Source organism: Enoplosus armatus, chromosome 17, assembly GCF_043641665.1.
Source record: "Enoplosus armatus isolate fEnoArm2 chromosome 17, fEnoArm2.hap1, whole genome shotgun sequence".
Lineage (NCBI taxonomy): Eukaryota > Metazoa > Chordata > Actinopteri > Centrarchiformes > Enoplosidae > Enoplosus > Enoplosus armatus.
The window spans coordinates 3,406,710-3,474,070 of record NC_092196.1 but is presented as its reverse complement, the minus strand read 5'-3'; the positions used below and the strand labels follow the sequence as shown (position 1 = coordinate 3,474,070).

Genomic DNA, 67,361 nt, shown 5'->3' with positions numbered 1-67,361 from the left:
TCCAAGCACCCCATTAAATTATTCATTCTGCTGTGCCTCGGGGGGGGGGGGGGGGTCTCCAGTCAGATGTCTGCACTGGCAATCGATAAGTAACGACGCCGCTGCTGCATCGGCATGGTATCTGTTGTTCCCTGTCGAGCTGGACTACAAAATGAATACTAAAGACGCTCCCAGTTAGCATCTTTATGCTTGTCAGGGCTCTGAATATATATACATTATTATATATGGTGTCACCAGACCCCATGAGTCACATGTTTCACTCACATCTTAGTTTGAGGGCACAAAGCAATCTCTGAACACGAAACGGATGATGGTTGCATCCCATTTCTTTCACATTCTCTACCCTCCCCTCACCCTTCAATGCGACCTCATTCCCCCACTGAATTAAAGCTGCGCTAATCAATATGTTTTCATAGCAACACTGTTAACACTATGACCCTCGTGAAGGTTTACTGTTGTGTTAGACTGCAAATAAGTTGATCATAAGTTGATCTTTTGCCAAACAATCTGTTGAGTGTGTTCTTGATCAAGATGGAAAGCTTTAGATAATGGGGAAAAAATGTTTTTCAGTAAGAGGAAACAAACACGCACCACCCCCCCCTCCCCTAACAATGGTGAACAATCCTTCAACCTTAATCACTTAAGCTAATGCCTCTCAACCCCTGGGCTCAGTTTGGCTCTATGATCTTGCCGCATAATACCGGAAAAATCAATGTCAAACAAATTTTTGTTGCATTCACTTCACTGCAATTCAATCTGAAACCATTGTTGTCTGACTTCTCCGTCCAGGCCAATGAAATGCGAGCCGCGCCCAGCAGCTAATCGTATCGGCTCCGCGTGCACTTCCGAGCCTTCAGTCGTGCTTTGGAATTTGAACAACAGCTTCTATAAACACTTCACATCAGGCATAAAAGCCCGAAACTCCTGATGCTGATGTTCACCAGCACATGTTTGATAAAAAAAATCATGAGAAGCCAAATTACTGGCGATTTTAGGAAACGCCCAAAATCAAGTTCGATCCCCCCACAGAGCACTTTATGAAATGAATAAGCTGCCTGTAAGAGCCAACTCGCTTTACTATTTAAGCAAATCACACTAAGTAATTCCTTGGCAGTCTTCTGTTGAAGACGGTATTTAATCAAGAAGGTTTCGGGGCGCACATTGCTGCAGTTCTTCACGGGTAGTGATGTAATTAGTTAAAACTGAGTGTCAGTTATTCAGGTGCTCTTAATCAAAGTTCATCGAAACATAATTTAATATTTTGTGTGCCATTATAAGCGTTGCAAAGCATAAAAAGGGGAAAAGGAAAGGAAAATTGCTGTCTCTGCAACATTTTTAAAGCAGGAAACGACACCCGCTGCTCGCGCCGACTTCTGCTGCACCGAAACCAAATGCCACGCGCATTTGTAAGCAATAGTGACCGGCAAACGCGTATCTTTCCCCACGACCTTGAATGGTAGAATCCAAGCGCAATCCGAAAAGGTGCCTGGATGAATGGTGGCCACACAGTCCACCACAAACGCATACCTTCGACCCCTCACTGGTGGGACTATCTTGTCGTTTGAAGTTTTACTCCGCATTTCCTGCTTAAAGGCACAGCTCACCATTTTGGGAAACGACACTTATTCTCTTATTCTTGCTGAGAATGAAATGAGATTGACACCACTCTCGTGTCTATACGGTAAATAGAAGGCTGAAGCCAGCAGTCGGTTAGCTTAGCGCGACTGGAAACAGGGGATAGCGGCTAGCGTGGCTCTGTCTGGAGGTAAAAAAAAAACAGCCTACCAGCACCTCTACAGCTCACTAATTAACACATTATAACTAATTATTATAACTCAAGTGGAAAAACAACAAGTTGCAGTTTCGCTGGAGGATTTCTGAGCAGGAGCCAGGCTAGCTGTTCCCCCCCTCTTTATGCTAAGCTAAGCAAACCAGCTCTATATTATAGCCGTACAAGTATATACCAATATGTTGAACAATTCCTTTAAGGACTGAACAAATTGTCCTTCAAATCTTACAAAAGTAGTTACTGAATTCATAGCAGGGCAACACAGTTCACTGTGCATCTATTTCATTTACTTTTGTGACTTTACATACATTTGCCATGTCCTTATTTTCATATATTGGTCAAATATGCGTATTAACGTTGTGATATTATTCAACCCATCCATCCAACGCCCACTCTGAAGGCTGCCCCTGTCTTCAGGTGTGCACCGAACCCGTCTATTTGCTGCTGTGTTGCTGTGTCGGCTGCCCCGCAATAGAGGGTGGCTCTCTAAAAATAGCTCCGGCTCAGAGCTCACAGAGGAAGGGCCTGCATCGAGACAGCCGGGGATTAACCATTACTCTCTCACACACACACACACACACACACATTCCTAGACACACACCCACTCGCATAAACTCAACACGCAGGTGCATGATACGCACGAACATACATATGCACAGGAGATATGTTCTCACGTATGTGTTTTTCATACAGATGACTCATGCCCATACATATCCACACACACTCAAAGGAACAGCGTATAAGAGGCTGCTGCTGCTACACATTTCCAGTATCTGTTGGCATGTACAGACCCGTGTGACGAAGTATGGAGGACCACAAGTGTTCATTCATATCTACCTGGACAATAAAAATAGGAATTAAATATTTTTTACAACATCTGGCTGTTATTACGAGACCAGTTATCAACATTTCAAGCATGAACTCAGCTGATGTAGTAAAATTATTAGAATCACGAGAAGGTTGAATTTTGGTGACTTCGAAAGCCGGTTGCTTGCTCGGAGCGACACACAGCCCGGTCGCAACTGCAGCTGCCTGAGAAGACACACTTTGGGGAAGCAGAATCCCTTTCATACGGGTTGCAAGGGAGTCTGTTGAGATTGAGGCTTGGTACGTTAACAAATGTGCACGCATACCTCTAGCTTTGTGTAGAAACATTAAAAATATTTGGAAATGAGTTACATTTCTGTTATTTCCTGCGATTTCAAATTCATGGAGGGGCTGAGTTTAGGACTCAATAGGAGAGGAGATTTTTTTGCAGGGCTGCATGTTCATGATCCACACACCTATATGTGTACGTGTGTGAGAAAAAGGGAGGGGCGTGTTTGTCCAAAGCAGAGCAGCAGCGACAGAGGCGGTCTAACAGCCTCTGACCTCAGCGACGCAGCCTCCGACCTCCCAAATTGGGCGTGGGTGCTAAAACAGAGGCGGGAGCACAGGCAACAAACAACAGGCTCTCGACTGACTGGCAACAGACGACTGAACTACAGGGAAAATGATGATGGAGAGAAACTGTTAACTGTTACTGCTCCGTTAAAGAGGAGAGAGAGAGAGAGAGAAAGAGGCACACAGCGGGAGAGCTGCCATCTTCTGCAGCCCACTCACTTGTTCCATCGCACAAGGCGGCGTCTGTTTCTTTTTTTCCCTTCTCTCTGACTGCAGGATGAAAAGCACCCCAGCTCTGTCTATTGGTCCTGACACAATCAAATCAATCAGGTCGTCCTTGGAGCACAAAAAGCACCTAGTCAGCGCTGCCGGGAGACCAAAGAAATGTTGACAGCAATGAGGAGAATTTCAATTCATGCCCACTGAGCTTGATGCTTCAACTCGTGGCTGAAAATAACCAACACAACACGAAGCGTGTAGAGTCAGTACAATAGACAGACTGACCAGGTTAGTGTCCACACTCCACTTGAGTTCTAATTCGGGTTAAGCTCTTTACCTTGGACACTTTCCTGCCACAGCTGCTGTTAGTAAAGCACAAAAAAACCTGAAAATTCGTGTCCAAAGATAGAACTGTCTGCTAGCAAAAAAAAAAAAAGGGTTGAGAATGCTTCTTTCTGGCCAAAAAGAAAACTGAAGGTTTCTTCTAATACAGACGAGAGAAATTAGCCAAAAAGAATGAAAAGCAGCGAGATGTTTCTACGTCGCGGTTAGCAGAAGTAACAGCGTAAAGCAGGATGGTCATTTTTGGGTAAGTAACCACAACACTCTTCAACATTGGTAATGTTGACATGCGTCAGTCTTGAGTGGCTGCTCTCTAATCCAGCGGCTTTATGAAGTCCAGATGGCTGCCGTGTGGACGAAAGGTCGTCAGGTCAACCTCCACCACGGCAAGAGCTTGTCCGAGTGTCTTACTGACCCTTTTTGCTCCACCCCTTGACCTTAAACTGAGCTTCAGGGCACAAGGCAGAGGGAGAAAATCCCTGTGTGAATTCTGACGTCAGTCAGTGCCGTTTAAGATAGAAGATCAATAACCCATTAACATACCACCAAAAGCCCCTGTTTACCATGGACGGACTGATCACCCACATGCATCTCAATCTCAAAGGTGCTGCATGTTATAATGAAGACTCTGGCTGTGGTCATCTGCCAGTAATTGTTATTTCCATTATTCATGTAAAATGTTTATGCTTCCAAAGGGTTCGGAGGGCAAAAGCTGATCATTCAACACTGACTCATGGTCAGAAAGGTTTCTCTGTGGCTGAGGTTGAAAAATCGAGTCAACATTTATATGTTTGACAAAGTGCAGATGAATCGGCCATAGAGGTTGTGCTTTCGACAGCGAAATGCTAACATTGAATCAAGTTTGCCAATTTTCCCGCCAAAATATTCACAATTAACTGTATTTGAAATAAACCACGTCCTCACTGTGATGCTTTTACCTTTTTTTTTTTTGGTTTTAGATGACAAAGAAAACGAAATGATTTCTATGCCAGGGGGAAAATATCGAAAAGTCGTTTTAGAAGGTATGCTATATTGTTTTAGATAAGCCCAATGCTAGGTCACCTCAGAGCTGGTGGGGAAGCTGACTGCTTGCCTGGGACATGGAGCTTCAGCCACCCGGTGCGCATTTACGACCCCTTTTACGAGATTCTTGTTTTAAAATGATTCTGCCGGAGCCCACCGGAGACACCGACTCCGAAGCAAATCGCTGAGCTAATGTTAGCTTAATTAGCTAACTACTTGAGACAGGTGTAGCAACAGTAACTAAGGGGTACAGGGCTTATTGGACAGCCAGTTGATCTATTTTTTTTATTACTTGACAGATGACTAAAACAGCCGCTTTAATTTACCAGCAAATGTAAAATCAGTTCATTGTAAACACTGTCTTGGACCAGATGACACAATGACAAGCTAGCAGCTGCGCGCACACTGCATCTCTGCGTCTTTGCGACGGCTGGACGCTTACTTACCTAAAAGTCATTCATATTTGTATGGGAAAACAAAGAGACTGTGGTACCAACTGCCCCCCAGAAGGGTTAGGGAGATCAGCACACAGGGTCAGAAACAGGAAGTGGGTGCTGGGGGCTCGTGCACACGTCTTCTTCTTCTTTCCCCACTGAAAGCACTCCTGTCATTATGATTATGAAAGCGATGAAAAATTCATGAATACATTTGACAAACAGGCAGACTGTTGAAAGGTGGGAGGGCTGATTTTCAACACAGTTTTTCTGCCAACGCCATCGGGCAAATTGGGCGATATTAAAGATGAGATGACAGAGATTTGTCAACCCTTAACCATTCATTTCCCACGCTGCATCGTATTGTTGTTCATTAATGCCTCGTTCTACCGTTGAAGCGTTCTCTTGTCGAGTCCGTCATGGTGTCGGTCTGTGGAAGTGTTTCTTTTTGTCCTGACTCCCTCTGACAAGCTGCAGTATGCCCAGCAACAGTGGTCTGCTGGGCAAGTGAGGGCGAGGGGTGTGTGTGTGTGTGTGTGTGTGTGTGTGTGTGTCAGCGGCCTGGAGAGTCAAACAACTCGCCTGTGGACACTTTTGACTCATGCTGGAAAACCAAGAGGAGAATGTATCACCGCATCTCCATTTTCCACGTACACACACACACACACACACACACACACACATAAATGTGACATGTGATGTGATTATTCAACTCTTCTCTATTTCGTGATGCAGGATCCAGTCTGAGCTTATATCATACACACACATTATTAGTTATTTTACATCCGATGTGCCTGTTCTACATCTACATGTCAAACAGGTGGATGTACGTGTAAATCTGCACACTTTCATACCAGAAAAATATACGTCAGTACTACTGTCAGCTGGAGGCAGTTATGTTAGCTGGAAGGAGCTCGTGCTAGTTTGATTGGCTAGCTGGCTACAGCTGATAGCCTTTTATTCGAGTAACTAAAGGGGGCGGGGCTTAACATACAGTCGATTCCTCACACACCTCTCTGCCAATCACAGTCATTCGCCACCTTTTAAACGTGACAATTAAATGATTCTGCTCTCTAATGCTGTTTTTTAATGTTCAGGCTGAGGTCTCATCAGAATAGGTGGGGATTTCCTCTCCCCATCCCTAAAACTGCAACCCCTTCAAGGAACAACGATCATATTGATGTGAAAGCAGACCTCGCAAAGATTCAACGTTCAACGTCACTAAAACGCTCACTTGCTTTTCTCTGTCCAAATCATACAGCCTGGAGATCCCCGCAGCCCCTCTGGAGGTTTTCTTTTAATATGAGAGAGGCAGCATTGCATTTTTATTTATTTTTTTAACAATTACTGAAAGAAGTAATGCACAAATCCATTCCCCATGTAAAACACAAAGATATTGACTGAGCTCCCTCGGGGGCCCACAGAGCAGCCAGTGGTCGGTTTGTTAAGCACAGCAGCGGCTCCACTGTTGTTGCTGCCACTGAAGCCTGTCTGGGCTCTGCAGAACTATTGCAGCTATTCATAAAGAGCTTCACTGACACAGAAAGGCTGCGGTCGAATAGTCAAAAAAAGAAAAAAACAGATGTCCTACAGTCTTTTCTTAAACACTCTAACGTGACGTTTTCCATCGAGGTCAAGAAAAGCTGCGAGGGAGAATTCATAGGGACTTGGGAGAAGACAAACACAGTGCTGAGGGAATCCCACTGCACTTCCACTAGGCTACGCAATTACCACGTGGGTCTGCCGCGGCCGCTTTAGATGTTTGCCGCCGTGGGACGGCATTAACTCCTTTCCTTTCATAAAGGATGGTCCTGCGTACCCTATGCTAAAGGAGATAGGAAAGGAAGCACTGAAGCACCTTTCCTTTCCACCAGCTCTCATCATGGCTGCCACACGGATACTGCCAGGAACCTTCCTGAGCTAAAAACTCTGACAAACATCTATGCACAAGCATTAGCTCTCGGCTAAAAGCACCCGCCTAATGGCATGCGTTAACCCCTGAGCGTCACTCCTGCATGTGCTGTTCTTTGAAGGAGTGAAACTGGTGCATCTGCTGCGAGAGGTGCTGAAATATACTGGATCTACCAGCACACAGGTAGGCACCCTCGTGCATGAATGTGCATGTCTTATTTTCACTCCCTCTGTAGTGCAACATGAGCACAGTGACAGATTCTTGCTGCGTAATGCTACGGCTGTTAGCACCTTGCATCATGACTCGGCACTCTTACCACAGATAAAAAAAAACAAAAAACTACCCAAACACGCAAGACGGAGTGAGAGATAGACGAGACCGAGATGCCAAAACACGCCATACTGTCTCGAACACGGGTTCCCCACCTGGGGGTCGGAACCCCTCCAGGGGTCACAAGATCAATCTGAAGGGTCATGAGCTGATTGACTGGATGAAAAAAAAACATAAAATAATGTGATTTTTTTTTTTGTGACTTTTGGCTGAAATACCTGCCGGTTACACCTCGTCACACACCCCAAATGTGAGAATGTGAAAACCCCTCTGTGATGGAGCTGAGAGGGGTTTTCACATTCTCACGAAGGGAATCGCTCGACGACAAGGTGCCAGACTATTTCTTGACCCCCAAATAGTTGTCAGGCAACCAGCTGAGACTCCAGGGCGTTACTGCTTCCCGCCAAGAAATAGTCCGCATACAACCCCCCCCCCGATTTGTTGTTTTTTGTACTGATCAAACAAAGGACATACATGATGTGTCAGTGAGTGATGGTAAGCAGAATTTGCTTACTTTTGGACAGAGCCAAATAACTGCTGCTGGCGGTAGCTTCATATTTACCGTACAGACATGAGAGTGGTATCAGTCCTCTCATCTAACTCTCCGCCAGACAGGAAGCCTATTTCCCAAACCGTCAAACTATTCCTTTAAGGAGCCGTGAGGCAACACGTACATGCAGCCTATTTCAAATAGGGGAACAATCCCACCTTTGAAGTTCTGATGCTTTTTTTTTTTTTATTTTATTTGTTAGACGGTAAACATGATGGAAAGATCACTACTTAACTTTACTACTAAATGTGCTGCAAACCTGCTTCCACCAGGAATATAAATGCAGCGAATGCAATTGCTGGATTGCCCTACCCTTAGTCGTTGCTACTTTTATGATGCAGCAAAAAATAAATAAATAAATAAAAACAAAGGAGGCATTTTGGGGGGGAATGTCCAGCTTTGAGACTAAACAGGGGGGTCTTGGCTCCCCCGTACGGTGGGGCCTGTGACGAGAGGAACAGCGGGGCAGGTCGACTCTGGTTACCTGACATCATCCTCCCTGTACATGGACAGGTTCGACACGCAGCCATTGACACAGGCCAGCCGTGCACTGCTCTGGACCTCACCGTAGCCCACTGAGCGATACCTCCAAATCCATGCTGACATGCTTGAGAGACGGGCTGGTCGTCGTACACGCTTTCCACACACACACACACACACACACACACACAAAAACACCGTCCACTCTGTTATTTCAGATGCACAGCGCGTAAAAAGCTGTTCAGTGGCCGCGTTTTTTTACGCAGACGCGGCGGCTCAAGGGCGAGCAGAGCCCAGGATTAACCAGCGCTACTCCCAGAGAAGGCAGCGGTCAGCAGGCGTAAGTGGGGGGTAGGGGAGGGGGGGGGGGGGGCGGATGCTGGAGCTACTACGCAATCCTGGCGCAAATGTTTCCCTCCGACTAGTAAACACAGCTACTGGGGCTGCAGCATCATGTGAAAGAAACACCGCACTGTGCTGCGGCGGTGACATTCAGGCGCTGGAGGAACCAGGACTGCTTACAGTTTGAAGGAGACAACGCTCGCCCGACATTTTATCCCCTGGGTACGGCCCAGCTCATTGTTCCGAGACGGAAACACGAGGATATGACATGTTTTATGATAAACAAAGAATGCAGATATCTTACCCGGGCCGCCATCTTCACGGTTGCGGTAGCTCAGGGACGCAGCTCGGGTCAGTGATTCTCAGGGCAGCGGGGACAGTGAGCGGAAAGGCTCGGCAGCGGATGGGCTTATAAACCGCGGCGCACCTCGCTCTGATTGGCCGGCTCGGGCAGGAGAGCGTGCCGATTAGCTCGCGTGCGTTTGAGGAGGATCCGCTCGCGCCTGCGTCTCCCCGCGAATCGGCGCCGTGCGGAAACGCTCACGTGGCAGCTGTTGTAACGACGCGCGCTGGCAAAAAAAAAAAAAACTGGCACGCGCACGCGCATTTGCCTGGGCTGTAAATGTGATCACGTTGTTAAGAATAAAGTTTTTGAAAAAAATAAAATAAAACACGCGTCGTCTTTATCATCTTCACCTGTTATTATTATTCCCGCGCTACGATTCTATATAGACATCACCTTTTATTTTGCCAAATGTCACGTGCTCGGCTCTCCGCTTCAGCACCGCGGACAGCGCCCCCCCCCCCCCCCACGCTGCACCGGCTGCCTCTCCGTCTGAGGGGCCCACCGACCGCAGCAGTACGCCCAGATGGAATATAACGCAGGCAGCGGAACAGCAACAAACATCAGGCATATCAACAGCCAGCTGGACACAGTGAGAGCTGTGTAATTGCTGCACCGCCCACTCGGGCTAAAGCGGTCCAGCACCATGGACAGCAACCCAGGAACCACCCAGTCTTCCCTGTACTCAGTCTACTCACACCTCCCATGTTGGTTGTGATGATCACTGGCTGATCACCTTCTCTCTGAGACCATTTCAGTTGTATATTTAGCCGCCATGTCAACACTACATATGAAGAAATGAGTAAATCAAGACGATGTTTTAAATGGCACATGCATACATATACATACTGTATATACAAATGTAAAAATACCAACAGTATGCTTTCTATGAATCAATACACAGGTCTATTAAAGCTACAGCTATTGTCAAAAGCTACGAAGCCAAGAAGTGCAGTTTCTTCAATACATCCACAACTACTGTACTGTGCAGTAATGTTAGTTAGCTATAAAGTAGGCTTATATGACTATTAGCGGATACATAATTGCAAACAGCAACAGCTAGCAATTCATTTATCATTTATTCATTTAGTCAAGAATCAGAATTTTGAGGAATACCTGGAACGTGACACGCTGAAAAACCTTTGTCATAAAAAACACTGGGTCATATTTGGTATCTAAGAGGCAGATGTGATGTGACGTGATGTGGTGTGATGTGATGTGATGTGATGGTGGCCTGGACAAGCGCTGTCCTGTGCTCCTTCAGCACCACGGAGAGCACCACACCACTGTGACAGGAAAGCTCTTTCAGCACCCTGGACAGCTACACAGCGACCCAAACCAACATACAAATAGGATCTTCGCATTTATATTAGATTTATTCTTAGCCTAAGGCCAACTTACATTCTTAAGGATATGGATTACAAATTGTTTGGACTTAGAAATGTGAATTATCGGCATTTAAAGTCAGTTGTGTCGACAAACCAAGCCAGTCTCTTGCTTTGGCTGTGATTCATCACAAAGTGAGAAGCTTCCGCTGACTTGTGCTCTTTTTATTCGTGGAACCATTTCAGAACTTGATACAATCCGTGCGGTGATGTCCAGGAAGTGGAAAAACCGGACACAACTCTTACTAGTATAAGTTGTTTGGCTCAACTAAATTTCTTGAGTGGGTCTAGTTTAAAAAATAGTATAAAATAAATGGGTTCCTGGCTGGAATGCGAACGTTCCCCATTACCTATTATGGAGGCTTCTTCCTGGTTAGGCACTCTCAAAACTCCCCACTTCATCCCTGAACCACATCTAGTCTTCAGCAGCCTCCCTTGCAGCTGCCGTAGACCACTTCAACAACTCAGTGCTGCCTCGCTGTGGTCATAACATCCATGAGCAGAAAACAAACAGAGACCATGCTTGTAAAGTTTTTTTTTATATAAAGTACCTGTAACAGTTGATCAAATTATTCTTATTTCTCACATACATATTCATACATCCACATAGTAACAGACTGCAGCATCAGCACTCTAGTAACACTAGTAGCCTTGACTTTTGTTCAACAAAGATTCTTGTTTTACACAATATGATTCACAAATGAAAAGGAAGGAAAACCATAATAACTTCGTCATCATTATCATAAGCTTCATATGTTACACGATAGTTTTTTGTCTTGTACGTGTTGCAAGAGAAAATATGGCACATAGTTATGAGTTGATCGATGATGAGCGCGGGTATAGGAGGGGGTGTAGTCAAAAGGTTCATTCAGAGGACACGTTTCCTTTCCCTCGCCTCCTGTCCCGGCGTCCTTGTCTCCTTTTTATTGTCCCTGCACAGCTGGAAGGACCGGAGCAGGTGGAAGCAAAAATAGTGAAAAATCTCAAGGGAGCTTTGCTCATCAGTTTGCTTGTTTCACAGAGAAAAACATCATATCTCCTCTTTTCTGCCAAAAGCTGTCATCTAACGTCCACGTGGTATTGAATAATCAAAATATAATAATATGTTGTGTGTGTGTGTGTTTTCTACATACGATAGGACCAAATTTAAATTGAATAGAAATCGTAGAATTGACCGTTCAGTAAATCCTACCTTGGCAACCCGGCACAGCAGCCCCTTGAGGCAAATTGTGATTTGTGATATTGCGCTATCTAAATAAAATTGACTTGACTTGACAGCAGGCCTGTCAAGCTTTGGGTTTCCCTACGTGTTGAAGTGATGCACATAGTAATGTAGGATTAGGCTAATTTTTTCTTAGCCTTTCCAAAACCAAAACGTGCAAGGAATGGATTAAACAGTGTGTTTATTTCCTCTAAGGTAAGCTGCAAGGATTAGCAAGCCAAGGTAACTAGCTTACTAGGTAGAAATATTAATCAGGCCTTAATTCAAGGGCCAAGGACCACATACATTAGTTTATGGGGCTACAGGTTACATCAAAAAACAGCCCCATTCATGAATAGCACATCCACTGTGTAGCATTTTGCCACTGTGAGGAAGCCAGTCCTAGAGTTTAGGCTAACTTTAGCAGCTCTGTCCTGCTCCTTATTGGATTTAGCCGATGTTAGCCCAGGTAATGTTACGTTTGCCAAACACTTTACTCTTGTTACGTTAAAAGTGAAACAAAAAAAAACTGATCTCACAGTCAGCTGGCGAGGATGCTGACTTTTTTTTGCCAGGGACCCGTTAGCTTTAGCCACAGTCTTTTGACACGATATCATGTATGTAGCCATCAAGTGCACATCTAAGAGCACTTTTACATCACTTTAAAACGAGTTAGCTGGAAACAACAAAAAGTCAGCCGGAGACACCATTTTTAACCAACTCATTGAGTTAACATTAGCTTAATTAGCTACAGCCGATAAAACCTGCCAGCGACAGTTGACATTTTAGGCGGCAAAATCTGCCGAAATTGAGATGGTGGCAGGGCTTAGTGAACAGTCAATCAAACCTTTAGGTTTACCACAAAGAATCCACATCAGGGAACAGTTCCTGATTTCAACATAAAAAGTCATCAGTCCTCTACTGAATTTAGGTGGTAGTCAAATCATTGTATAGTAGAAAAACACAAATGTATGTTTATCACTGTGACTTCTTTCAGTTCACCCAATGTCTCGTCGTTTGTCACCTTTGCACATGTCTTTTATCCATCAACCTGCTGTGATATAAATCCCCACCAAATCTGCTACTTGCAGTTTGGATCTTTAAGTACAACAAATTAAGGACGAAAAAAAAAGAAAAAGATTATTCAACAGTCATCTTGGGAATGCCATTCAGAGAAATGCTACTTGTGTACTGTTCGACCCATCAGAAACAGCTCGGAGGAAGGACGTGTAAACAAGCTTGTTTGCCATGGATTCCTTCTTGGTGTGCATATTGGTCTCATGAGGTCTGACTCTGCATCGAGGCTACATTATTATTATTTTACAGCACGGTGCCTACCTCAGCCCAGGTGGTCATCATCCGAACATCTAAACACGAGTTAAAACATCACCCGCATCGTGGAGACGCCCAGTCTGGCAACAAGCATGACATTCTGATTTGTTAACAAGTTTTTAAAAATCCCATTTTTAAGTAAATTGGAAACTGTTCATTTCAGTTTTTCATCACAGCAGGGAGCGGGCCAAATATCCCAAATTATAAATTCACTAACAGAATGCTGAATGCTCCAGCTTTGGATGACTCCAAGTTTGGCTTACATTTTGCAAAGTGACACGTAAAACTTCACTGTGTGTTAAAATCACAAGCTTTCTATTTTGACTTCCACGTCTTTGCCATTTGAACAAAGTCCCTCTTTTCTGGTCCACATCTCTCTGACACACGACGTAGCATTGTGAAAAAGCTTATTCAGGATTCCTTTATAGTCTTTCTTGTTCAGTCAGTCAGAGACTTTTAGTTGGCTCATGTTTCTTTGTGGGGTTTTTTTTGTATGAAATAATGAGTCTTTAGAATGATATGGCACAAGATCGCTGTCCTGTTTGAGAAGGCAGAGATTTTTCTAAAATTGCAGACAGTTTATTGGCTACGGTTAGACTTAGTGATGTGACATCATCGAGGCAAGGGGTCTCTTGAGGCACTCCGTTGAGTTTTCACATTAAGTTCAGTTGTACAATGTCTTCAGTGGCTCTGGAGGGAGCTTTCCAAAGTTTGGTTGGGCTTGAGACTTAAAAGTTTTAACAGAAAGCTTGTGTTACAAACTGGAGGTGCGAAGTTTGAAAGAATGGGGCATGTATATGCATTACAGGAAGAGTAGGATTCAGCTTTTGTGGAGCTTGGCCCATACTAGGGACTAAAAGCCAGGATATCTTGGCATCTGCTGCTTCGATTTTGACCACTCGTTTTAAAATATGTCTCTTGTGAAACCCCGTACTTTATAGAACTGCAATACTGAATCGCTGGAGTACCCCGTAACTAGCCACTCTAACTGATCCAAGTCTTGCATGGATTTTGGAGTTTTTTTGAGGCCCACCTAGGCTATAACTGGTTTGTGAAGGGGGGATTATATAATCTTGGAGGGGTCTTTTCAACCCCTAAGCTCCTTGAAACCAAGAACAGCGGAAATCCCGATGACTGGCTGACGCTCGGACTTGCCTTTATCGATGCATGCGCAACACAGGCAATGACACGACCAGCCTTTCTCAGATTTCCCTTATGCCGAGTTGCCTGGATGTCACATCGCTGTGTCTAGCTCCCAGCAGTTCGGCGCGGCGACCGCTCAGTCTCTTCAGTAACATGTGGTGCGGTGTGCCCAACACAAAAGCAGCATGCTAGGAAACCTATAGAAGCACACATGCATGTCAAACAACTCAGTGAATAAGTAAGCCAGGTCAGCAGACCAGATTGTCTCTAAATATGGGGGACAACTGGATTTGGACTGGACTGCACCAGACAGGACAGGACCGGTTCAGACCGGACCGGAGCAGACGGACAGAGAGAGAATGTGTGTTGTTTTAGTTTGTCGGGTTGTTCTGGAGAGTAATGAACGGAGGACAGAGGAGGAGGAGGGGGGGGGGGGGGGGGGGTGCACTTCAAACAGCAGAGGAGGTCCCTCGACAGCAACATCAAAGCGTCGTTTTGGAAGAAAAGTCCCATCTACACTTGTAGCGACTGCCCCCGCCCACACGCACCTGGAATATAATCACATTTTCATTTTCTTTCATTCTTGACGTGCGTAGCCATTGGTTGAGACAGATCACATGACCTACTCTCTGAACATGTCCTCCACGACCCAGTAGCTCCACCAACCATTAATACAGCATGAAGTAACAACATGGGTGCAGTGAAACAGAAATCTTTCTCTCTTTCTTTCTTTCTTTCTTTCTTTCAGTAAAACATTTTCTTGTGGTCATTTAAAACAGCACCAATATGGACTGCAGGAGAAAGTGCAGGGGAACAGGAAGGAATGAAATAATTCCCCCGTGTAAAACATGCCCTGGAGGGGTCAGTATTGCATTCTCCCATGTATTTTGTAAATGTAAACAGCTTACAGAAGGGCTTGTTTAATGATCATTAATCTGTGCCGAAGGGATTAGCATTTCATACTCTTAAAAAATAAATAACTGATCTCACAATTCGTAGCAGATTTGACTGGATAAACCCAAATGTTCCCTTAAAAGTACAGTGCCTTATGTAAGATGCGGATTAATGAATCCTCTACATTACGATTACGCCAAAGAGCGACTTCAATTTCACAGCCCGAGTGGTTTGCACACGAGTTGTGTTGTGGTTGATGCTAGCTCATCCATGTCAAGTCTCAACAGTGGACCTCACAGCCAGTGTTGGTGAGTGCAATAAGCTTGGGCAGGACAACAGGAATAAGGTAAAGTGGAGTTGGCAATAAGCAGGTGGATCATGTGCAAGGACGTATGAAGTGACCTCATGCAAGGTGGTTCTCGTTTTTCGTTACCCGGACATTCCTCTATAGCGAAAAATCCCCGGATGCTATCACACAATGTCAACGCGTCAGTATCCTGTATCTTTATATTAATAAGTAAATCTGTGTTGTCTGGCATTTCTAAACCCGTGTTTATCAAAAGACAGAAAAAATACTTCAGTGGGAATTTCAGATTTCATTTCTTATCTCACTGAAACAAGGTACAGGTCAGACTGGTGCGTGTCTGCTGGCCCGAGGCAAAAGATAAAAATGATAGGTATCTCTTTCTCACAGCTTGTTGATGTCACATCACCAACCCTGCTGGCCAGGCGTTTGATAAAACATTGCATGTGTTGCCAGTTACATTGTTCTTGAAAAACCAATGATCATATCTCTGCCTTAAAGCTCGTTATTGTCGCATACTGAGCTGAGTGACCCAGGCGTTGGATGCCAACAGGTAACCTGTCGGTCTTGAGAGTCTCATCAGATCCAGTCATGTCAAATAGTGGTGCTGATGGCCAGCACCACAGCAACCCCTGATTTTATCTGTTTTGTTGTGGTAAAAGTGCCCTGGAGGCCAGTTGCTGCCTTCAGGCGAGACACTGCAGATCAGTTACTGATCAGTGTCAAGTCTGAAAGCCTGTTAGTGTTTAGGTGGCTCATTACCCAGCTCATATTATTTAAACGCCATGTCTTTGTTCTGGGTTAGAAACAGGAAATTGAATGATAAACCAGTAGAGATGCCAGACAACAGTACTGCTCCCAGGTCCCATCGCTACACTGCATTACATTAGTCCACCCGTCCTCAACCTTTCAACTCCATCAATCTTTCTATGTATCCATCCTTCCTTCCCCCCTCCCAGCTCCCTTTTATCGGTCAAGGCCTATGAGGAGTTTGGTCTTCTCCTCCTCTTTCTTGCTCTCGTTCTTCAGGTCAGCAAACACCTGGGTGAAGAAGTGTGGATCGGTGTTGATCTGGAGCATCTTGCCGCTCATGCGGTTGATGATCTCCAGGCAGCGGTCCCAGAAGGCTTCCTTCTCCGCCTCGACCAGGAATGGCTTCAGCGGGTAGGAGATCTCGTTGCCCATGTAAGAGTAGGACAGGTAGAGGCAGGTGAGCAGTGAGGCCTGCAGCTCGCGCTCGGAGGCCACCTCGGACGAGACCACATCACGGCACAGCATGTAGAGGAAGACCACATTGGCCGGAGTGATGAAGCCTTGATCCTGCCAGCCCTGTAAGAGGAGGGAACGATCCACACTGCGCAGCCACAGCACCGGATCGGTTGGGGATAGACGCTTCAGTCGGTAACACCGGCGGCACAGGAACTCACCCAGGCTGCGCATCAGTTCGCTGGTGGAGGCCTGGGTTCAAGAAAAGAAGAAAGGTGAGAAAGAGGACTGGGGAAAAGATTGCTGAAATGAGGCAGCAGAGTTTAAGTGGCTAAACATGTTAGAAAGCTTTCAAAATACAAATTCAGCAACAAATCTTCTGTGATTAAAAAAAAAAAAAAGACCAAATAAGACAGTTAGGCTTAGCGTTACCTGGACGATGACCCGTTTTGGTGTGCCAGTTGTGGTAGACGGCTGGATCCCGGAGCCTGTGAGGGAATTCTTTTTGGCAGCGACAGTAGCTACGTTAACCAGGGTCTTGGAGATGGGCAAGTGGGAGGAGGTAGTGGTGGTGGTGGCCAAGGGGTCCTGACTTGAGGAGTAAGATGAAAGGTTAGCACAGGACTGGGACTTCTTCAGTTTCAGGCTATTGGAGGCTGAGTTGGCCGTGGCAGTGGCATGGCCATCCGGAGAGTTCCCTTTCCCACCATCCCCGCTGTCTGACTGCAGCTTCTTGGAGCCCTTCCTCTTCGCTGATACAGCCACAATGCGTTTCCATGGCAACACATTGATGAGAGAGGGGCGTTTGAGGGACTTTGAGGCCGCTGCTGCAGCATCCTTGGCATTCTTGCTATTCTGGACCGCTGTGTAGTGGCCTACCGTGGCCGGGCCATCCTCAAACAGCACTGCCTTGCGGTAGCTGGGAGACAGTGACAGCACCGTACCCATGATGCCTGCGCGAGGGTTAGCAGTGGGTCACAGGAAGGGTGGAGTGGGGATTGGGGGAAGGGTCTCTTTGATTGATCTTGACAAAGAGCTTTGAGGGGACCAAAGTGTTTCACTTCTGGAGGAAGTCGAACCTGTGAGTAAAGAACAGAAAGATTTATTCTCCATTACTTACATTACATGTAGTAAACAATGCAAAATTAAGCCATCAGCAACAAACGACCAAATTATTAGAATTAAGTTCATTAAAGATGTTTTAATTTAACAAAAAGAAAAAAAATCTTAACTCAAGGACACGTAGATACCTGCCAAGATACACTATATTGCCAAAAGTATTGGCTCACCTGCCTTGACTTGCATATGAACTTAAGTGACATCCCATTCTTAATCCATAGGGTTTAATATGACGTTGGTCTACCCTTTGCAGCTATAACAGCTTCAACTCTTCAGGGAAGGCTTTCCACAAGGTTTAGGAGTGTGTTTATGGGAATTTCTGACCATTCTTCCAGAAGCGCATTTGTGAGGTGACACACTGATGTTGGACGAGAAGGCCTGGCTCTCAGTCTCCGCTCTAAATCATCCCAAAGGTGTTCTATCGGGTTGAGGTCAGGACTCTGTGCAGGCCAGTCAAGTTCATCCACACCAAACTCTCATCCATGTCTTTATGGACCCTGCTTTGTGCACTGGTGCACAGCCATGTTGGAACAGGAAGGGGCCATCCCCAAACTGTTCCCACAAAGTTGGGAGCATGGAATTGTCCAAAATCTCTTGGTATGCTGAAGCTTTCAGAGTTCCTTTCACTGGAACTAAGGGGCCAAGCCCAGCTCCTGAAAAACAACCCCACACCATAATCCGCCCTCCACCAAACTTTACACTTGGCAGAGTGCAGTCAGACAAGTACCGTTCTCCTGGCAACCGCCAAACCCAGACTCGTCCATCAGATCGCCAGATGGTGAAGCGCGATTCGTCACTCGAGAGAACGCGTCTCCACTGCTCTAGAGTCGAGTGGCGGCGTGCTTTATACCACTGCATCCGACGCTTTGCATTGCACTTGGTGATGTATGGCTTGGATGCAGCTGCTCGGCCATGGAAACCCATTCCATGAAGCTCTCTACGCACTGTTCTTGAGCTAATCTGAAGGCCACATGAAGTTTGGAGGTCTGTAGCGATTGACTCTGCAGAAAGTTGGCGACCTCTGCGCACTATGCGCCTCAGCATCCGCTGAGTTGCTGTCGTTCCCAATCGCTTCCACCTTGTTATAATACCACTGACAGTTGACTGTGGAATATTTAGGAGTGAGGAAATTTCACGACTGGACTTGTTGCACAGGTGGCATCCTATCACAGTACCACGCTGGAATTCACTGAGCTCCTGAGAGCGACCCATTCTTTCACAAATGTTTGTAGAAACAGTCTGCATGCCTTGGTGCATGATTTTATACACCTGTGGCCATGGAAGTGATTGGAACACCTGATTTCAATTATTTGGATGGGTGAGTGAATACTTTTGGCAATATAGTCCACAGTGCTGTCACTGTCCTGGTGCTACCATGACAACTGAGCAAACAGCATCCCCTGAGAAAAACCGTGAGATGTGGTTGAAAGCTCCAGATTTTTAAAAGAAAATGACAAAAGAAAAATCTTAACTAAAGGTCTGTTGAGTGTCCAAGGTCAAAAATGAACTCTCGTACCCCGGCTTTTACTTTTTTTTTTGAAGAGTGAGTCAGATGGAAAGTCAGTGTGGGCCAGTTACTCATTTTCTTTCTGAAGCTTTCAGCCGCATCTCACAGTCTTCCTGAGTTAACGGAGTTTGCTCAGTATGGACCTCACTGCCTAGATGGATTTTTCCACGGTGATGTTACTGTCCCCTAGCTACCATGTCAACTGAGCAAACCCCTGCTGCCTGAAGAAGACCCTAAGATGCGGCTGAAAGCCCCCTAAAAAGCTAGCAAGCGGACTTTGAGTTAAGGTCAGGCCTCTCACACTCGAGATTTTACTTGTTTTTGTGATGAGTGAGTGAGGAGAAGGTCTATCAAGGTCCACTTTCAGGATTTTTCCCATAGCCTCCCCCGAGGAAGACCATGAAATGTGGTTAAAAGCTTAGTAAAAAGCTAGTAAGTGGACCTTTAGTTAAGTGTTTTTTTGGTCAAACCACTGTTTTTCTTGTTTTTTTTGGGAGGGGTGGGGGGTCAGAAGGACACCTTTGAAGATCTTAAAAGGTAATTGATTGAATTTGACAAAAATACTTCAACACCACGTTAATGCGTAAATGGTCTTATGTCCATGTTTAATCCCTGAGACCTCAACATGACTAAAAACTTTATAATAATCCCTTCATCATTTGATGGCATTCCTTCACACTATAGTAATATACAGACCACAGCACCGGTGTGATGACAGTGGTCACATGAAGGAGTCTGCAGCCACGCATATCATCTCCTTCAGGTTTTTAAAACCCAACAGAGCCTTAGTGCCTGTGATCAAACACTGCTGCTGATGTCTCTCTACATAAAGCATATGCGTCGCCTCTCGCGTCAGCGTCTACACGGGCCTGCAGCCGCTCCAGCGCTCTTCGGGATTATATAAGAGCCGAGATAAGGCCACGGAGAGATGTGCGCAAGCATCCATCTTAGCTTCAAAATGGAAGCCTTGAAAACAGCCCCTCCAACACAAGGCGGCTTCAGAAGCCACCAGCTGATGGGCCTGTGCTCTCGCACGCCCACAGCCTGAGGATGAGGATGAGGATGAGGATGCCGCTGCCTTTCACGTTTCAATGAGACACTTTCTGAGCAACATAAATCATCTAGATGGGAATAACAGAGCGGCTGCACACCTGTAAGGGATCATGTCTACATTGTTGACTATCTGGGCCTTCTCATTGGGGTGTTTATCATTTGCAGAGCTGGAGGGGGGGGGGGGGGGGGGGGTGATGTTGCCACATGCAGAAAAACAATCCTCTGTGTTTTCCTACCTTCTAATCAATCGACTCTTCTTCTGAGATCCATGGAGCACACCTTGACCCCCCCCCCCCCCTTTTTTTTTTGGCTGCCGTGCAAATGCGGCCAAAAATGTGCCGTTCGGCTCGGCTCCCACACCGCCAGTACAAGCAGTCCAGGTTCCAGTCCAGACAGGTTCGTCTCCCGGCGGGCTGCTGCCTCGCTCAGACCTTCATTTATAGGAAGTCCCTCGCTCGTCGACGGGGAGGCAGACGCGAAGCGACCGCGGGACGTGCTTCACTCCTTCGCTCGCAGCGAGTGGGAAGATGTCTTCCATTGAGAGGCGAAAATCTACGCGGTCTCACGGCTCGGACAGACCTCCACCAGACATCATATCAGCCCGAAAAGCCTCAATCAAAACAAAAGGCGGAGAATACCAAGAGGGGGGGAAAAATGGCCACTATGAATTCCAAAAATAGACAGCGGCTTATACCCTCAGCTAGAGAGAGGGAGAGAGAGAGGGAGACCCGCTGCTTTGATGCGGGCATCTGCAGTCATTCGGGTTGGATGTGGGGGAGAAGCGGCGCCTTCTCATTGGCTGCTGCCGGGATGCTGCGGGCCGCCGCTGCAGCAGCCGCGCCGCTGAAGCCATTGGCCGCCGACGGTCTCCAGCCTATCGGAGAGTTCGCTGTCCGAGGTGCTGAACCAGCCGCGCAGATGTGTCAAAGCTGCTGCTGCTGATGTGGATGATGGGGGGCGGGGGCGGGGGATGGGGGGGGGGGGGGGGGGGGGGTGTGGAGATGGAGGATTTTTGTGAATCAAATTTGAGTCGGCCGAGCCCTGCTGACAAAACCCGCCTGCAGACGCACCGTGCATCACCTCCCGACAGTCCGGGAGGTGATGCGCTTCATGGAGGAAAGCTTCTGCCATTACTGGGAAGAGGGTGAATAAAGAATATTATGTAAAAAGTCAGTATCAGCGGAGTTTCCTTCCATCATCGAATCATCGCCTACATCTGGGGAATGAAGAAGAAATTGACAACACCTACCTTTTATCTAACACAAGAAATGAACTAGAGGTGGAAATTAACTTAGCACATTTACTCAAGTACTGCACTTCAGTACAATCCATTTTTACATAAAGCAACGTGTGATACAATTGTTTTAGTAGATTCCAACCTTTTTGGCTTGTGGCTTGTTGGGGCCATTGGGGCAGATATCTGTGAGGTGTTGGCAGTTCCACCAAAGAGATATTTCCCCTCTAAACTTCTCTGGTGGTTTCATTTAAATTTAAACAATCTAATAATGTCATACATAATAATAGTCGAGGGCCATTTTTCTGCAGAACGAATACTTTTGATTTGGATACTTTAAGTATTTTGCTGATAATACTTCGGTACTTTTGCTTCAGTAAGATTTGGATTGCAGGACTTTTATTGGTGTTGGTACCTTTACATAAGTAAAGGATCTGAATACTCCTTCCACCACTGGAATTAGGTGAAACAGTCATTTCATTGACACTTTTGTATGATTTGGTTCTATAGAGGGAAGATAGAGGCAGTGTTCAATTGGTAGACTCACAATTGGTGAAACAAACCAACAAAAACAGGCAAAATGTATCTACAGGCATACAAGTCAGCAAATAGTTTTAAAGAAAATGAGCTAAAATCAAATAAACACAACATAACTTTTTATTTATTTTCCCTAATTCCCCAACCAAGCTAGAACCAGATATCAGCGTGAAGGTCATCAGGGTTATTTTCTCAGACTTTGGAAAGCCCCAGAAGACACCGTACAGCTTTCCCTTCACAGGCCAAGTGGTCCTCACGCTGGGTTCCCCTCAAAACTGAAGAGAAAATGTCGCTGTAGGAGTGAGCTGTCTGCAGGTTTTTATTCCGGCCAGTGGTCTGCAGATTCAACTTCCAGTGGTCCTGACTGGGAGATTTGTGGTAAATAAATACAAAATCCGCATGATCACTTTAATGTCACTGTTGGCTTTGATTACAGTTTTTCCCCCCTTGTTTGGTCTGTTATTTTGTGGTGATAACATCATACGTATTGGGCAAATTACTCTCTCTGCAATGCTGCCAAATCCGTCTCTGTAGCCTTTGTAATATTTGTCTGTTGTCGTCCGCTCTCATGTCTCCAGAGCTTGCCCTGGACCTCCCCATCTCAGAAGCCACTGATGCGTGGATGTATAACATCAGCTGGTGTCATTCCCTATATTCTCTCCCCAGAGGAGAGTCATTGTACAGACCACCTGTGTGTCACCACCTGTTTTCTAATGGCACGGACACCTTGTGCTTTTTCAGCCTTTCTCACATAAAGCCAGTGTGGGGGCTGTAAGCTAGAAAGTGGATTTAACTGGATGGCTTTCTTCCCAAATACAGCCTCTGCCCACAGGCAAAGGAGCCGGAAGAGGGGAGGGGATCTGTAAAGCCTCTGTAAAGAGGATGCTGCATCAGAGGAATAACACAGTGAGTCACCTGGCTGCTGGCTGACACATATAAATACATAGGTAGCATGGAATGGTACACTTACACTGCAACATTTCCATCCTTTGGTTGTCTGACCTTGGGGCATGGTGCACTCTCTCTGAGATATTGTTATTCAAATCCTCTCACCAACAAACCAATCTTTGGTTTGTTGAGGGGTTCCTGCTTTGTCCACGGTCTTCACTTTATTGGCCCACATTGTTGGGAACTTTGGACTGGGCTTCCACCCGTGCTGCATCCATGAAAACACTGATGTTAAAGAGATAAAACCTACGGTGCAAATATTAGTAATTAAGTAAAAAAATAAAGCTCTGTTGGTCTTCATATCGATTTCAGAGTGGGATGCGGAGCTGTGGTGGCATATGCAGTGTTAGGGAGTAGATTGGAGGTTACAGTAGACATAGTTAATACTTCAGATCAGAATCAGAATCAGAAATACTTTATTCATCCCCGGGGGGAAATTGTACAGTACCGGTGCTCCCATTCAAGAGTAAAGTAGCATAATTTAGAACTAAAGGTATGTACAAAATATAAAAATAAGAAATAGAAAATAAAAAATATACACATTTACAGTATTTAAGTGAACAATAAAGTAAAAAATATATACAATAACAATGTATAGGCGATTCCATACATGTTTGAGCAATTTTTAAGCCAACACATAAATAAATAAAATGTCGACACCAGATTGTTATCCCTGGCTTTGAAACAGCACTCAGATCATGTGCGGGAAAAAATAACATTTACACAGGAAAATGACGAGGCGCCGAACTACATAACCCATCATGCACTGCACGCGGCAGCGCACATCAAGTTCCGGGACGCGGGGTTAAAAGCTGAAATGTCTTGTTTTTGAAGTCTTCCCCTTATTTAAGCCAGTTTGTTTCAACAGGCCTTTGCACGTATGTACCTTTTCCACTCGCTAGTAGCACTACAGATGGACGCTTTGCACAGACACCGCTCACTTTACAAAGGAACGACTCCGCCATGGAAAGAGACGTACCGCAGGGTGAGAAACCAGATGCTAGGCTGTCACTTAGCTCGCTCGCTAGCTAGCTAGCTGGTTCTTGTCAGAGTTTAACATTGTGCCGCCCTGTTTTTTTTTTGTTGTTGTTGTTTTTTTTTGTCTCCCGTAGCGCTGCGTGGACAGACTCAAAAACAGCCGGTCCAGGCTGCTGGAGAGATATCGTCAGATGGGGGAGAGCCAGCAGCGCAGCGGCTCCGGGGCCTCCATCATCGTCCAGGAGGTGATGGAGGAGGAGTGGACCGCGCTGCAGTCAGAGGACCGCAGGCTGCCCTCGCTGTGGGGGCCGGACGGCATGGCAGAGGTCGGTCTCTCCCGGTCTGACTCTCCCTCTCCCTCACTAGGTCTGGGTCTCTTCCTGTGTCACTGTTGGCTCTGTCAGAGAGAGCACCTTTTTAAACCCATAAACATTTTCAAAATAAGACTTTCTCCAAGTCAATAATGAGTCAGTAAATGGGAGTCTCACCTGGAGCTGAAATCTGTTTTTGTTTTTCTTCTGTTTTTTGCGCTTTATCTGCTTTCTTTTCTCATGAACAGATGTTCAGTGTCATGAGGGAGTATGACGAACTGGCCGTCCTCGAAGAAATCCAGCAGGAGCTCTTGTCTCAAGGTGAGACATTTCACAATAACAGTTCTGCCCAAGCATCCGTAACACCACATACCTGAACACGAGTTGTAGACAGCGGTGGTACCAGCAGCGTTGAGTTATTTCTGCTGCGGTTGATTTTGAGCCCCCACTAAAGTCGTGTGTTCTTTCCTTTCGCGCCACAGAAACGTCCATTATCGAAGAGTACGAGAGGAACGTGCAGTTTGAGCAGCAGTACATATCGTCTGTTGTGGAAGGGATGGAAGAGATGCATATTATTTGCCCCGTATGTCACACGTGAGTCCAAGAGATGGCAGCTACATCACAAGACATTGACAGAGACTCATTTCCAGCTTCCTAATATGTCTCTGCTGGCTTATGTCAGTGGAGTGGCGTTGATAACAGACACATTTTTATGGTTCAAGATTAGCATGCTTCTTGTCTCTCGCAGGAACAACTTGAACATCAACAGCCATTTCATCTCCTGCCTCTGTGGACTGTACATGAACACGAAGGTTTGTTTGTTTGTTTGTTTGTTAAATCCAGATAAAAATGAGGGATAAATCAAGGCACTTGGTTTTGTATTACAGTGTACTTTTCAATCATATTTCCTCGGCCAAAGTTGTGAGTAGGTTGTGTTTTCATGTTGTTTTTTTTTCAGGCAAGTATGCTTATGCACGATTGCCGCCATTTGTGTCAAAAGTCATCATAACTCAATCTGAAACACGTGGACATGATCCACATGTTTTTTAGATTCAGTATGACTCGCACTTCCTGGGGGTACCGTTATCTGCCATGTCCATTGTGGATAAACACCCAAAAATTTACCCAGAAATCATGGGGGTGTGGGAAGGTGCTCCTTTTTATAACTCCAGAACTTGCCTGAGAAAAATCACATTTCTAAGTTTTCTTCAGTGTCAAAGTAATCCAGTGATAGTTGTCTATACACCCATGGGCACTTTGCAAACAGGAACTGCTAATAGCTAATTTGGCATACTTTTAATGGGGCACAATTGCCAAATTATAAACAAATGCAGGCTTTAAAAAAAAACCCAGAATCTTGAGGAGTAGGCCACAGGTAACTTACTGACTCCATAGCAACGTTATACTTCCTGTTTACATGTTTATTTCCAAAACTTAAGAGCATGATTATCCGCCAAAAAGAAGTACGACATTACTAAGATGGAAAGTGCTGCAACATTTTACACTCTGTCTTTAGAAACGGAACATCACCCCCGATATCCTGCGGCATCTTCTGGAGTCCCGGGTGTCGGAGCACATGGAGGACTGTCTCCTCAACCCCGTGTTCTCTGTAGCTCCCAACACCGACAGCTCTCCCAACCTGATGATAAGCTGCAAGGTACGGCACGGTCTCATACCAAAGAAAATCTGCTGCTGCTGCTGGAAACTTAAAATGCATAACTCCCCGCTGCAGAAGTCTTTTTTTGTTTGTCCCCCCCCCCCCCCTTCCCTTTCACCTAAAGAATGAAGTTCTGTATTTTCCTCATCATTGTGTATGTACTGGCCTGTTGCCCACATTATGTTCTCTGCTGCTTGACTGACCCGGTTTCCCAGAAGGAAAAATAATCAATGTGCCACACAATAACTGTAGTGTCAGTTGTGACTGATTGGTTTATTGTTGTTTCCTCTGCTTTCAGGTTTGTGACTACCTGTCTATTGTCCTGTGAAAGCGACGCGGCTGACATGAGTGACTTGACTCGTGAGATTTGATTTTGAGTTTTTTGTGCTCTGTATGTTTTATGAAATAAAGGCTATTTTTTAAAAAAAATATTTAATGTGTATCTCTCCTTTATTGTATTGTATGCTTCCCCTCTTTAACTACTATTTCATACATATTGAAGCTATGATAAATTTGCGTATGCACCATTTTACTATCTCAAAATATTTTCAGTGAAACATACATACCCCCAAGGGTAAAGTTGTGTGTATGGACCCCAGTCAGAAGTAACCACCACCTAGATGTGTAAACTGTAATGCAACCTCCCACCACCAAAATGCAATGCTGCTATTGCAGAAAATGGTTCAAACTAAACATTTATTCATTTAACGTAATTTCACGCAAATAACAGTGGGGTACATTTTCTGCACATGGTGTCACCAGCGCATATTCGTGGCTACGTTTGCTTACTTTGATACCTGACGTTCATTTCAATGCATTTAAAAACCTAGTAATAAAGCATAGTGTAACTGTATGAAATACAATGCTTGAAGACGCATCGACATGGACAAGGAGAGAAATTCTGTGGGATTAATCAAGAAACACCTGCAAATTTCAGACTAATTAAATCAGTGAGACGCTCTGCATCCAATAAAACATTGATCACTCTCAATGAACATAAGCCATAGAGGACAGATCATCTATCATCATTAATGAACCCGACAGTGTAGTGTAATATTATATTTAATAAAATTAGTTTCTGAAATTACCTGCACTTCTAGGCAGCAGGACTCGGCATCACCGATAGGGGGCAGCATTTGCCCGACCATGTGAATGACCTGACCGGAAAACAACCAGGCAGAGCGGAGCGGAGGCAGGCAGAGGAAAGATGGCAGCCGCGGCAGTGGCTGAGTTTCAGAGAGCACAGTCTCTTCTTGGAACAGACCGGAATGCCTCTATCGATATCTTACACTCAATAGGTAAATATACTCGACACAGTATGGCAATAGCGGGAAAATAATGCTACGCTCAGACACTGAAGCTATTCATCCCCTCCAGCAAACGTGGAGCAGTTGAGTTAGCCAGCTTTGCTGTTAGCCTGTTAGCAGCTAAGCTAAGTTAGCAAGCCCAGTGCTGGCCGTCTCTTTTTTCTCCTAGCTTGCACAGTGAGTCAGCAGCAGTGGGCTAGCCGGCTAGCGGCACACCGGCTAGCTTATCGGATAGGCTAACGTTAGCTGCCCCGGCTCATTCATTTGACAGGAACTTGGGTGACAGCTGGCTAGTTAACGTTAGCATGTAGCCAGCGTTGTTAGCAGCTATGACTCGTCTTGTCAGATGTCAGGCCGACATGGAAATACATGTGAAAGCGAGTTTACTCTCTTAACGTCACCTACTTTGTCACGGCCTCTAGTTTATGCTCATGCACCATGTGGTGCTTTATGTTGATTACTAAAGCGTAGCTACGTAGCTGTCATCATCGTTTATTGTTTAGTTTGACAGGTCCGATATTTCACAGCTTCGTTAGCCTCTTGGCTGCTCGCCATCCAACCAAACCTACCCGTGATATGACTCGACTCAACGCCAGTCTCTAGAGGCAGGAGGAAAGAGTGTAACGTCAGCATTTTCACAGTTTGCACATGGCGGTGATTCACGTCTGTACGGATCAGATGACATCATCATTATATACGTTTGTGTGTGTTGTAGTGAAGCGGGACGTCCAGGAGAGTGATGAGGAGGCGGTGCGTGTTAAAGAGCAGAGCATCCTGGAGCTGGGTGGGCTGCTGGCCAAGACAGGGCAGGCTGCAGGTAACAGAACATGATGTTCAGACTCCAAGCACACCACACACAAAGCTGTATGTCACACTGTTTTTCTTTTTTTCCCCACGAGTAAGGCTCCTGACTCAATGTCCACGTTGCTCAGGTTTCGCCACTTGTTTGGGTCTAATTGGCTTGTTCTCCCTCCAACACTTGTTGGAATGTAGACTGATTCTGCTCAAAGATGTTGCTTTTTATATGGCTGCTCCCATGAAAAACAACAACAAAGACATGAGTTGAACAAAGAAATCATGTCCCTCCTTACTAAGCCTTATTATGAGTTCGATCTGAGGCCTGACTACTTTTGTACAACATTGCATTTTTGCTTAAATGTTCAATGCCAGGCTGTTATTTTGTTTTTGTTTTTGTTTTTTTTACATCACATCTGCCTTAATGAAAATTCAGCAAATGCAAACATTTTTACACATGTACATGAGAACAGGTTCAAGTAGTAAAGCATACTGTAGCACATGTGTGGATTGTCTCTATTTGTAGTGAAATCGAAACTGATATCCAAGCATTAATTAAGAAATAGAGCGATTAGAACGTTAAAGTGCTAGACCAAGAATGTGTTTCAATATACATCTTTAAGGAAATCTAGGTTAAGATATAATCCCTGTAGCAAACCTGCTGTAAGATATCCAAGAATATCTTTAGCATCTTCTTACCAAAAAAAAAAAAAAAAACACTGCAAGGAAGGTAGTAGCTGGTGAAGGTTGAGTAGCCTTTGGATGAGAAGTTTGTTCCTGCCTCACATATGGGCCAGTGGAAGTGCTGTGAGTCATCAGCTGAACAGTTGGAAAGGAAGAATGTATGACCCTGGTCAAATTTAAGCTGCAATAAACAGGCCTGGGCTGTGTCTAAAATCACTATTTACAAACGTGAAAAAGGCAACATAATGTTCCCCACTAAAATATCACAGTGACATTTTGATGAGTTTTCTTGTATCATTTAGGAAACATGGAATTGGCAATGTGTTCATTTTAAGTGTTTTGCAACTCTTATTGAAAAGTTTAGATAGTATATTTTTTGCATTCACCAGCCATTGGGGCAGATTGATTGTAAGCTTATTTTCTGCTGTTTTCTCTTTTTTTTTTTTTTTTGCCCCTCACCTCCCTCTCCTCAGAGCTTGGGGGCCTGCTGAAGTATGTACGGCCCTTCCTCAACTCCATCTCCAAGGCCAAGGCAGCCCGGCTGGTCCGCTCCCTGCTGGACCTGTTCCTGGACATGGAAGCTGCCACGGGTCAGGAGGTGGAGCTCTGCCTGGAGTGCATAGAGTGGGCCAAGGCAGAGAAGAGGACCTTCCTCAGACAGGCACTAGAGGTGAGACATGTTGTCATCTGCCAGTGGACCCCTGTGCGGGCATCTGTGTGCAGCCCAAAACGAGTGACCGCGTGGACTGTCCGCATAGCAAGCACACCAACTGTGCATGCTCTGGAGTACTGGGGATGCTTCTCCTCGTAGATGCTTCTCATCACTTGCACCAGTGTTCTGTATTCGCCCTCCCCGGTCCCATTCTCTATAAGCAGCCGCACATTATATCTTCTCTTTTTACCTTTTTCTTCTTGTTCAGCCAAAAAAAAAACAACAAACACACTTCCTCTTCTTCTTCCTTTTCCAGACAAATTGTGATGTGGTTCATAGTTGCCCCCTTGTCCTGCAACCCAACCAGACAGACTCCCTCAAGATTAGGATCGATCTGTCTGGCGGCTGTCAGCTTAGCTATGTGGAGAAAAAAAGCTAGCTAGTTTTTTTAAGGTGTTAATACAATCTACTGGTGAAAGGGAAACGTTGGGGGAATCCCTGGGTTGGTAAAATTGGCATGACCGTATTTGTGCTTCCCCGGGATACTGTTCAGCAGCTGGACTGGATACAGTCAACTTACCCCCATCATGTAGATCCAAGAAAAAAAGGGCTAGACTATATATTAGGCCCAACATGTTTGATCTCATCTTATTTATGTCTTAAAATGAAGTCTGGAAGTTGTACATTATTTGCTGTATTGATATATTTTATATTTGTCTGGGTATTCGTTGAATACTTACCACATAAATCTGTTGCGTAAATACCTAATTTACCCAACTATGGATTGTTAACACTTCCGATAAGTGATGAAGGAAATTCCTTGAACGTTGCAGACCTGGACCCTGAGACGGTTGTTGTTCTCCTCTCTCCTCAGGCTCGTCTCATCTCATTGTATTTCGACACAAAGTGCTACCAGGAGGCTCTACAGCTTGGTAAGTGTTTTCAATTTGCGTGACAATTACAGAATGTTTAGAAGACAAAAGAATTAATTTATCCACAAGGTAAGAAAGTAGATTTCATTTATAAATAAAGGCACTGAAAGCGTCGACTCTGAGCTTCCTTCCTTCCTTCTCCAGGCTCCCAGTTGCTGCAGGAGCTGAAGAAGATGGACGACAAGGCCCTGCTGGTGGAGGTTCAGCTGCTGGAGAGTAAGACATACCACGCGCTCAGTAACCTGCCCAAGGCCCGCGCCGCCCTGACATCTGCCAGGACCACCGCCAACGCCATCTACTGCCCACCCAAACTACAAGCAGCTTTAGACATGCAGTCAGGTACGCAAGCAGGACAACAACACCTGACCAAGTCGCTGGTGTGCGGTATCTGTTGCAGTTAAACTGACATTTATGAGTGTGTTTGGTTGCGTGTCCAGGGATCATTCACGCAGCGGAGGAGAAAGACTGGAAGACGGCTTACTCCTACTTCTATGAGGCCTTTGAGGGCTACGACTCCATTGACAGCCCCCGAGCCATCACGGCCCTCAAATACATGCTGCTCTGCAAAATCATGCTCAACGCGTAAGTGGCATACGACTCAGATACATGATAGTCTGCGAAACCAGCTCAGGCCTGCACTATTGATTTTCACTGGGAGAGAACCCAGAATGAGCTTTTCGTCTTGCTGTGTCTGATGCATATTGTTTCCGTCTCAGGCCAGAGGATGTCCAGGCCCTCATCAGTGGCAAGCTAGCCCTGCGGTACGCTGGCAGACAGGTATCACTCCTCATTCCTAAGAATTTCCTAACGTAAACTCAACTGACCGTTCGCGAGTAGCGTAAGGAATGGGTTTAAGCGTGCCTTTCTCTGCTCTAAAGTCAGCTGTCGTGTTATGTTAGCATGTCTGGCTACCTAGCTTACTCCCTACACCTAACCAGTCGTTGGTTACAAGGCCGGGAGCACCTCATTAATGAACTACATTTGATTGTGGGGTTACAGGTTATGTAAAAAAAAAAAAAAAAAGCCCTTGGAATCCAGTCCCGGATGAGAGTTTATGCTAACGTTAGCAGCTCTGTCCTGCAGCTTTTAGCGCAATATCATGTAGCCATTAAGTGGATATTTAAGACTCCTTTCACAGGGTTGTGGTCAGTTAGCTTGCTGGCTACAAATGAAAAGCTGCTTTTTCCTACCTCTGGGACCCACTGTTTCAGAAGTGACTAAGAATTTTGTATTTGCCACTGTTGTCATAGTAAACTGCATAACGTGCAGTGAGAGAACAGAAGGCAGGTGTAGCAACAGTAACCAAGATGGGCCGGGCTCAGCGAACAGTCACGATTGGATTTTCTGTATTTGTTTATTTACATATTCATGTTGTATGCAGTGCAGCATTCTTCAGTCTCTGTTGGTAGAAGCTGCTCAGCCGCCGTCGTGATCCATAACATTTTGTTTATGTTGTTTTTCTACAGACAGACTCACTGAAATGTGTGGCACAAGCCAGCAAGAACCGGTCGCTGGCAGACTTCGAAAAGGTTTGTGTCGCGAGTTTGATGCTGTACGTCGACCTCGTTGAGGCTGTGGAACAACCCTTTGTGACTGAAATGTCCTGTTCCCACTGCTCCCTCCCCCAAGGCACTAACAGAGTACAAAGCAGAGCTGAGGGATGACCCCATCATCAGCACCCATCTGACCAAACTGTATGACAACCTGCTGGAGCAGAACCTCATCAGGGTCATCGAACCTTTCTCCAGGGTCCAGGTAATCTCTTCGAATTACTTAGAATACTTAGTGTACTTACTAATATACTTATTGTAAATGTCATTTTAATCATTCTGCTTGTCCTTCTTTTCTCTGACAGATAGCACACATTTCCTCCCTCATCAAACTCCCTAAGGTAGGATTTCACTCATCTCCGTCAATGTTTCACTTTCATTATACATATTTCTTGCAATTCCTCAGGTTTTTACAATGAAATACCTACAGTCCAATTGTGTCTGCCCTGCAGGGAGACGTGGAGAGGAAATTATCGCAGATGATCCTGGACAAGAAGTTTCACGGTATGTGTCTGCAGCTCTTTTAGTATACACTACGTGAAGAGACAGATAAATATTTGTTTCCTTGTGGTAAATATTAGTGTTTTGTGGTTGTTGAAGGGCCAGTAGAAGATAAATAAGGACTTTTCTGAACTGTGAATCATGCAAAGCTGCTCCAGTGGAGTCCCAGAATAAACATATTGAGCTGAAATGAGCATAATATGGGACCTTTTAAAGTGTTGTTTCCATCACAGTTCACTGTGCTTTGTTTTTTTACTGGATGAAATGAACTAAATTAGTGAGTGCGCCTGTCATCGACAGCCCTCCCATAGCTTTTAACCGTTTTTCTCTCTGTTTTCCTCCCTTTATCAACCCCCACCTTCCTACCTGACAGGTATTTTGGACCAAGGCGAAGGTGTGCTGATTGTCTTTGAAGAGCCAGTGGTGGACAAGACGTACGAGGCGGCCCTGGAGACCATTCAGAACATGAGCAAAGTGGTCGACTCGCTCTACAACAAAGCCAAGAAGCTAACATAAGGTCAGCCCCAGCAGAACTGATCACGTCGGCGTCCATATGTAGCAACCCAAATATGACGTGGGAGGCTGAGATGCCTTTTGGTCCATTACACGGTCTTAATGTAGTAATTGTGCAACGTAATGGATTACATAATAATAATAGCAGTTAGTTGACCTCTAAATAACTGCTATTGAATGATCACCAGCCTTGTGTTACAGATTGTTCAAATCAACTTGAAGCCCATTTACCAACGTATGCGTGTCTGTAAAATCTCAGTGTTGAGTCTCTTCAACCCGTCTTTGCCCCCCCACCCAGAGAGAGTGAAACCACCGGCCCTCCTGCCCGGAGTGCCGTGGGCCAGTCAGACCTCCGTTGATCGTTCACTTCAACCCGGGAGGGACGAGGGGAGGAGGACGAGGACATTACAAACAAACCCAGCAAGCAAACAAACCAGCTGACCAACTGAAGACGACCCAACGGAACAACAAACTGACGGGTGGGGAGGAGGGGAGGGGGCCGGTGGACACGCCGCTCCTCCTAGTCCTCCCTCAGCCCTCTGCTCTCGCTCCCTCCAGTCTCTTCCTTCCAACCTGACTGGGGTTGATCTGACACAACGTGCTACTCCCTACGGACAAATTCAGGCACTGTGCCCCTCTTCTCTTCCCCCACCACTGGTTTCTACTGTATGAAAAATTGGACAAGCCCACCCTCCCCCCTCCCCACCGCACCCCCCTTTTTTTCCCCCTCCTTCTGTTTCTCTCTGCGCTGGCCATCAGGGAATCTTGTAAAATAACAATAAAGAATACATATACAGTACTTATTCATACATGTATTATATAAATAAAAAACATGCTCGGCCTGTTCTCAGAGTGTACCCGGGGTTAAACGTGGGTTGGTTGGTGTGTGTCTCCCACCGGATTCTACCTGTTCTGTCCAATTTGCCAACCAGCCCTGAAACACTGAAATGTTTGAATTTCTCCCGATTTTCTGCAGTTTTGAAGAATTGCCCCACAGTTAACAAAGTCACCTGAAGAATGGTTTTAAAAACGGAGGCCGTCGGAACAACCCTCCCTTCTCCTCATCCTCACTATGACCATTGCGCCCCCCCCCCCCCCACCACTTCGCTAGTTTAACCCTGAGTGGTCTCACTCACAAGGCATTCTGGGATTCGTGGACCATACAGGGAATTTTGTTCTTCTGTCCACTTGGGACCATGCCACAAGGAGAGGAGGACATTCATCACCACACTGGAGTCTCCTACACCCCCCCACCCCCCACCCCCTTTCCTGCCCCCTGCGCTCCTACTTCCTGTTTGTATATAACATTGCCAAGCGCCTCTGTTCATCCAAGGCCCGATGTATTCACACTGTCCCCCCCCTTTTTTTATAATGCGTAAGAACAGAATAAACCTCGCCACTGAGCGCTTGGTCAGTCACACGAAGTGCTTTTGATGCTCGACACGTGACTGGAGAGGGAACTCTGCGTTCTGAGACGTGACGGTTTGTTTTGCAGGAAAGGGCGAGTTTCGCTGAAGAAAATCAAGCTGTACATTTCTGGGAACTTCATTTTGCAAGGACTCGAGGGTTTACCATATATGACATAGAGAAAGACAAACGCTAATAAAAAAAAAATTAAAACCTGCAATTTGTGTGATTTTAGGATCCTGGAAGTGAAAATGTGTTTAAAATGTTTACCGCTTTGGTTCATTAAGCTCCTCTGCGCTCCTTTGCATACTTGAGATCGGTGATTTCCAACCAGGGACGCTTCTGCAGTAGCCAGGGGGGGCACGTGGGACCAGACTAGAGTGCAGTCTGTGAGCTCAGCTCATTTGAAAAGGAAAAAAACTTTGAACAATTTTGATTTAAAGAAACAAAAAAAGTCTGCACAACACCTGAACACCTATTTGAGACTATTTTAATTGAGAGTGCATGGAAACTAGGTTAGCTAAAACTACTGGATAAATGGTTTAAACAGTTAGCTTAAGGTTATATTTACATGGATAAAATGTGTAGCTAAAATTAATGAGTAGTTAGCTAAAACTATTGAATAAATGGTTTAAACAGTTAGCTTAAAGTTATATTTACATGGATAAAATGTGTAGCTAAAAGTAATGAGTAGTTAGCTAAAACTATTGGATAAATGCTTAATATACAGCTAGACTAATGGTAAAGATTTAAATGGCTAAAAGTGATGGATTCATGGCTGAACTGGAAGGCTAAAAGCAAAGAGCAGTTAGTTAAATAACGGATAAATGGTTTAAACAGTTAGCTAAAAGTAATGGATAAATGGCTGAAACGGATTAACTAATTAAGTAATGAATAGTTAGCTAAAAATGTATGTGGATAAATGCGGTTGGACGGTTGTATGAATGCAAACTTGACCAAAACGGACCCAAACGCTGTAACAATATCGGCTTTTTATATTTAAAAAAAAGTATAATTTTTTATAATATAAGTTTTTTAAATAACCCCCATGCTGTTATTAATTGAAATGAACGAGTCAGGTGGCGTTGACGAAGGGCTACGTCAGTCCATCTGACTGGGCTGAACGCAGAACATAATACCCCGGAAGTTACTTTAAACACCGACTCATTTGCCTAGATATGCCCTCAATATTTTATATCACCATATATTTTGAGTTTCAAACATTTAATACACCTGGAGGTTCCGGGTTGAACACAAACATCTCAGTTTGTTGCAACATTCCCTGAAAGTCCCCAAGAGTCTCAATAGTGACATCCGGTGGTGAGATGATGTCACTTACCTGACTCGAACCTTTGTGTGCGTAAAGTTGTCTTTGTTTTTTTATTGCAGTCATTAGCACTTGTACTCTTCCCAAATGGACATTGAAAATTGCAGAACAAGTTATTGTATAACTCATTTGGGGCAGGTGTAGTCGGATTTTACCGAACACTGAAATAAATGCCGCCCCCCCCCCCCCAGATGATTTTGATATGGATTTAGTGTTTTTCCAGGTGAGGTTCTCAATGGCGGTGCTCCTGCCCACAGTGTCCCTTAGGAATGTCACACACCACCTCAGGTTTATTGCAGGTTTATTGCAGGTTTATGGTGGCTGTTTGTCCTCCCTGGGGCGTGGGAGAAAGCCTGGGGCCCAAGTCGACACATGCAGAGAAGGAAGAGCCTTTTTTTTTTTCTTTTTTTCTTTCTTAAATAAGCCTTGATTAACTGTAAATAACTCCCCAACCAGGGGTGACAACAGCACTTGGCCCTGCATCTGCATTTGAATGGGAGGCAGCGGCGCAAAGCTCACGCGTAAACACTCCTTATCACAACACCATTGTGCGCGGTGTGGTTGCCTCCGTCTGCCCTGCTGAGAGAGTCTCACACGCCGCTAAGTCTTCAAGACACGTCGAGGTAAATGTCAGCTGGAGGACTTTCCGGGGGCTTGCCAACTGTTCGTGCGCTCTGGTGCAGGCCCGAGGAGAGGCTCGGAGGTTTCTGTGGGGAGAAGAAGGGAGCCAGACAGGCGACAGTCCGCGCTGTCTTGGCCTCGGGGCAGAGGCAGGGAGCGAGCAGGCGAGCCAATGAGAAGGAGACATCCGCTCCCCTCTGTCCTGCCCGGCTCGGCTCGGCTCGGCGCGCCCTGTAATTACTAGCTCTGGCTGGGTTGGGCGCCGCCACGGCTGCTGCTGCTGCTGCTGCTGCTGCTTCTGCAGCGTCAAGGGAGTTTCGGGAACGCCAGCTCCGGACTGCGAGGATTCCTGAACGCTCCCGGTTTTTAGAGTTCAGAGCAAGCAGCCTGAGAGTCCGAGAATGAACGGGCAATCCTCACCCGCCTTCGAGGAGAAGAAGCCGTCCCTCCCCGTGGCTGGGAGCTCCATCTCGGCCGCCAAGGATTCCCCGACCCTGTCGGAGTCCTCGTCCACAGACATGGGCTTCTACAGCGGCCAGAGCGCGCTCCACGGCTCTCAGGACTTCTACCCGGCGCAGCAGCCGTACGCGACCCAGCACATGAACCCGTACGCGTACCACCACTATAACTTAAACGGGATGGGTCCAGGCGGCGCCTACACTGTCGGCAAGGCAGAATACCCATACCCCCACGCAGCGTACAGAGAGCCGGGCGCGTTCAGCAGGGAGCTTCAGTCGACGCTGCTGGACGGCGGTAAGTCACTGATCACCGGCCTGTCATTGATTTCGGATTAAATGTTAGATGTCCACAACATGTCTCTCCTTCTCACCCGAAAAGCCTCACTGGCCACCTGAGGCTGAGGTATAGCAAGTGCTCATGTCAAGCCATATAAACCCAATCACTGCGCATGAGCTTTACGCACGGGCAACATGAAGTTATTTATTTCCCACTGCGCCCTAAACTCTCTTTACATCGCATAGTCTTGAACTTGTAAACCTCCCATCATTAGGAGCTCATATGTACATATAGAATGTCACAGTGTCTCCCCGATAAAACAGATATGTTACAGATACATTATACAAATAGTTTCTTTCAGCTATAAAACTGGAGTTTGTATCAAATGTATTCCTCCCAAACTGTATCTAAGTTAGTAATCCAACCGTGTTAGAAGTGCAGCATTTACTGGCATATATTTATATTTTAAAAGGTAGATATTAAAAAAAAAAAAAAAAGTATTGTAAATGTATTAAAAAAATGTGTATTTGGCTGAACGCTCCAACAAACTCAGCGTGTCATGTTACTGTCGGTGGAGCAGCTTCTGGTGTTACATGCCAGAGGTGAGAGAGATTTTTTATCAATTCAAAGCAAATTCAGCTTTGCCACGCAGCGTCACAGGTTCCCAGGAGACTCAAAGTTTTAGGAGAAGGGGGGAAACGAGGTAGAAGGTTCAGCCTGGACGGTTGGGTAGGAGGTAAAGACCTTTGAGTTTCACTTGGTTATTGTTCAGTGTTTCATTTGTCCTCATTGTTATTCCCTGTGAATAGAAGCTCACCTGGAACTTCTCTCAGATTTTATTTTGAAAATGGAGAACTAAACTTTATGTGCACTGAATAGGTCACCTAAACAGTCTGTGCTAACTTAAATAAAACTAATACGTACAAGAGTGTATAAAAGTAATATAATACAAATAGTATAACAAGGTAAAATATTGGATAAAAACTTGAAGTTCCTGTTAGGGAATATCTCAGGACATTATGATGATGTCATAAGGTCACTATGAACTCAATACACAAGTCCTACCGGAATATGACAAGAACATAAAAGGCAACATTTGGACCAACAAACATAATTGTGGCTCTTGAACTCTTAACTGAGGTTCCTCTAAAGCCAGGCTGTGTTCAAAAAGCCTTTTCTTTTGGCTCTTCCCTGAGCTTTGGAAGATGTCTCTGTGCAAACGACAGGGGGGTGGGGGGGCAAGCCCGACAGACTGGTGTACTGTTTTTGACATTCCAGTTGGGAGTTGACTCCTGGAAATGGCCGCGAGGGACTTTGGCCCGCAGCCAGGCACATCAGGTGTCACGACATGTCAGTCTGCCTCGGCCTTTGAATCATCCAACAAGGACGGCTCCTTATCATGCAAGGCCCGTGGCCACACCCAAACAAATAAACACGCAAATAAATACACAAACAGGTGGCACAATAACAGATCATAGAGAAACATAAATGCCTGATTGATAATAAGAAATGAACAAGCGTGCCAAACACGATTATTGGTTAAATAATGCGAGTAAATGGATGAAATGATGAGTAGATGGGAAAATATCCCAATGAGCTAAAGGAGAGGGAGCTAGCTGCAGACAAAATGGCGGACCTCGGCAAGAGGCACTCCCGCAGTTGACAGGAAATCACGTGACCTCAGCAGTGGAAGTTGGTCTCCTTTGTGTCTTTTGGTCCGCAAGTATTTCATATATTGAGTCTATAAAAACACCCACTACTAGTGTAAACTCCCCTCCAGGTGAGAAATATAATACTGAATACATTACCTCAGTGTGCTTGATGGTAATGTAAACTAATGCCGTAAAAAAAAATACAACAAAAATAGAGTCTCTTTTGAGATATAAATATATGTTCATTAGTGATAAATACTTGCAAACTATTTAAAAAGTTTGACTAATTATCTTTAGTTAATCTGCAAATAATGTATAAAAAACATGGACATTACACATTGTAAATAGGTGCAAATGCATAAATGTATGAGATATTACACTGAATTACAGTTCCTATACAAATTGCATATAAACCGTGTCAGGGCCGACCCAAGACTTCAGGGGGCCCTAAGCAGGATATGGTGTGGGGGGGGGGGGGCTTCCCTCATTGTAACGTGATGCCACTTCACGTGGTACAGAACCAACTTGTGATTTGTAAATATTACGTTAAGCACACATAATATACAAATAAACGCATGAAGACTAAAGTGGGACCGATTAGCTGCAACCGTATCTTTAAGTGAACAACAGTATATACAGCATTACCCCCCCCCCCCCCCCCAACCCTCCGAATGGTCCTTCTCAGTTCAAGTTTGAGCATATTCATGTGAAGGACATGACATGACCATAGCTTGTGAGGATACTTACTCCAGTCTGTGTAAACTTTTATTCTTCTTTTGTCTCTTCATTTTGCTCAACTTCATCATATCACAACCGCAAAATGTGATTTTCTTTTTTCTACCCCAGAATCCTGGGAGTGCTGGTTTCGTAGGGGACAGCAGATGACTAACTTAGTCTACCCAAACTGTCCATTTCGCCCGTCTCCGAGCTTATTGTTTTGTCACTATTTGTTGGCCCAGCTTAATGGGCTCCATACGGCTCTGACCCGCGTGGTTAAGTCTTTCAATCTGGGGTTGTTTCCATCTTAAGGTAGTAAATAATATATGTGTCGATCAAATGTAAACACATATATTTGATTGAGGTGGGTTGTATGTTTAAAAGAAGACGGCAACAAAAAAAGAAAGATAGGATACAGGAATAACAAACGGAGCGATGTGTACGAGCGGGCCTCCAGGCTACATGAAAAGCACCTATAAATCTCCGTCTCCCTCTCCGGCTGTGGGAGACACTCAGACCAAAATTATAAGTTCACAGCGCTGGCGGAATTTCTTTGAAATTTCGGGGTTGTCGCTGCCGTGGCTATTTTTGTGCTACAACTGCTCTGCACAAACGGCCCTGCAGAGCCTCATACAAGTTCACTTCATTGTCTGAAGCAAAAGACTCTCACACAGGTTGTGTTACATTTTGTAAGATCAGAGAAGAAGACGGCGACAGTACCGTGAAGTTTTGACTGTGAAGGTCCCACTGCGCAAAAAGTCCACAGGAGCGTTGCAGGAATATTACGTGGCTTTTTACTGTTTCGTCCCGCAGTGAAAGAAGAGCCAGACGTGGAGGTTCGGATGGTCAACGGGAAACCCAAGAAGGTGCGTAAGCCCCGGACCATCTACTCCAGCTACCAGCTGGCAGTCCTGCAGAGGAGGTTCCAGTCGGCACAGTACCTGGCCCTGCCGGAGCGCGCCGAGCTGGCTGCGCAGCTGGGCCTCACGCAGACACAGGTGAGTCTGCAGGGAACACCATCCAGTGCAGAAATATAACACAGTGCAGTGAAAAGTAGAGACGGCTACGTTTTCCGAAGAAAGTTGAAGTGCAGGTGTAAACACTGTAAACAGGTTAAAATGTCTTAAATGTTTTTTTTGCATGTGAGATGTTGAATGGCACTTGCAGTTGATGTTGAAGTACTTCAAGCGGTTTTAAATATCTTTTGAAGTGTAAGAGTGGAAAGCAGTTGACGTTTTAATTTTCAGCTTAAGCCCCATAGGTTTATTAATTTATTATATAGTTAATTGATTATCAGATTGTAATTAAGCACTGAAAGTAGCTGAACTAACATGTGAAGAGTCAGCACTGAAAGCAGTTGAACTGTCATTTGAAGTGTGGAATATGAATGCAGTTGAACTGGAATTTAAAGAGCGAGAGATGAAAGCAGTTGAAATGTCAGTTGAAGTTGAAGCACCAGGGATAGTTTCAATGCACTGAAAACAGTTGAAGTGTCAGTTGATATGTAAGGACTGACAGCAGTCGAAACGCCACTTGAAGTATTTTCGGCTGATAGTTAAAAAGCAATAATTGGTTTAAGGGTGAATTGATGAGGCTGAAAGAAGTTTAAGTGCCAGAGATAGTTGAAGTGTGCACTGTAGACACTTGATGTGTCAGTAAATTCAAGAACGGGGATTGCAGAAAAACTGTAAAATGTATGAAAAAGCTGGACGTACAAGGGATGGTGACTGGTTTAAAGTTTGAATCAAGGTTCTTGGTGAAAGTAGGAATGAGTATGAAGAGGTTGAAGAGGAGGTGAAAAGGTCCAAAAATGGGCAGAATGTTCAAATGTTGTCTGGACATTATGAGGAATACAGTATCTTAAGACTATAGGTTACACTAAAATATAATTTATGGCATCTTTCTATCTGTTTTGCTAACAGAATAATAGAAAATACAACACAATGGAAACATATTTGCCATAATGTTGAACAGCGATCCTGTGAGTTGTTACTGTCGTGTCGGTCTGGTTTATGCAGTCATGCTTCCCTAATGATTTACTCCCACATGAATTATCTTCGCTCGAGTGACAAAACTCGTGGGCGCATGTTGTTTTATCAAGGCTGCCATAAATCATCGTTCAATATTATGCTCGGGTTACATGCGCGGGCTTTAAGGAAACAAAGGCATGACAGCAATCCCACTCAACCTGAAAGGCGTGACTGTCATGTCATTTGGTTTGATCCTGTCGTGGATCCAAAGTTGTTTAGACAAATGACAGCATTACAATAGGTCTCACAGTATCATAATATTACATTTAAAGGAGCTGTAAATACATTATGACATTATATCTGCCGGCCAGTAGCAGTTCTTAGAAGGTGTCTTGTGCTATAAGGAAGTTACTAGTTGTCTGGTTTATTACTAATAAAAAAATAATTATGACAAAAACATTTTTATTATTTTAGTAGTTGCATTTGAGGAATATTGTGGTAAACCTTTAAAATAAAAGTGGTAAAATGTATAAATATTGTAGCTGCTAGTGGATATCAAGTTAATAAAGCAAGCCAGCAGAACATTTCTTTAAAGCTGCATTACTTGGGCGCAGAGGAACAAGCAAAAAAGACAACATTGACCTTATAACATTGTTGTGGCCAGTGTGTGGTCAAACAAAGTGCCTATTCACACATCCAGCAGTCACGGAGCAACGTTAGCGTTTACCTGGAGGCGCGTTTCTGGTCCCCTGATGAATGTAAGGCCAATATTCACTCTGTTTTAGCTCTGCTTTTGGTCTACACCAACAGCCGTTTAGCTGCGAAATGCTCCACCATGTTCGCCAGCTAGTTGCTAACTTTTCCTGTCTGCTGTTCTGTACTGGGAATGTAGCGTTCAGCGGTGCGTACATAGCTGCTTGGTGCTGCTGGAGAGGTTGCTAAAAGTGGAGTTTACGGGGAAAAAAACAAAACTATGTGCTAAAAGAGGCTCAAATTTAGCTAAAGATGCTAAAAACAAGCTAAAGATATTGATAGTGCAACTTTAAAGCTGCTCTAGTAATTTTTCAAATGACTTTGCCACTTTCAAAGCGGTCACTTGTACTTACGAACCAACAGAGGGCTCTACAGTTCCCCTCAGCTCTACAGAGCGTTTTAGTGTCTTTCAGCTCATTGTTTTGGTTTTATGGCCCACAACTAGGTTCACTTTTACCTAATTCTGTTGCTCTAATCAGCTTCAGTCCCAGCCTCGGCCGGCAGCTGTTCCCAGCTTGGACATTTAGATATTTCACAGATATTGGACATGGAGGTTTTGCAGCTCATGTCTTAAAGTGGTCTTAACGTTTGGTGCGCTTCCTTCCAGGTCAAAATTTGGTTCCAGAACCGCCGCTCCAAGTTTAAGAAGCTCTACAAGAATGGAGAGTTTCCACTCGGGGATATTCCTCTTGAGCACAGTCCAGACGCCAGCGATTCCATGGCCTGCAACTCTCCTCCATCCCCAGCTGTGTGGGAAAACAGCAACAGCAACAGTAACAACAACAACAACAACAACAACACAAGCAGCAGCAGCGGCAACAACACAAGCAGCAGCAGCAGCAGCAGCGGCAGCAGCAGCATCAAGACTAATGCAATGATGGATCCAACCAGCAGGGGGCAGGGTCCCTATCAGCCTCCTGTTGATTCCTCGCCCGCCTGCATGGCAGAGTACACTCACCAGAACTGGTACCAGCAACAGGGCGCACATTTAGGTCTGCAACAGTCAGGCCCGACGCACCACGCGCCGGCCACGGCACCGCCAGCCACACAGAGTATGGGAGCCGTCTACTGACTCTAGAGCGTGGACCCGACGGTGTGCAACACTGACCGGAGCCCTGCGCTTAAACACCAGGGGGAGCTTTAGGAGGATCTGAACCGCAGCTGTGACCAGAAAACAGCCTGACAGCGATCATCAGACACAAGTCATGACTGTAAAACCTGACACACACGTTGTAAAACTGGCTTTTCAGTAAATGTGGTTTATGAACTCATAACATAGAGGTTATAATCACTGTGCGAGTGACAGTCTCGGGTACTTCAGAATGGAACTTCGATTTTACAATACAGATAAATAGTAAATAATTTGCTTAATTTTGAGACCTTCAAAATTTGATTTTGATGTCTTCGGGACCCCTGAGGCCCCATGTATTTCGCACACTGGTTATAATTGAGATTAGGGGGTTGATTGATGTGGGTTTCTCACTGCTAAGGCCATATTTACGCCAAAAAGCGTTTAATTGTTTTAATTCCGTCTTTCCCTAGAAATGTCTTTTTGGAAAAGGCCTCTGACACAGCGTTTTCACAGCGAATACCGCTGAAGTCCTTCCGGGGTCCTATTGGTTACATCCTCGAACGTTACGCCAAAAGAAAAGTCGAGCACGAGCAGCAGTTCAGAGCGGACCCCGGTGGTGTGAGCTGTGTAAAGGCAGCTGAAAAGTCTCTCTGAGAAATTAGATCAAACGTCCACACGAGGCTCCTTTCTGTGGACAAACATGATGACGGCGTCCATTCGCTCCTCACAGTGTGAGCACTGAGGATTGCTCATTCTGCTGAAATCAGCCAGTGATTTACATTTAACGATTTTTCTGTTGCTCCCCCAGGGATTTAGTGCTGGGGGACTTGCGAGACACACGCCGATATATCCCGGCTTTTAGCCTCCACTATGAGTCAAGCTGCATAATAACAATGCAACTGCAAATTCATTCGACCCTCCTTGCTTGATACATGCCCACATCCTTCGAACTCCTTGTTGACTTTTAAACACAGGCTTTCTGTTCATGGATTTGAAGTCTCCAACCCGTTTCTCAGGCTCGACGAAGCTCCTCCAGAGTGGGTAAAATAGTTGCAGTGGCCCTTTAATTCCTGCTCACAAACACTAGAAGGCCCCCGACCTCTCAAAAGAAACTATCGAGGGCAGTTGAAAAAGAAGTTGTATATATTCTAGTAACATGTACTGTACTCAGGTCTTTTATTTATAGCGTCAACTGTAGATCAAAAGTGGAACAGGAGCTTTTTTTTTTTTTTTTTTTTTTGCCAGAGTGAAAAAGTAAAAAATAAAATGTCTTTTGAATTTGAATCAGCTGCTAGCGTACTGTTTTCTGTACGTGTTCACAAAACACACACACACACACACACACACACACACAAAAAGTGTGCTGACGGTGCTTTCCTGGTGTGTCTGTCAGAGTGAGTCAGACAACAGATACAGGTTGCACCCATCTATATATTATACACACACACACACACACACACAGACACACAGAGTGCGTGTAAAGAAGGTTGTGGGAGGTGACAGTGCAGCAGACACTCTGGAGTCTCTGGATACTAATAACACACCGCTGACACAGAGAGAGACGGGTGTACGCTGCTTTCATGTGGCACACAGTTGGAAAAGGGAGGAGAGACGTGTGTGTGTGTGTGTGTGTGTGTGTGTGAGACAAACAAGCTGCTCTCCAGGCTCTCAACCAACCAAACCCACAGGTTAGCCAACAAAAAGAGGGCGTGTCGAGGAAGGGAACATAGACATTGTTACAGTCTAGGACTAGAACGCTCGGACCTTAGAGTACTACTTTGAATATTTCTCCTCGTAACGTTGTATGAGATGTTACGGTAACTTCGAGGAATGGTTCAGCGTGTTGGGAGCTAATTCAAATGTGCTTTCTTGACAAAAAGTCAAGATGAGAAGATTGATACCACTCTCGCGTCTGCACCAAGCCCCAACCTCCGGGCCTGAAAAGTGAAGCCTGCATTCTGTCTAATGGCCAACAGGGGGCGACTTGCAAAAAGTCAGACTGTATAGAAGTCTATGAGGAAATGGCCCTTCTTCTCACTTGATTTACTACCTCAGTAAACATTTTGTTACTGAGTTTAAGCTCCCAATCACTAGTTTCAAGTCTTCTTCAATACAGCATGAGGTTCATTTTGTAAATGATGGTCCCATTTAAATTAAAATAGACAATAAAGCAGGGTTAATTTTTTCCAGCATTTACAAGCTAACTTTGTTAGCAGCTACTTCGCACGGCGGAGCCAGGAACCGGGTGCAGCCAGGTTGCCGGTATAGGTGGGCACAGCTGTGCCCGACAGCTTCACGCCGCATCTTTCACTTGAACTTTAGCATTGCTAGTTAGCAAATATCAGAATGCTAAAATGCTAAAGAAAGCTGGTGAACAGGGTACAAACATTATACCTGCTTGAAATCAGCATGTTAGCATTGTCATTGTGAGCATGTCGGCATGGCTGTAGACTCTTGTGTCCTGTTTCCTGTGGGGTCTTAATTTGGAATAAAAAGTGAGCCCTGTATTGTATTGCTTTATACAAAGTCATCTCCCAGATGTGTGGGGGCCATTTCTCCATCAACAGGGCTGTAAAATGATTCAGGCCATCAAAAATGTATAGTATATAGTGAAGAAAAAATGTGACTTACAGTCAGGAAAGGGCAAACATCCACATCATCATATCATGTTCACCTGAGCCCACAAGTGTGCAGGGTGTGGACCCCAAACCGCAGATCCCCCAGGACACCTTCCATGTTTGTTTAGGCTCTTACCTTCCTGCTCTGAGCCCTCAGCTTCCAGGTGTCAGAGAAGAATGTATCTGAACATCACAGGGAGACAGACAGAGAGGGCGGACAGGGACTTGTAGCAACCTGCGACTGGTGCTCTGCACGAAAAAATGGTTTTCACCAGAGCCGTTGTGGATTTCTGGCTAACAGGTTATGGTTTGAACAAACAATCAGTACATTCTAATCATGCAACCAACAGCAATTTGATTCCAGATCATCGATACCATCATTTACATCACCACGCACAGCCGGGGCGAAGGGTTCGGAGGGTGAGCCGAGGTGACACTTTCACATCTCTGCTCGTTGGCATTAACAGGCCCGGCTGAAGAGGGTGAGGCGAGGTGATGACATCAGCTGCTGCCAGCCGCAGCGGAGAGGAAAACTCAGCAGCGGAAGGAAAGTTTATAACAGTGTCATGAAAGATTTGGAGCTGACGTTACTTTCCTTCCCCTGCCTCCAGCCATGATCTGCACACTGCGCCTGGACTGATGTGTGCTTTTCGAAAGCCGATACTAAAAGCAGACACCTGTTTTTTTTGTTGTTGTTGTTTGTTTTTGTTTTCTTGCCGCCAATAGGAGATGTGTGGTGCCAATATGAAACGTCAAATTATAGTAAATAATGTGAAGCGGCTTGTCGATCTTTATGTGGCACTCAAAAAAGGACAAAATGCCTGTGTCCACACAGTAAGTAAATGTCATCTTAGCTTAGCACAAAGAGCTAGCATAAAAACCTGCCCACCGGCCGCTCTAAAGCGCAATATTCAACACGTTACGTCTTATTTCACCCGTACGAAAACCGAAGTGTAGAAATTCACATTTGCGTCAGACAATCTTTTGCAGATGTAGCATTAATTGGTGAGCTTCGTTACCTTCGGACACAGCCAGGCTAGCTGTCTTTGCGCCAAGCTAAGCTAGGCTAAGCGGCTGCTGGCTGCAGCTTCATCTTCACAGATGTGAGAGGGTACCAATACTACAAGTGGTCTAAAGGGTACCTTTAATAGTTTATTCTGTCCTGTGAGCAGTACTTTTGGAGTCAGGACCCTTTTTTTTCCGCATCATCGCACTATGCCCATTTTGTTTTTGTTATCCCCAGTCAGGTCAGGACATTATCGGGCGGATGTCATGCGCTCGGATCCAGGCTCTGAAGTTTTTCCTTGCTTATCATTCAAATATTTGTAGTTTGAGTTTTCAGAGCTTGCTTACAAATACTGACAGCCAATTGTCAGCCGTGACTACCAATATCAGCCAAACACATCGGTCTAACCGGTGCGTCACCCCCCCCCCCCCCCCACACACACACACGTGCGTGCACACATACACACATAGAAGCGCTCTCACTCACACACACAGAGCTCTGCAGTGCCTCAGTTACACTTAAAAACTAAGCGTGTATGTTTTTTCGCGCCGCATGGGTCAAGTTTAACAAGCAAATATAAAGTGACCCCTGCTGTTTACGACTCCTTTTAATTAATGTGTTTTTTTCCCCCATGTCTCTCTCTCTCTCTCTCTCTCTCATTCTAGGAATCTCTCTCTCTCTCTGCTTTCTACTCTGTAGGGGGTCACATGCTGTCATCTGCCCAGTAGCAAGTTGTGAAGTCTTCGGTTTTATAGTTTGTACATTTTTGTCCTCACGCAAGCTCTCAGGTTTTGGCCCCCGTCCGTTTCCTATTGCTCTTCCACATGGCTGGTGTTTATTCTTCCACATAAACGGTAATACCTGTACTCGTGAAAATCTTGGTCCCGCCGCCTCCTCTCACCTCCATCCTTTGACGTTTCCATATTAGAAAGCGTGGAGGATAGCTGCTTATAATAAACACTATTCATCTTGAACAAGCTCATATCTTTGATGCAAATGAAAGGTCTCCTATCTGCAAGTCTTAAACAGCATTGGATTTTGTTTACTGTTTGTTTACTGTTTGGGCTTCCTGTGGCAGTGGGTTGTGCTGCAGGAGGCGGTGCAGCCCTGTTCTGGTTCTTGAGCTCCGGTCAGCACCGTCACCTGACCTGCAGCAGACACCGTCGCCGCTGCGAGCTACAGGACGCTCCCCCGCTCATAATGGGCAAGCGTCAGCTTCAGCACGAACTTAAATGAAGTCATCATTTTGAACCATTGAATTAATGTCATTAGAAATTATTGTTATTTACTGCTGGGAAGTACTGAAAAAATAAGTTATAATAATACATAATTCAAGGCCATACTGTCCCTTCTAGTTTTAGATAGTGCTTTTTGGCCAGTGTGATGGTGAAAAAGGTATTAAATTGCATTCTGTTTGGTATCATAAAGGTCTTAAATTTCACTCTGTCAACCCGGCTACACACCAAACAAACAAAACAACCAAAAAACAGAGCGTGCAGCTGAGCTATCTGTGACGGATGGATAGGTGGTCCTACTGTATCAGTCTGTATCGTAAAAACCAATCAAACACAATCTATGTGGTCCTTATTAGCCTTTGGAATATAACAGGAGAATAAAACTGATTAATGCTGCTGCGCTCATCTCCCCAGGTTGCCTGCACACTTGGACAGTCAAAAAAACAAAACAAATAAAACTACAGGCACTCAATGCAATGCGCTTAAATCTCGGTGCTCTTTATGCTGACGTGTCTCTGCAAACAGAGAAAACACAGGAAGTAACATGATGAGCACGTCGCAACAGAAAAAAACGCGAATACAAAACAATGAGGGGGCGCTGTTGATAAAGAGTTCTGAACATAGCGACACACGTAACACACTTCAAATACATTCACAATAGTGTGGTGACACGTGGAAGCCCTTCATAGAACAATGAATATGTCAAAATCAAATGAGGCGGGGTGGAAATACACAATATACACGACTACATACAAGACAGATCCAGCCCCACATGAGGGGACACTGTGCCTAATTGGCTTAATGTCCCTCCTGCCTCCTTTTATCGGACGAGGGTGAGGCTTGAGACTGTGATGTGTTCAAGGACTATGAGTCCGTGGTAGAGTGTCCCTGTAGAGTACAGCCGGGGGGGTTCGACTCATCCTGTCCGCTGTGCCTTTATGTTTGAGGATGCGTTTAGTTCTACCACCGTACAGTTCAGGGCAGGGGCACTCACCGGCATAGACGCCCCCCTTAGAGGCGCATGTTGTGAGTGTGGGCGAGGCAGACAGTTTCACCAGGATTCACCACGTGTCCACGTACGCACACACACACACACACTCACACACACACACACACACACACACACTCACACACACACTGGTTAGGTCGCAACCAAGTGGTGACCAAGATACAGGCTGAATTCCAACAGCACTGTACACAAGACAGAAAGAAAAAGCCCATAAGCCCATAAACTCGATTAAGATTTTTTTTTTTTTTCTAATGAAATGGCATAGAGAGTTTATTGTTGTGGCAGTTACCAGAATACTATTTGTGGTTGGATGGGGGTCAGGCCGATTTCATGAACCGTGTGCGTCTATAATCCACTGCAAGTCTGCAAGCTTTCATTTGATTTCTTCTTCTTTTTTTTTCTGATTTCTGTGTGTACTTCTAATGCACTTCTCTGCGTGTGAGGCCCTTTGCTGTCTTCTTCCTCTTTCGCCCTCTTTTCAGCAGGCAGTGTTGCGTTGCCATGTTACCTCAGCCCCCCCCCAACATGCTTCCATCAGTTCATTAGGACAATACGACGTGTCTGAAGTCTGTGAAGCAAAGCATTCCATAAAACTCTACGGTGTGAACTCCGCCAGAGGCAACAGGATGCTGCTCCAAGTAGCGGATTAAATGCGTCGGGGCCTTCTGAACATTCCCGTCTGGCTTTTGTGAAAGAGGGGTTTGATCCTCGGAAAAAGAAAAGAGGATAAGACAGGATCTGTGCAATATAAGTTACTCCAAAAGCTTTTTCAAATATGAAAATGGGCATCATTCCTCCCAACATGCACCTACGCCGCGCTTCCTCAAAGAATGAGGACTTTGCCTCTATGTCGTGGCAAATATGTTCAGGTTCCCCAGCACGCGTTTCCCTTTTCCGCCAGATTGAAGAGGAAGAGGAAGAACGTTTCCCATGCGAGGCTAACGGTGAATAAGGCGCCTCACTGTTTCACCCGAATCTGTGTTCACGCTCAGGTACTGAAAAACACCTCAGCCCCCACCTCAACCCCACCATTTACAGGCACTACGGATTGATATATATATCTATATAAGACATTTTTAAGTGTTTGTTAACAACTGCTTCTACGAGGCATTCGTAACTGGTGTATAAACACACACACATATATATATATATATTTAGAGAGAGAGTATAAACACAAAAAGGCTGTAAAGGTAGACTAGTGAGTAGATGACTTTCCGTGTTCGGCATGAAGATGTTTAAAGTCCCTGACAACCTCTGTATTCTCATTTAGCCGCTTGTTAGCAACCGCCTTTTTTTTTAAAGACACGTAAAAGCTTCACAATTCACGAGTGGGGGTATCTGCCGACGTATTTTATATATATTGTAGAACAAAACGTGAAAATCTCTTAAGCGCGTGTTAACCACAGACCTTATTTCAGGCATCTAACCGAAAACCCCTTCGAGAAACCCACCTATTAGGGAAAGGTGTTAAAAACTTAACGGCCACGTTGTTTCATTTTACAGCGCCGTGTCCCGTCAGTGACTGACACTCTGCCAGCATCAATAACATTAACAAATCGTACTTTCGCTTTACTTTAGGTGGCTAATAGTTGGTATCTTTATTCAACACCCGTGAGTTTTAATCAGTTTCAAGATTCCTCATTCGAGCTCAGCAAAAAGAACCAGCGCGTATTCTAATCTATACTTAATAATAACTTATCAGCACTAATAAAACAAATACACTGCGGTGCTGAATGACTTCACGCTTCTGGGCGTGATCATCGGTGCAACACACTTTTCAATCCACAGTGTGACAGTGCAACAATGCCTCTCTCTGCCAGGGGAAAAAAATATATATATATATATATTATATAGATATAGCCTTTTGTTCTCATATTAAACTGCACCTGAAGGGGATTCGGCCAGAGTTTTCCTTTCAGCCCCTCTGACCGTCCAATAACGCTGACCTGTTCTCACACAGTAATGGAATATATTCGAACAACTTTCCTTTCTTTTTTTTTTGTGTTGTCTTCAAACAAACCACAGAAGAAAGCCGACTGCAAATGCCTGCTCTGCTGCATGATCTCCAAAAGCAGTATTCAAATATCAAATCCCATAAAACCACAAACAGCATAATGCATGAATGCGTTTTTGAAATATTCATTCAACAGGTCAATTTGTTGTGAAAGGATTAGCCCTCCGTAATCCAGTTGGATGTAATCCACTACTTCCTCGCCTGTTCCTTCAGGGCCCGAGGCAGAAGGATATTCCCTTGACTGACAATTACAGATAATTACAGCGTCAGAGTGAAAGCTTTATTTAACAAGCTGTGTCCTAAATTACCTATAATTGACGTGGTCATTTTATAAAATCATTGACGATGTCTGACGACTCCTTTTGCTTTTCCAGATGTTTGCGGGGCGAAAGATGTGACCCGCTTCTTCTGATTTACGACTTGAGAGAAAATGGCTCCAGGCCCTCGGAGGGCGCGCAGAGACCTTACGCTGTGGAGGAATATGTTATTTTAGCAGCACATTACTGAAGCCTCAATTTGATGTTATCTGTTAAAGGTGCAAAAACAAATCATTCCCACTGTCGGGTGTAAGTTAAATAAACAAAATCAAAAAGGCTGGTAATGATCGCTGGGTTTGATTTATTTCAAATAACATGGCGTATCCCAAACCCATAGCCAATGTATTATCGGCAGAATGATTAGTTCAGTATTGGAAGAGGTTGTTGAATTAAGTTCCAGTCAACAGATCATGGCTTATGTATGTGACCGTAAACTCCAGGAGTCATGAAGTGCATGTCACAAGAAGGGGAGCAGAAAAAAACCCCAAAGTGTTGTTCACAATCAGAAGTGTAGAACCGCGATTAATTATACCCTGTTACGTAGCATGGCAAAGTCCCTGCGTCTAACGGCCCCTTATTTACCACCAAATCCTCCAGACCAACTAAAATCCTCTTTCTGGGGTCGACACTGAATGATGACTAGCTGGAGTGATAGGGCCAATTATTTCAATTAGAATGACAAAATCAGCACACTAGTCTCGGATGACCTGGTGTGTTTTTTTTTTTGTTTTTTTTTTATACATATATGGCTTTCAAATACATTTCTGGCATTTTCTTTTTGGCTTGATCTTTTAACTGTTTTAGATCTTTTATTAGAATGAAAAAATATATATAAAATTTGACTCATACAATGAAGTGGCCGTGTCCATTCAGTGCCTATTTCCCATATACACTTAAAAAGGGGGGATTGGAAATGGCTGCTTGTTCATGTAGCTTATCAGAGCCCCTGTTGATGCTGTAATCAACCTTTCATAATGGCTCTTTATGCTACACGGAACCTTTATAGTTATATACCCTGTCAGAATTTATAAGATACACACAATGGTCAGAATCAAAAGAACTTTTCGCTTTTTTTTTTTGTACGTTAGCAAACCAGAGGGTCATTTGAATCAGTACAGTTCCATAAAGAACAACTATGAAGAAGCCCTGAAGAACCCCCCCCCTTTTTTTTTTTTTTATATATATTTTTTTTTATACATGTGTACCCGCCCCACCTTAACACACTGAGAAGACAGAAACCCCCCCCCCCCCCCCCCCTGAAATGTCCAGAAACAGAGTGTCGTTTGACTTGTAGCTTTATCTAAAATGTCTCGGCGGGCGGAGCTCCTCTGGAGGCAGAAATAACTTGACTGGCTGCATTAAAGTGAGACCATGCTCACTTTTGAAGGGGATGAAAAGTCAAATTCATAAGCAGTTGCTCCATTGTCGCTACAGCCTTACACAGTCAGGGATGACCAGTAGCTTATGGTGGCTAATGCAAGCTCTGTAAACAAACTTTGGATCGACATTGCCGTGTGAGGGACATTACTCAGTCTGTTCGTTGACTTTCTTACTCTAATCTGCTGCTGCTGTGAAGCTACATTCTGGCATTTCCCGTTATCCTGTAATTGTGACCAAAATATGAGCAATTAGCTAACTGGCAAAATGAACAGCTTTTTTTTTTGCGGAGGTCACAGACTGGTTACACAGCTATAGGCCAGCATGGCTTATTTGAATTTGGAAAGTCTGCTAGTTTATACAAACTCTGGCTAGAATGCTGTTATTTTGTAGAGTGATGGGCTCAATTCGCATGCTCTGCAGCCCATCAGAACTCAGCATTCAATCCTCACAGTTGAGCCACTGACCAATTTAGCGCTTATTCATACCACGCTAATCTCTTTTGCCACTGAGATCCGAGCCATGTTATTTTTGTTGTAAAATTTTAAGTAGTTGTCTTTCCCTGCCCATTTTCAGCCAAAAGGAATTTAGTCAGAATATCTTCTCACTGCCGGTAATATTATTTTTGCCTCCAGAGTGGCTCAGACCCTTAACAATGTCAGTGTCCCTAACAGCTCCAGTCAGCTTGCTGGTATAAATCCATATTTTGTCCTGGAAGTGTTGCGTCCTCCTGTCTGTTACATCATCTGAGTCCTCGGCATGGAGTCCTGCTGGTGTCCTGGGTACCAGTGAGCAAAATTGTTCATGTATCCTCCAGAGTGCACCGGCGCACCTTTGGCGGCCATGCTGATGTCCCACAGGGAGCACGGAGAGGTGGAGGATGGCGGTGGGGGGGCGAGGTGGTCTCCCTCAGGTCCACAGGGCCCGTTCTTCATGATCTTCTTGTACTTGGATCGTTTGTTTTGGAACCATATTTTCACCTAAAAGACAAGGAATGGGAAAGAGTTCATAATAGTTAAAAAGTTGATCCACACAGCAGCATGCTTCTCCCAGACGTCTAATGTACAGTGTACAATGTATGCACCTCCGTGGGCCTTTTCATACACAATGGGAAAAAATGCTCACTGTAGAATTAACTGAAGAGAGATGACCCCTAGGCAACCAGGACCCCCCCCCCCTTTACTGTCCTGTGGTGTGTTTTTAGGTCATGGGCCAGTGAGTGTAATGTATGGTTTATCTATGATTTGTTCTTTTTCATCCAAGCACAAGCACAACCTTTTTTGCATGTTTAAAACAAGACTGAAAATGAAATAAAACGTTTCGACCACGGAAAATCACACATTGTAGTTGCTGATTGAAAAAACATATCCTCTGCTGCCCAAAATATCTCTTCTACAGGAGCTGATTTAGCTGCTTAACCTGAAGCATTAATAAGTAATAATAAATAGCGTCTCTGCCGTTATGTCTCTGCCAGTAACGTTAGCTAACGTTACCAGTCCTCAAGTTTCTATCAGTAATGTTAGCTAACGTTACCAGTCCTCAAGTTTCTATCAGTAATGTTAGCTAACGTTCAAGTTTCTATCAGTAATGTTAGCTAACGTTACCAGTCCTCAAGTTTCTGTCAGCAATGTTAGCTAACGTTACCAGTCCTCAAGTTTCTATCAGTAACGTTAGCTAACGTTACCAGTCCTCATATTTCTATCAGTAACGTTAGCTAACGTTACCAGTCCCCAAGTTTCTGTCAGTAATGTTAGCTAACGTTACCAGTCCTCAAGTTTCTATCAGTAACGTTAGCTAATGTAACAAAAAACATTTCTAGACTAAATGCATCCACAATCCCACTGAAAAATAAGACAAGAAGCTGAAACAAAGTAGCTGGGACAACTGCAGGCTGTGATGATGCATTTAAAGAGGTAAGGCAACGTTAACGTAACAATATCACGATACATAGTATGTGGATGTAATGTTACTTCCTGTCACTAGTTTTTCGTGTGAGCTGTATAGGTGAACGAGTGAGTTACGACAGGAATATAATTATATTATTGTATATAATTATATTACTGTCGGCTATAACAGACATAAATTCCATTACAGTAGGTGTGCCTACTGATGTCACTGTACCATTGACTACCAGATACTGCTGCCGTAGGAATCATTACAAGAATATTATGGTCTTACCACAGGAGCTAAAAATACCATCACATACAATATGATAAGATTATTGCAATGCACTGATTCATGTAGACACATGGTTAGCCCCTATAGGCACAACATATGGAGGTGTACTATTAAAGTAGTAGTAGAGTGTTAAATGGAATACTTGTAGGATATAATTCAATGAGTCACACGCTGATGCTCTGCTTTGTGAAATGATAATGTCCAAATTATGAAAAGTGTATGAATTCCTTTGAACACAGCAGCAGCCCCATAACAAGGACATCATGTATTTGTGTGAGCAGGACCGACATGATACGATTCGAATATCTCACAATATTGAGCCGAACATCACTTCAATCATTTTTTTGTGGTTAAAGATGATTCAGTTGTGTTGTTGTTGATATAATTGGCGGCGTTCTCTGTTTCCAGCGTGCTTGCAAATTGAGCATCAAATTACACGAATATGCCTCTCGGGCAACCTGTCAGCTTAGCGGGAACAAATGAATCATAAATAATTACGCACAGTCAGTGAAGGATACTTTTGTCTCAAACAGGTTTTAACTGCGCCGTAAAGGAGGAACGAACGCCCAAAGGACTGGTGCTGCACGGAGGGAAAAACCTCTGGACGGCAACCGAGGAGAGGAAGATAAAAGAGCGAGGGAAAGTAGAGAAAACACTCTTGGCGCTAAAACTGTTTTCTCCTCCACACTGACAGTCCTGGGAATTATTACCCTGGGATTTTTATGGGTATTTATGAAGATGGTTGAAGTGGTTTATGGAAGATATTTGAGATTCTATAAAAAATCTAATTTCAGACTGGTCTAATTTACTCTAAATATGTGGAAAAAATTATCCCTTTACCCGATAATCATAAAGGCACCCAGCTTTCACACCCAACTCTTCTGCTCAAACAGCCAAGAAGTCATGCAGAGCGAGACCGGACATTTAATTTGATCTCTATTGTTCTAATGTATCTGCTGACGTCAATCACAGCCTGTTAGAAGTTAGTGCGGATGGTGGCAAATACATAAAATGAAACTATCACTCCATAAATATGCAATACCATCATAATTACACCATATAATGCTGTTATTCAGATATTAACTTGGAATGGCTTTCTCCACTCCAATTTCTATATTGAGTGAATTCTAATATCGAAGAAGAAAAAACACATCTGAAATCTGAAGAACTTAGCTGTCCTTATAGTTTTTAACAAACCAAACCTCTTTCGAATAATCTATGGACTAATGAAATCAAAAATGACAGCCACCAAACTGCAGTGCCTGCGGTATAATAATAACATGGCGTGGTAGTGGCAGCTCGCGGATGAAAACCTGAAGTGAGTGCGCGGAGCGGAGCTTATGAGCCCAGGAGTCAATCAACAGCACGTTAAGTTAATGCAGCCGCAGTGAGAGGATTTCTGCTGTAATTATTGGTTTCATATTCCAGCAGCAACATGGAGCTGACAGCTTCCCCGAGAGCGCGACTAATGACACCGACATTAAAGCAGGGTGGCTGAGAGGCAGGCCAGGTGCCACTGAGTGTGTGTGTGTGTGTGTGTGTGTGTGTGTGTGTAAACCACACCTTGTGCAGCGTGTGTCTGCATATTTTTGAATACTGGGCAAAGAAGGTGATCAGCGGTGTCCTGTGAGGATATTCAGAAATAAAAGGTTTCCATTTGGTGGGTGGGTGGTGTAAGCTGTATAGGGCGGCAGTGCGAGTGTGTGTGTGTGTGTGTGTGTGTGTGTGTGTGTTTCGAGGAAAAAAACGCTAGAGCTGTGCTACGTGCCATTTCTCAGCTGCGTCTGGGAACATTAGAGATTTCGATGGAAAGTGGTCAGCGGTTGGCCGCCGGCCTAATGGCATGAAGGCCGGATAGAGATGTGGTGTATGATCTCTATCTTCAAGTGTGTGTGTTTATGTTTCCATCTGTATGTGTATGAAAATGCACACACGAGCTTATACATGTTTGAGTAGATGCATGGGTGTGTGTGTGTGTGTGTTTGTGTCTATGCCCATGCATATGAGGAATGTGTGTATGTGTGCTTGTACAGTTACATAGGCACTCTAGGCTAATTACGGCTGACTGCGAGCAACATGACTGCGTGTTCTGTGCCTCCATCTATTTGCTATGTTACCACCATGGGATAGGAAAGAAGCCTGCAAACATCGTGTTACATGTTAAATTTAAATTTTAGAATTTTATTAAAAGTAAACCCCCCCCCCCCCCCACAAATGTTTGCAACAATATTGTTTAATTTAAGTGTGGATTCAGCATGGAATGAACGTCTCAATTGAAAAATATAATTGTTCCTGAGAAAAATATAAACAAACCTTAACAAGAAGAAAGAAAAGAAAAGATTTGAGACTACAGGTTAGCTTCCTACACCAACCCTGTTGCCAGACACAACTTTGATTGATCATCGGATGATTCTGCAAAACCCTGGATTTAAAAAGCTCAATGTTAATGTTTAAAATGTACTCTGTAGTTGTGCAATATCTGCGCATTGCGACCATCGGCTGGTTAAAGGAAACGTATAGTTAGCAACATCGCTAACATTTGCCCAAGGGGCAACGAACACTAGCGGTCAGACGATCAGACACGACGACCAGGTAAGTGATGGTGATGTGCATGCTCTGAACTGACGGAAGCTTGAACAGCTTCTTGGTGTGCGCGTCCAGTGAGGAACTGGAATGAATGGGCCGCCATGTTGGAATACGGATGCCAGTTTTTCATCAATACATCAATGGAGCTTCGCGGGGCGCGCTCACATGTGGTTAAACCTCCAAATAAAGTCCTGATGTAGCTCAATTCTCTGCTTGTTTAAAACCTGTACCCTTGTCTGAACCCTTTCTTGCCCAGTTGGACCCGTTTAATTGCAGTATTAGTAGCTCTGACATACTGTAAAGCCTGTAATACAATCAGTCGAAGCCCCCCTTTCCCTGATCCAAAACACCTCAAAGGATACACAGAGAGGTAAAAAAAAACAAACAAAAAACCCCCCAATGTGCTTCTTTGGTAATCATCGTGTGAGTGTGACTTGCAGCAGACCACATTCGGCAGCACTTTGCCACAACAAAAGGTGAAGGCGAACGAGCGGATCATCTCTTACCCCCAGTGTAAACATAGCTGCTGTGGTGAATTCACACGGGATTAGGACAGTTCATCTGAAGACATCAGCTGCTTATGTATACTCAGTGTACACACACACACACACACACACACACACACACGCACGTATCGCATTTCAGATGAGGTATTCACAAACAATCCTATCTAATGTTTCCTCACTGGGACACCTGCTGAATACCCAATCCTCCGTGTTTTACCTTTTCATATGCTACATTTGATTCATGTCTTTATGTGTTTTTAACGCCTTTCGATTCATGATTCATCAGCGTGGCCAAACTTTGCACCTTTCAGCTGTTAATCGTGTCTCAGATGGTCTTTTTATGGTGTTCTTCATGTATTTGTGGTGTACTGTGAGTGTACCGTCTGTACAGGTTGATAGGCTGTCTGTAGTTGTTGTTCTGGTGGGGATTACGGACTACTGTATGGATCAAAAGAATGGTCCAGCTTTGGCCGTCCACAGGTTTTAGAGTGAGACCATGTTGTTCATAAAGGAAGAACCCACCCCTCAGTAACAGAGCCATCTCTCTGATGCATTAAGGACGTGTAAAGTCATGAAACAGTCTTCCTGCAGTACTGCAGTACAGCTCACACGAACACATAAAATATCTTAAAATATCTGATAACATGTTTTTTGGTGTCTTAACTCAGGTTAAACTCCTTTAAAACGACGGTCAAACGGTTCATTTCAAACAACACAATTATTTGAAAACAGTTGGGGGGGGGGGGGGGGGGGTTCATGCGAGTGTTTCCAACAGCCGATATCAGAGCTGTCATCAGCTGGAACAATTATATATTCATTTATGGGAAAGTGGCACGGATTATTATTGAATTTCCAAAGCGCCTAATAAAAACGCGATGCGATTTTCAGATGGCTCAAAAACATCACTTGTTCAGACATTCAGCGTTGGATAGCTGGCTTCATTTGGCAGACAAAATGGCCGCCATTAGCCATTAGGCTTTTATTTGCCTGAGACTGCGCTTGTGTGTGTGTGTGTGTGTGTGTTCTGAGAGACTGAAGACAGACAAATAATTAAATCTCAGTCGCAGACATATAAATGTACTCACACACACACACACACACACACGTCTTTGGATTTTGTGATGTGCATTTCGGACCTATTTTTTTGGTTTGTCTTGTTTTGTTGTCATCTCAGATTTCGGAACAAACGATCTGTGACTAAACCTCTCTCATTGTGACATTGTGGAGCATACCTGAGCGCATGCCAGCATGTAATTACACATCGAGGAACGTGCGGTGACACCGGCTCACAAGAATGTACCGGTGCCCGTTTGGGCTTTCCTCCCGGCCTCGTCGCCCCCTCACTGCGAAGTAAGGAGCCCTTTAATCACAGATCCCGCGAAACCATCAAAGATGTGAAAGATTCTAGAATAAATCTGATTTCACTTTTTTTTTGTGTATTTTCCCATTAAAAAAAAAAGAAAAAGGACATGTATGTTGTATCTATATGAATCCACGCTGAGGATCATATTCCAGTATTCCTGTCACACACTTTGGACATTAGGGTGAGGTACCACACACACGCCCTCGATTAGACAAATTAGCCAACGCTTATTCACTTAGATATTAGAAATGTTTCCGACCCGTCATCGCAGATGTAATGATTTTTTTTTTTTATTCATCATGTTGGCATAAAATATTTCTTGTTTTTCAGTCCTTTTGTGCTTGCGTTCATCAGAAAATTTATTATTTTATTTCCATGCATCATTTTGAAAGAAAAAAAAAAAAGGATTGTTGGAGAGTGCATTGATTCTGAATGTGAAAGAGGTCTATTTTGAGTCTATTTCTGTGCGTCTGTGTGGTCCACCACCGTACCTGGGTCTGCGTCAGGCCCAGCTTGGCCGCCAGGTCGGCCCTCTCGGGCAGGGCGAGGTACTGGGTTTGCTGGAAGCGCTGGTTGAGCGCCTGGAGCTGCAGGCTGGAGTAAATGGTCCGAGGCTTCCTGATCTTCTTCCCCTTCCCGTTCAGCCTCACCTCCCCGTTCTCTATCACCGCCGTGGGCTTCTCGTGCTCTGGGGAAGAGAGGGGGGAGGAGAAGAGTTGGGCCCAAGATAAATATCAATGCGGGGGGACGGAAAGTGTGTCAAAGACGGCGTTCCTACAAAAGATCCCAAGATCAGAGTTTCTTCTTCCACGTCCACCAACTAGACACTGAACCCCTTCATGCTTCATGTTGTAGTTTTTTCCCCACATTTTTAAAGGAACGCCTGTGGTGGCGTTCTGACTGCTTGTTTTTCTGATTGCCTTGGATCAGCCTTCCTGCCCCACAAAAATGCTTCAGAAAGTCAGAAGCAGCAATGTCGATATAAAGGTTAAATACTCGGGGAGCAGGTCTGGTTTCGTACAACGTACGCGTGCACCTCGGTGATGGAAGTTGGTTGAAAGAGCGAACAGGAACACATTGACAATTATTTCACGCATGTGGTTAAATAATAAAACATCATTTTGTCCGATGTTACTTTTAAAAAATAATTATAAATCTATGTTGGTGGATTTAACGCTGCAAGTCAGTATAATGAAATATAGTATGCTGTAAAATGAGCATAATGACTATATGACAAGGGTTTCAGGTGAAAAGATAAATCCTCTTTGTCCTCCCCAAAGCAGTTTGGTTTGCACGCAGAGGGCCTTTCTTCTTCTCTCTCTCTCTTCCTTTTTTTTTTTCTTTTTTTTTCATCTACAAAACTATACAACGGTGTATGTTCGCCCACGCTGATCGTTGTTATGACATGAGCTTATAGCCTGCAGTGGCAGGAGGGAACAGCTGTGGACACGCCGAGGCCCCACAAGATGTTCGGGCTCTGTTACTGAGCTGCAGCCACACGGTCAGCTCTGAAAGGAAAACCTGAGAGGGTGTAAATGTCCCACCCGCACAAATGGCATTTATTTACCCCCCCCCCCCACTCTTATTTTTCCTTTTAATATACATATATTTTTTCTGACCTTCTAACCCCCATAGAAACCCAGTATGTAATGGTGTATGGAAGTGTTAACCCTTCGCTTTGCTACAAACTGGGCTTGCACATCTGATGAAGGTGACAAAACACAGAAACCACCACGGGACGCTGCTGGTCCACCCAAACAAGCAAATACTTCATGTTTATAAGCTTTGTGTGTCGCAGGAAAACAAACCCACGCAAGAGAAATGTATTTAGACTCATTATGGAACTGGGAGCGGTGATCCTGCACACAAACTCCTGTCAGCACCAGTCTCAGATACGTGTTTTACAGCTGACAGAAGTGCCACTCTCATGTTCATGGGCAATTCTCAGAAGATTATTACGCCACATTTCATGAACCATAATGGTGAAAAAAACAACGTCAGTTATTTTACTTTATATATATAACTTGGCATTATTAACATGTTCTGTGATTTACAATGGGGTGCATAGAATTTCAATCACTTGACATGCAAATAGACTGTATTACAGTTTTAATTCTTACTTTTTTTTCTGCTGTGTTTGTGCCTATAAATAGTGAAACAATACATATATATACATATATATATATATGTATATATATTTTACGACCTTGAATTTGCTCTACAATAATATTTTGAAGATTTGTACATTTTCTATAGGTGCCTTTTTTCCCCTCGTAGCTCGGCCTCCTGGCAGCTTCGTGTTAAATTGACAAAACGAGAAGTCTGACTTATAGCTCGAGTTTGCGTTGGAAAACAAACAAAAAAAGATACCGTGCATGAGGGGTAGAAGCGGAAGAAAGGAAGGAAGTGACAGGAAAACCAAGATGTGTTTGCCTGAAGTCAAGTATTTATTTAATTGAATGTGTAGAGAAGGACCTGTATTATTATTATTATTATTATTATTATTAGTAGTAGTAGTATTAGTATTAGCAGTATATGATTAGACTCTACTTCTGTTAACAATTAATGTGCCATATATATATATGATGGTGGACAAACAGCCACTTCAGCCTGCACTGTGCAGTTGCTCTCAAATATCTGAGCAGTAGATCATTTCAATTTAAAAGCTTTTGTTTTGGTTGTTGGATGCAATCTGGATTTCTGCCCTTGCCACCTGTCACCATATCCTATAATATTAGACAGGGGAATTTGATGGTTTTATCCACGTTGCTTTTTATTAAACCCCCCCCCCCCAAAAAAAACAACAACAAAAAAAACCCCAAAAACCCCAAAACAAGACAAGCTATGAAATAGAACAGCTACTGTGTACTGTGAACATTTCAAGTTGCCCAAGTCGTCAGTTTGGACCTCGTTGTTAAAGGTTTTATAAATATGACAACCAAAAAATAAACGTTTCAAAGTAATGCTGTGTTTTTTTTCTTTTCTTTATTTTATAGTTGATCGGAGGTCAAATGATTCTTGTGTTATTTTATTTTGAAAGACAGTTTAAATTCTGTAACACACAGGAAATAAAAATGTGGTTTTAGGCCTAACTGAACTGAACAATTATTTCTGATGTGTGTGAGAATTATTATTATTATTACTATTATTATTATTATTGTTGTTATTACAATTTTTTTCGCGGGGGGAGCGCGCGCAGGCTGGGGACGCCGGGTGCATGTTATTCGGGCTTGAGGGTTTTTGGGTTTGGAGAGCGCGCAGCTCCCGGGCCGCTGCGGGACACCGCAGGGCCGGTGTCGGCTGCCTCTTGCGGAGAGTCCCTCAGCCTCCGCAGGCCTTTTAAACTCGCCTCCCGCCCAACCCTCAAGTACACAAAGCTCGGCGCTGTGGCCGACCTGTGTGTGGATCCAATTATTGTGCTCCAACTGTGGTTTATTTTCATGTTTTTCAGACCAGCGACCCACTTCAAGGCTTTTAATGGGCCTAAAGAAGACATCTGTAAGGAATAACATTTTTTCTCCCCCCCCCCCCCCAGATGTATTGTTACATTTAATCCTCCTCTGTGATGGAACGAGCTGGGCCGTCAGGTCTTATTCAAGAGGACACGCAGGAATCAGTAATAAAAAAAAAGGTATGGATGTTTCAGCACGGGTGGGCCCGGTGCTGATCAAATAAGCCACGGGACAATTGTGGCGGCTAAGAGCTGCTGTGTTCTGGCGTTTTCTTTGTTCGCTTTACCTTCAAACTCCTCAAAGAAGCTCAACACCTGAAGAGATCAGTGCGACCGTTCGGCGCATGTGCTAAGACTCCACATGGTGCATATGAAGGAGTTAGAGAGGGGGGGGGGGGGGAGTGAGCGTTCCATCACAATGTTGTGCGTGAACCTACCCGCATCCTCCAGTCTGGTGTGTCCGAGCGCGCCGCCGTGCCCCCCGTGCTGGTAGGGCAGGTAGGCCCCGGGGTGGCCGTGATGATAGGGCGGGTATCCCAGCGGGCGACCGTACGAGGACGCACCGGAGGAGAAGGGCCCGTCGTGCTGCGAGGGCCCGACGGCGTGCAGACCGTGCACCGGGTAATGGTTGTGGGACAGGCCCGGGGAGGGCTGCTGGTGTCCGGGGTAGCCGTGGCCGCCGAACTCCAAAAAGGCCGATTTGGACGGGTCGGGCGGGACTAAGGTGTCCGATATAGAGCTCATAGTCATCATTGGGCTGAGGGGCAGTGATGTGGTGGGAAGTTCGGAGCGTCGGCTATGACCTCCGGGCGGGGGTCATCACAAGGCAACCCACCACCAATGTTAAACAAGCGGAGTGTTCCATAAAGCGGCGGCAGTCTTTTAAAAAGGACTTCGCCTGTGAGTCACTGTATTCCTGCTGAACGGAGAGCGTGAGGCGGGTTTAGGTGGGTCTGCCCCCCGCTACATCCCGGCTGAACGCTCCGCAAACGTCCGAGTTTACAACCATCGAGTCGAGTGACAGGACAACGCACAGAAACAAAACAAAACAGGAACTCCCGACACGACAAAAAAAAAAAAAAAAAGATTAAATATCCTTCTCGGCGGGTTATTTCCCTTCTTCTTCTTCTCTCCGTCCAAAAAAAAAAACGCAGCCGGTCCGGAGCGTGCTTCCTCCAGTGTTGCGGAGAGGCTCCCGGGCAGCGGCGGCGGGAAAGCGGAGCGGAGCGTGTTCCTCCTCCTCGGAGCGCGCCGACAGTCTGCGCCGCGCCGCTCCCTGCCTCCACTTGGCTCACGCAAAGGCGGGCGCTCATTGGCTGGCCGCGCCTCGCCGTGTCACTCACATTCCCAATCAGCGCCGGCGGTGGACCGGCTCCTCTCGGCTCTCCGGGCCGCACAAACACGCTTTCATGCCCACTTAATACAAAAGAGGAGCCGCTTTACACCACTGGAATATAAGTCAGATATCCAGATATAATATATATATATATATATTCTGATATAATCACAAAATCTCCTCTCGTGATTAAATGTATTCAAATGAGAACTAAATAAATAAAAGAGATACACAATAAACGACCCAATAAAACAAGGGCTCTTTGTTGCAGTGATAAATAACAACAGATCACCAGTCATTTAACTAACCCTCTGAGGAGGTGAATGGCTGCTTGCGGCCTGTGATTCACTTCATCCTACTTTCACATCATTAAACCAAAAACAATTAGGTCTGTAGGCGCACTTTCGGGTTGAGATGTCTGACTGTAACCGTCTCTCGCGTGGACATTCAATAGAAATAGTTGTCATTTTGGCTGTCACGTGCGATAAGTGGGAATGTTTATTTAAAAAAAAACAAAAAACAACAACTATTCACCGACGCTTTCATTAAAAAAAAAAGAAAAAGAAAAAGAAAAAGAAAAGAAAAGAGGACGATGGCAGGTTGGCTCATGAAGCGCAGCGGCTTTCCAAAATAAAATTCTTCCTGCTTTGCCAAAAGCAGAACGAGGCGGATCAGACCGAATGATCTTCACGAGCTGCTGTTGAAAGGCCGCAGACCTTATTATCCAAATCATTATTATTATTATTATTATTTATTTATTTTTAATTAAACACACACTTACACTGATCCACAAGAATTCACCCCCTCCCACCCCCCCCCCCCCCCCCCCATCATATGTTGTTGGTTTTTTTTATATTATTGTTTCTTTTTATTTTCTTTCTCCCTTTTGGCTCAACGTGAAGCTGAAGCCATATAAGACTTTTTCTGGAAGATCAACCTGATTTTACGCCATCATAATAACCTACAACACACACACACACACACACACGCACACACACACTAAAACACACACCGGCCTGTGGTCCCACACGGGGGACAATTACAAACAAACATAGTCCCTCTAGAGAAACCCCAAACTTGTGCAGAGGCCCGGGCGCTGTCATTCCAGTCCGCCCTGACTGTGGCTCTCAGAAACCTCAGCATTACCAGACACGGGGTGAAGAGGAGTGATTCGATCCGGATAAATCACCTTTGATCGCCTGTTGCACGAGAGAGAGAGAGAGAGAGAAAAAAGGATGCTATTAAAGCGTATGAAAGGGATTTATTAGAGTCGTGTGTGTGTGTGTGTGTGTGTGTGTGTGTGTCGGCCCACATGTGGCGTTGCTCGGCGGAACTGCAGCTTGATAATGGAGTCGGCCGAGGCTGTATGAAGCCCTCCATTACACCGGATTCACTTTAGTGTCAGCGACATTTCTTGACATGGATGGTAGAGGAAAACCAGCGGACAGACACAAGATGCAAACTGCCTCAAATACCCAAGTACTGTACTTTAGTGCAATTCTGAGGTACTTCCATTTTATGCTACTTTATACTTCTACTCCACTACATTTCAGAGTGAAATATTTTTTTACTTTTTTTTTTTTTTTTTTTACCAAAGATTTGACTTTAAAAAAATCTTTTAGGCTAATATACATAAAAAAAAAAAAATAAATAAAAAAAAAGATTAAACCAACCTGTTTGGCTTGCGATCCTTTAAAAAGAAATAAAGGTGTCTGGTTGGGGCCCGTTGCCGCGTTTCAGACGTCTATGAGCTGTTAGCAGTTTGACCAAAAGAGGTAAAGGTATCCAACGTTTAGAGGATACTTAGAAAAGATTAGAGGAAAGTCAGAAAAAGTCAGAATTTATTTATTTATTTATTTTCTCCCGTTAATCATCTCACGACCCTTCAGGTTTATCCAGTGGCCTTCAGAGGGGGCACGAGCCCTAGGTTGGAAATTGACTGGACTAATCCCAACTACATGTAAAGCAGTTAAAACTAGCTCCACTTGGAGGACTTCTTAAAGCACCAGTATTAACTGTCTAATAATGGCATGTATGATGACATATCAGTCACAGTGGCCATTTCTCTGTAAGTACGTGTACTGGTAATACTTCTGTACGTCTACTAAGGTTTTGAATGCAGGATTTCTACTTGCAGTGAAGTATTTTCAATGTGTTGGATTGGTACTTTTACTTCAAAACCACTGCATGGTCCAACTGAAGGATTTCATCCTGCCAGCTGGAGGTAAAAGGTAGGGGGTAGGCCCCCGAGGCCTGCGGATCCCGCTTTAGTCATTTAGCTCAGTTTGAAGACTCAGACTCTTTGAAGGCTGTGCTGTCACTCTGCTGGAGAGTCTCACACACACACACACACACACACACACACACACATACACACACACAGAGAAAGTAAAATTCAGGTTTTTCTAATTTGTAAGGCAGTTGTGCCAATAAAGTTGACTGAATTGAATGTGAAGACTGAATGAATGAATGGAAGTCAAATACTCCGTCAACAATAACAGCATCATTGTTGCCCGTGCCAACCTGAAAAAAAAAGAAGATCATTTGAACATACTGTAGGCAAAGAGAGAGAGAAAGACAGAGAGGAGGAGGAAGAGAGAACACACACACACACACACACACACACACAGGGCAGAGTGAGAGATGTTTTGGCATGTTTCGTCCTCGTTTCTCTTCCCCTGCCTCTAGGATCCGGCTTATTATACCAACAGGCTGATGTGTGGAGGGTTACTACACATCCCAGCCTGCACCCCTGCTTTCATCTGCGGCCAACATTCCTCCCCTCCCTGTCTTCACCCCTGTGAGTGCCGGCCGGGCACACCCTCCTCGCTTGTGTCAGTGCTGTTATTTAGTGGCACAATCTTGCTAAGTCGTCAATTTCTCCGCCCCCCCCCCCCCCTTCTGTTTTTCACACACACACACACACACACACACACACTGAAAAGGCGAATTATCGCTCTCTTAAAACTCAATTGCGCGAGTCTGAAAATTGAAGGTTCTCTTTGGCATTTAGGCTCAGGGGTTCCAAGTGTCCAGCGGTTTCCAAGTGGACCTCGATCTCGGCCTCCGCAGAAGTACTTGACCCTGGATTATACAGTGCAAAACATGAAGAATTCGTTCTTCTTAAATAATTTCTAAATGAAAGCACTTGCAAGACTTCATAGAGTTTTTGTCACATTTAACGCGAGGCTCAAAGTCACATTCCTGTTGCACTAGTTGTA

At 44.6% G+C, this 67,361-nt stretch overlaps 5 protein-coding genes across 6 annotated transcripts; 3 read left to right on the top strand and 2 right to left on the bottom strand.

Annotated features, from left to right (window-relative positions):
• Nucleotides 1–16,372: 16,372 nt before the first annotated feature.
• On the bottom strand, nt 16,373–17,560 carry LOC139300532 (cyclin-dependent kinase 5 activator 1-like). Its single transcript, XM_070923660.1, has 2 exons — nt 17,045–17,560; nt 16,373–16,864 (listed from the first exon to the last, which is right to left on the bottom strand). The coding sequence occupies exons 1-2, from the start codon at nt 17,558–17,560 to the stop codon at nt 16,373–16,375; spliced, it is 1,008 nt and encodes a 335-aa protein (XP_070779761.1).
• Nucleotides 17,561–23,814: 6,254 nt separating this feature from the next.
• rpain (RPA interacting protein) lies at nt 23,815–26,369 on the top strand. Its single transcript, XM_070923594.1, has 7 exons — nt 23,815–23,995; nt 24,123–24,314; nt 24,548–24,620; nt 24,782–24,893; nt 25,048–25,111; nt 25,816–25,956; nt 26,255–26,369. Exons 1-7 carry the CDS (start codon nt 23,891–23,893, stop codon nt 26,282–26,284), a joined length of 717 nt encoding a protein of 238 aa, XP_070779695.1. The 5' UTR covers nt 23,815–23,890; the 3' UTR covers nt 26,285–26,369.
• Nucleotides 26,370–27,152: 783 nt separating this feature from the next.
• LOC139299839 (26S proteasome non-ATPase regulatory subunit 11A) lies at nt 27,153–34,510 on the top strand. Of its 2 annotated transcripts, none has more exons than XM_070922767.1 (13): nt 27,153–27,254; nt 27,979–28,080; nt 29,216–29,412; nt 30,269–30,326; nt 30,471–30,665; nt 30,764–30,908; nt 31,043–31,103; nt 31,793–31,855; nt 31,956–32,081; nt 32,182–32,217; nt 32,329–32,380; nt 32,751–32,894; nt 33,189–34,510. In XM_070922767.1, exons 1-12 carry the CDS (start codon nt 27,164–27,166, stop codon nt 32,891–32,893), a joined length of 1,269 nt encoding a protein of 422 aa, XP_070778868.1. In that variant the 5' UTR covers nt 27,153–27,163; the 3' UTR covers nt 32,894; nt 33,189–34,510. The 2 variants fall into 2 exon arrangements, with proteins under 2 accessions (XP_070778868.1, XP_070778870.1); XM_070922769.1 differs by having other exon boundaries at nt 33,150–34,510.
• A 2,055-nt stretch (nt 34,511–36,565) lies between these two features.
• Nucleotides 36,566–44,378, top strand: LOC139300122 (homeobox protein Dlx3b-like). The gene is made up of 3 exons (XM_070923119.1): nt 36,566–36,998; nt 40,163–40,347; nt 42,680–44,378. The coding sequence occupies exons 1-3, from the start codon at nt 36,647–36,649 to the stop codon at nt 43,142–43,144; spliced, it is 1,002 nt and encodes a 333-aa protein (XP_070779220.1). The 5' UTR covers nt 36,566–36,646; the 3' UTR covers nt 43,145–44,378.
• An 8,227-nt stretch (nt 44,379–52,605) lies between these two features.
• LOC139300085 (homeobox protein Dlx4a-like) lies at nt 52,606–64,033 on the bottom strand. The gene is made up of 3 exons (XM_070923068.1): nt 63,242–64,033; nt 59,845–60,041; nt 52,606–53,700 (listed from the first exon to the last, which is right to left on the bottom strand). The coding sequence occupies exons 1-3, from the start codon at nt 63,555–63,557 to the stop codon at nt 53,458–53,460; spliced, it is 756 nt and encodes a 251-aa protein (XP_070779169.1). The 5' UTR covers nt 63,558–64,033; the 3' UTR covers nt 52,606–53,457.
• Nucleotides 64,034–67,361: the final 3,328 nt, after the last annotated feature.

What these genes read in the sequence shown, in the direction of transcription:
- LOC139300122 (XM_070923119.1), top strand. Translation starts at nt 36,647, where the DNA reads ATGAACGGGCAATCCTCACCCGCCTTCGAGGAGAAGAAGCCGTCCCTC. An exon ending in GTCGACGCTGCTGGACGGCG is followed by an intron (nt 36,999 to 40,162) that starts GTAAGTCACTGA and finishes TTCGTCCCGCAG; the next exon opens with TGAAAGAAGAGCCAGACGTG. An exon ending in TGGGCCTCACGCAGACACAG is followed by an intron (nt 40,348 to 42,679) that starts GTGAGTCTGCAG and finishes GCTTCCTTCCAG; the next exon opens with GTCAAAATTTGGTTCCAGAA.
- LOC139299839 (XM_070922767.1), top strand. Translation starts at nt 27,164, where the DNA reads ATGGCAGCCGCGGCAGTGGCTGAGTTTCAGAGAGCACAGTCTCTTCTT. An exon ending in TCCTCAGACAGGCACTAGAG is followed by an intron (nt 29,413 to 30,268) that starts GTGAGACATGTT and finishes CTCTCTCCTCAG; the next exon opens with GCTCGTCTCATCTCATTGTA. An exon ending in AACCTTTCTCCAGGGTCCAG is followed by an intron (nt 32,082 to 32,181) that starts GTAATCTCTTCG and finishes TTTCTCTGACAG; the next exon opens with ATAGCACACATTTCCTCCCT.
- LOC139300085 (XM_070923068.1), bottom strand. Translation starts at nt 63,557, where the DNA reads ATGATGACTATGAGCTCTATATCGGACACCTTAGTCCCGCCCGACCCG. An exon ending in CACCAGACTGGAGGATGCGG is followed by an intron (nt 60,042 to 63,241) that starts GTAGGTTCACGC and finishes TCTCTTCCCCAG; the next exon opens with AGCACGAGAAGCCCACGGCG. An exon ending in TGGGCCTGACGCAGACCCAG is followed by an intron (nt 53,701 to 59,844) that starts GTACGGTGGTGG and finishes CTTGTCTTTTAG; the next exon opens with GTGAAAATATGGTTCCAAAA.
- LOC139300532 (XM_070923660.1), bottom strand. Translation starts at nt 17,560, where the DNA reads ATGGGTACGGTGCTGTCACTGTCTCCCAGCTACCGCAAGGCAGTGCTG. An exon ending in CAAAACGGGTCATCGTCCAG is followed by an intron (nt 16,865 to 17,044) that starts GTAACGCTAAGC and finishes TCTTGAACCCAG; the next exon opens with GCCTCCACCAGCGAACTGAT.
- rpain (XM_070923594.1), top strand. Translation starts at nt 23,891, where the DNA reads ATGTACCTTTTCCACTCGCTAGTAGCACTACAGATGGACGCTTTGCAC. An exon ending in GCAGGAGCTCTTGTCTCAAG is followed by an intron (nt 24,621 to 24,781) that starts GTGAGACATTTC and finishes TTCGCGCCACAG; the next exon opens with AAACGTCCATTATCGAAGAG. An exon ending in GACTGTACATGAACACGAAG is followed by an intron (nt 25,112 to 25,815) that starts GTTTGTTTGTTT and finishes CTCTGTCTTTAG; the next exon opens with AAACGGAACATCACCCCCGA.